Source organism: Bos taurus, chromosome 4, assembly GCF_002263795.3.
Source record: "Bos taurus isolate L1 Dominette 01449 registration number 42190680 breed Hereford chromosome 4, ARS-UCD2.0, whole genome shotgun sequence".
Lineage (NCBI taxonomy): Eukaryota > Metazoa > Chordata > Mammalia > Artiodactyla > Bovidae > Bos > Bos taurus.
The window spans coordinates 39594363-39666451 of NC_037331.1; the positions used below are offsets into that span (position 1 = coordinate 39594363).

Below are 72089 nucleotides of genomic sequence, written 5' to 3' on the forward strand. Positions count from 1 at the left end.
TATTTTCATTCTTAGTTCTGTCTTTCTGGCCACTTTATTTTCCTTTATTAGCTCTTCTTCTTTAGATGCTCTTTAAAAAAATTAATGCTCCCAGGATTTTGAATTGAGAGATGCCATCTATTTACAAGGCTTGAGCTATCTCTTTTATATTTTAACGACTGAAAATACTGTTCTCAACCTGATTTTCATTCCTAAATGTCAGAAATACTTATTCAAGTATATAATGACTCTCTTCATTACTCAAGCTCAATGTTGTTGTTGTTCAGTCACTCAATTAGTCATGTTCCATTCTTGGCAACCCATGAACTGCAGCACGCCAGGCTTCCCTGCCCTTCACCATCTCCTGCAGTTTGCTCAAACTCACATCCGTTGAATCAGTGATGCTATCCAACCATCTCATCCTCTGTCATCCCCTTCTGCTTCTGCCTTCAATTTTTCTAGCATCAGAGTCTTTTTCAATGACTTGACTCTTCCCATCAGGTGGCCAAAATATTGGAGTTTCAGCTTCAGCATCAGTCCTTGCAATAAATATTCAGGGTTGATTTCGTTTAGGATTGGCTGGTTTGATCTCCTAGCTGTCCAGGGGACTCTCAAGAGGCTTTTCCAGCACAGGGGTTCCAAAGCATCAATTCTTCAGTGCTCAGCTTTCTTTATGGCCCAACTCTCACATCCATACGTGACTACTGGAAAAAACCATAGCTTTGACTATACAGACTTTGTTGGCAAAGTGATGTCTTTGCTTTTTAATATGCTGTCTAGTTTTGCCATAGCTTTTATTTTAAGGAGAAAAGGCCTTTTAATTTCATGATTGCAGTCACCGTCTGCTTTTGAGTCCAAGAAAATTAAGTCTGTTACTGATTCCGCTTTTTCCCTATTTGCCATGAAGTGATGGGACCAGGTGCCATGATCTTTGTTTTTTGAATGTTGATTTTAAGCCAGCTTTTTAAGTGAGTTTTTCCATTCTCCTCTATCACCTTCCTCAATAAGCTGTTTAGTTCCTCTTTGATTTCTGCCATTAGGATGGTGTCATCTGCATATTTGAAGCTATAATTTATATTTCTTCTGGGATTCTTAATTTCAGCTTTAGCTTCACCTGCCTGGCATTTCGCATGACGTACTCTGCATATAAGTTAAATAAGCAGGGTAACAATATACAGCCTGATGTACTCCTTTCCCAATTTTTTTTTTTTTTTTCCTTTCCCAATTTTGAACCAGTCCACTCTTCCATGTCTGGTTCTAACTCTTCCTTCAGTGTACCTAAAAATAAATCATCTTCTGGGATTTCACATCTACTTCTGTGGAACCACCACCTCTATCTTCCTGGTTAGCCTTTACTTTGGAATCACATTTTACTTGTCTTTCTTAATGCTCTCCCCAACTTGTTTACTTGTTCCATTTGTTCAGAAGCTACTCAAGCCACCGACATTTGTTTACCTTAAGTGCCATGGAAAACTTCTTAATTGATGTTGTTTTATCTGCTGTTACTCCCCTTTAGATCACTTCTTCTCTTGCCAAAGAGTGATTGTTTTTACATGCAAATATAAATATGCTACAGTACTAAACAGCATTAGGATTAAAGAACAATCTTCTTAACATACTTTACAAGTTGTGTCATAATCTTCTGTCAGCCATGTTGAAATATTTCCACCCTCTGGTCTCACTATACATGCTTTTTCTAAACACAAGAGCTCTTCCTGCGTCTAGGGGGAATTCCTACTTAGCCTACAGAATCCATCTCGAGTATCTCTTCCTTCAAAAAGCCTATTAATTGATAAGTGTAAACTAGATACCTCAAGTGATAATGTAAATTCATGGTACCCTCTTTCTGTTTATAAATCATTTAATATAAAATGTGTTAAATAGTCTCCATTTTCTCCATTGAATCACAAGTTTCTGAAGGAAAAACACTGTCTTATGCATATTTGTATTCTTATTTCCCAGCAAACTTACTAGAAGCAGCCAAAATAAATGTACACTTAACAAATAAAAGTATAAAAAAGTACATATATTTCAGGATTCTGTAATCACATTCATGTACCTCTTAGACACTAGTGTGAGACGTTGAGTGCATGGGGATATCTATGCATCTTAACTCACATTTCTATGAAGAGTAATTCTACTTAAAATCCAACATACACTTTTACTGAAATATCACCCCAATATATTTTAAATAATGGCAAAAACAAAAGTGGATCCCTGTATTATGTAGGAGAAAGTCTGGAATTGATATTCTTGATAAATGAGATATGATAACCTGAACTCCTTAAAACTGTTTTTCTTTTGTTCTGATTTTTGTGGTGATTTGGAAGTTTCCTTAAGAGAGATGCAGAAAGGAAACCCAAGACAAAAAAAGAAAGAAAAGAAGAAGTCCTATTAGATTGGATCAACCCTGCCCCATCTAATTTGTAGCAGGGGCACTGTCTCTAGTTACAAGTGAATACTCATTGAAGATCTACTTTTCCATCTATTTCTTTCACTTTATCTCTTTCTCTGCCTTTTTAAATTTTGTTGCTCTACCATCTGAGCACTATTTATGAATATGTAAATAAGTAAGGCAAGAACATTCTACTCTAGAGCTCAGGTATATTTATAAGCTCACATTTCATAGGTCAACTAGGTATAAAGGAGCAGTTTATAAATGACTGAGATAGTTCAACAATACAAAAGGGCATGAAAAAATCAACTATATCTGGAAGTCACATGCAAATTAACTTTTTTTTACTACAAATTATGAAGCATGTTTGAAGTATATTAAATAATAACATATCCTGCTGGTTCTTTAATGTCTAAAAGACAAAAACATCAAAAGATCAATACATTTTACATAATTTTACATTTGAGTTCTTCACACAGTGCTTGCCAGAGGATTTGATCTGTATAACACTGGAGTCAACAAAGAAATTGAACTGTCCTAGACACTTTATAGGGCTTCCCCTGTGGCTCAATGGTAAAGAATCTGCCTGCTAAAGCAGCAGACACAAGAGACAAGGTGCATTCCCTGGGTCAGGAAGATTCTCTGGAGAAAGAAATGGCAACCTACTCCAGTATTACTGCCTGGAAAATTCCATGGACAGAAGAGCCTAGCAGGCTACAGTTAATGGAGTTGCAAAGAGTCAGACATGACTAAGCACACATGCATAAATACTTTGTAAGCATGCATTTTTCATATAAAAATGAACAGCTTAATAAGTGAATTTTAAATTATCCAAAAAGCTATGTTTTTTTTCCAGTAGTCATGTATGGATGTGAGAGTTGGATTATAAAGAAAGCTGAGTGCCAAAGAATTGATGCTTTTGAACTACAGTGTTGGAGAAGACTCTTGAAAGTCTCTTGGACTGCAATGAGATCCAACCAGTCCATCCTAAAGGAAATAAGTCCTGAATATTCATTGGAAGGACTGATGCTGAAGCTGAAACTCGAATACTTTGGCCACCTGTTACAAAGAACTGACTCATTGGAAAAGACCCTGGTGCTGGGAAAGATTGAAGGTGGGAGGAGAAGGTCAGGGCAGAGGTTGAGATGGTTGGATGGCATCACCGACTTGATGGACATGAGTTTGAGTAAGCTTCTGGAGTTGATGATGGACAGGGAAGCCTAAACTTTGTTCCACATTTGTTTACAAAACCCAAGATACCTTTCCCCCACAAAAAAGCAGTGCTGTTTACTAAGATTCTATTTAAAACCTTTACATCCTTTAATTGCTCAAGAACAAAGCAATTTTAAACAAAGGAATGAAACTTTAAATATAATTAGAAAGATAATGGGGTAATCTTAATGATTTCATTTATTATTTATATAAAATGCCATTAAAATACCACTATTCCCATTTGAGTATGAATAATTATACAGTAAATTTTATTTTTTAACCTGTTTTTCAAAAGATATCTTATTAAGGAAAATTATTTAATTTTTGGAATTTGCATAAAATGGTTAGGATATAATCTAACTAATCACCCTCTGTTCTCTAATTAAGTGATTTTGAAAATTTAAGTGGACACACCTAAAAACTGGTGATAATATGTATATAATCTTCCTGTCAGTTTGGTAAAAACAAAAATAAATGATTTCTATGAGCATGAGCATTAGAAGAAAAGACATTGTATGCATGTGTGTTGTGTATGTTAATGGTGTGTGTGTGCTAAGCCACTTCAATCATGTTTGACTCTTTTGAGACCCTGTGGACTGTGGCCCACCAGGCTCCTCTGTCCAGTGGATTCTCCAGGCCAGACTACTGGAATGAGTTGCCATGCCTCCTGTAGGGGATTTTCCAGCCCCAGAGATAAGACCCGAGTCTCTTACATCTCCTGCATTAGCAGGCAGATTCTTTACCACTAGAGCCACCTGGGAAGTCCATTTAAATGGAAGCCCATGTAAATGGTAACTGCATGCAAAATTAAATATAGGTTCTTGTTAGAGTGGTGAAAAATATTGCTCTCAATTACACTTATTTAAGGTTTATTTTTAGTTCACTACTTTAACATGAAGTTTGAATGAGCAATTATACATACTTTATCGTTCACCATACACTTTTGTATTTTTCAGTGCAGCCCATATTGAGGCACATAACGGGTGGTTGTTTCCCAACCTGACATTTTTATAAATGTAGCAGAATACATATAATATAAATTTTACCATCTTAACCACTTTTAAGTGTACAGATCAATAGTCTTAAGTACATTCACACTGCTCTATAACTAAACATATTACACTATGTCTTTAATGACAAGAAATGAGTTTATAATAAGATCATAACATACACATACTTCTCGTCATGAATCACAGCCTTGTGGCAAAGGGGCCTGTGTAACTTAATGAAACTATGAGCCATGCTGTTCAGGGCTAACCAAGACAGACAGATCACTGTGAAGAGTTCTGACAAAATGTGATTCACTGGAGGAGGAAATTGCAAACTGCTCCAATATTCTTGCCAGGAGAACCCCATGAACAGAATACAAAGGCAAAAAGATATGACACTGGAAGATGAGCCCCAAAGATTGGAAGGTGTCCAGTATGCTACTGTGGAAGAGTAGAGAGCAGTTACTAATAGCTCCAGAAAGAACAAAGTGGCTGGGCCAAAGTGGAAATAACACTCATCTGTGGATGTGTCTGATGGTGAAAGCAGAGTCCAATATTATAATGAACAATATTACATAGACCTGGAATGTTAGGTGTATAAATCAAGGTAAATTGCACATACTCAAGCAGGTGATGAAGTGACTTAGCAGCAGTAGCAGCAAGCAGGTGATGGTAAGAGTAAGAGTGAACATAGCAATCAGTGAACCAAACAAACATGAATGGATGAATTCAATTCAGATGACTATTACATCTACTGCTCTGGACAAGAATCTCTTAAGAGATGGGAATATCAGACCATCTTACCTGACTCCTGAAAAACCTATATCCAGGTAAAGAAGTAACATTTAGAATTGAACATGGAACAATGGACTGGTTCGAAATTGGGAAAGGGGTATGACAAGGCTGTATACTGTCACCCTGCTCATTTAACTTACATGCTGGGCTGTATGAATCACAAGCTGAAATCAAGATTGCCAGAAGAAATATCAACAACCTCAGAATATGCAGGTCTATTCTAATGACAGAAAGCAGAGCCGGACTAAAGAGTCTCTTGATGAAGATGAAAAATGAGTGTGAAAAAGCTGGCTTGAAACTCAACATTCAAAAAATTAAGATCATGGCATCTGGTCCCATTTCTTCATGGCAAACAGAAGGGTAAAAAGTGGAAGCAATGACAGATTTTATTTTCTTGGGCTTCAAAATCACTGCACATGGTGACTGAAGCCATGAAATTAAAAGATGCTTGTTTCTTGGAAGGAAAGCAATGATAAACCTAGACAAAACTTTAAAAAGTAGAGTCGTCTTTTGATGCCATGACAAATATATCTTTGATGTATGACAAAGGTCCATATAGTCAAAGCTATGGTCTTCCCAGTAGTCATGTACAGATGTGAGAACTGAACCATAAAGAAGGCTGATGGCCAAAGAATTGACGCTTTCAAATTGTGTTGCTGGGGAAAACTCTTGAGAGTCTCCTGGACAGCAAGGAAATCTAACCAGTCAATCCTAAAGGAAATTAACCCTGAATTATTCATTAAAAGGACTGATGCTGAAACCAAAGATTCAATACTTTGGCTACCTGATGAGAAGTCAACTTACTGGAAAATATCCTGATGCTGGGAACGATTAAAGGCAAAAGGAGCAGGGGGTGGCAGAGGATGAGATGGTTAGATAGCATCACTAGCTCAATGGACATGCATTTGAACAAACTCTGGGAAACAGTGAAAGACAGAGGAGCAAGGCCTGCTGCCGAGAGTCACACCATGGAGTAACAAACAGTCAGACACAACTTAGCAACTGACCAACAACAACACACATAATCTATTTCACAAACATAACATGGATATTTAACCTGACCTGAGGATTACCTGCTCTCAAATTATACATTTCATTGATCTTTTTCCATTAAAAAATGTCTCATCAATAAACTGTCTCATGCATCTTTTGCGTAAGAATTATTTACCGAAAGCCTGATTTATAAAATCAACTACTGTAACTGGATGAGGATATGCTACATGATGTTTAGGGAACAACTCTCGTTTTTACCAAACTGGACTGTACCACTACGTAAATTTGAGCAAGCTAAATAACCTTTTACTGTCTTATTTTCCTCATCTGTATGTAGGAATCATGACAGTTCTTATTCCATTGTATGCAAATGGCCTAGTGGTTGGCAGAGCTGACCCTCACCAATGTTAACCATTAGCTAAGTGCTCAACATTTATATTGATTTTTGAATTAACATAAAGCTTAATTAGAAGGTTAAAACTAATTACTAAGAGAACCAATTAATGCAATCTAACTTTAGGATTTAATCTGTATAATCTCGAACTTCAATTCTGTTTCTTTATCCTTGATAAATGAACTTTAATTTTAAAAACTCATTTTCAGTAGCAATACGAATGAGGCAACATGATACAGCATAAAGGACATGGAATATATAGACATATTTGGACTAAATCTTAAATTTAACACCTCCGAACTTTAATATTGAAGAAAACATTTAAAATTGTAAAGTCATTTAAGACTTCAACATCTTTCTCATTAAGTAGTGAAAAGAAATTTTATATTACCTCCCAGAAGTATTTAAGTTTTATATAAGAAACACATATGATAGACTACATATATTATTTTTGTTTTTACATTTATTTTGTTTTTAATTTTCCATTAAAATGAAAGCTTTAGTATATACACACAACACAAAATAAATACTAATTTCAAAGGTCTTGAAGTATTTTTATGAATTGCTTTTTAGATATATTATAATTTATATACATGTAGCAACTTACACAAACAAGATATTTCTAGTTGTGAGGCTTGCTCAAGAAATTATTGAAGAAAAATTCTATAGTTTAAACTTTTATGGAAAAAAACAATTAAAACTATGGAGTGTTTAAAGCTATGTGGGATACATATACTATATGAGACTTTGAAACACAGTTTTTCTTAAATACAGATGTCATGGTTTGCAGTATAGATTTAAAAGAAAAAAAAAACTAAATGGCTAAAATGTGATTGAAGTAAACATAAGGAGAAATCTAATAAATACTGTATTTACAGCAGCCATCTCACATGTGTGTAGGATACAGTCACTGGTTTATGAGTTCTGATTTACTGAATGTAAAATCTGTTGAAATAATTTTATTTTCTCTCACAAATCTGTATTAGAAACACATGCTTCTGAAATAAACTCCATTAACATGACAGAAGAACATAGGAAATTTATATTTATTCTTCATTAAACAAGTTTTAAAATAAATGTACTTCATACAAAATGAGAATCTTAAATGTGCAATTAATACCATTTTACAAGACTAGCTGCTTCTCTCATTTGTAGAATAGCTTCACTAAAATGTTTGCAGTGCTCGTATTGCATGTATTTTTTAGCCAATTCTGTTTTGTCAATGGCTAGAGCTAACTACATGAAAATATACCTTCAGTAAAATAAATGCGAACAGTTTTTAACCTGGAAAAAGAGTTTCCAGAGGATTTCTGTTATTGGAAATATTTCAAAATTCAAATACGAGTTATTATCGAGAAACAGAAAACATTCCCCTACAAAATCCCTATGTGCTTTTAACATCTTCAACCTTAATTTCTTAAAGAAGATGGAAAGATTAAACTGGAAAATAAAAGCGAATCACATCATATTTCTTTAATCCAAACATTTTTTGATGAAGAAAATGTTGTTATTGGTTATCCTTTGCAAGAGCAAGGATAGTACTTACAAAGGACACTTAATTGATTATTTGTGCTCAACAGACTCCAAGTTTTCCTTTCTTCTTAATTTCCTCACACTCATTCATTCACTTATTCATTTAATAGGTGCTTTTGGAGCACTAAGAAATGTGAGGAAGTGCTCTAGAATATCTGTATCTAAGGAATACAAAAGTAATAAGACACAAAACTTGCTCTAAAGCTATCTTAAGGATTTTTTAAATACTTATAATTGTGTCATAATACTAGGATATGAAAGAATTATATTACAAAATAGTATATGCAGTGACCATACCTAAAGGAGGTAAAGATTGAGGCGAGGTTTAAAGGCATCACCTTTAAATGACAATTCATCACCCTAATCTAAGTGTTATTCCAGAACAACTGGCTTGTTCCAAGACTATCTGGAGCAAGTCAAGGTTCATGAGCACTCTATTTAAAGAAGCATAAGACTGTAGGAAAGTCTCCAAGGGGTGGCTAAGGAAGATACAGAACGGAATTTATTCACTTCAGAAAAAGAATAAGACTATTTCCTACTGGGACAATCTTAGTGGCTACCAAAATACAGATTGATTTTCTGTAATGTCATTTATAAATATAACAGAACAGTTTCTAGAATAGAATTGGTTCACTTTGGAATGAACTTATGAGAATAAAATGCATTACTGACCTAAAAAGTGCCTCTGAGAACTGTACTATCTGATACACTTCCTCCAAGTTGTTATGATGAGTGTTCTGTTACTTTACAAGCAGACAACTAGGAACAATCTGATTTTACCTTAGGGCTTCTACCATATAGTATCTAAGAAATCATATTGTGAAAGCATTGTGTGTTTTATCTGTTTACACCCCTCAGATATAGCCTCTACTATGGAAAAATGAAGAAAAAATTATCCGGAAACAAAGAACTGAAACTACCTGAAATCTAAGAAACAAAATAAATGGCAATATTGCTTACCTTCCGTTAATGTTAGCTTTTTGCTTTTACACAAAATTTTAATTATGTGAAGGTGCCTGGTATATGTACACTGAATCTACATTAGAGGATTCTCTGGGAAAAGAAATCCAAAGTTGATTAAAACACACACGCATTTGATGAGATAATCAAAACAAGTTACCACTGAATCACAATGAAGTTTTATATTCAAAGTTAAGCTTTAAAATATTTTTTTCCCATCTCAAAGCATCCATCAGATCAGATCAGTCGCTCAGTTGTGTCCGACTCTTTGCGACCCCATGAATTACAGCACACCAGGCCACCATCACCAACTCCAGGAGTTCACCCAGACTCACGTCCATCGAGTCAGTGATGCCATCCAGCCATCTCATCCTCTGTCGTCCCCTTCTCCTCCTGCCCCCAATCCCTCCCAGCATCAGAGTCCTTTCCAATGAGTCAACCCTTCGCATGAGATGGCCAAAGGACTGGAGTTTCAGCTTTAGCATCATTCCTTCCAAAGAAATCCCAGGGCTGATCTCCTTCAGAATGGACTGCTTGGATCTCCTTGCAGACCAAGGGACTCTCAAGAGTCTTCTCCAACACCACAGTTCAAAAGCATCAATTCTTTGGCGCTCAGCCTTCTTCACAGTCCAACTCTCACATCCATACATGACCACAGGAAAAACTGTGGTCTTTGTTGACTAGATGAACCTTTGTTGGCAAAGTAATGTCTCTGCTTTTCAATATGCTATCTAGGTTGGTCATAACTTTCCTTCCAAGGAGTAAGTGTCTTTTAATTTCATGGCTGCAGTCACCATCTGTAGTGATTTTGGAGCCCAAAAAAATAAAGTCTGACACTGTTTCCACTGTTTCCCCATCTATTTCCCATGAAGTGATGGGACGGGATGCCATGATCTTTGTTTTCTGAATGCTGAGCTTTAAGCCAACTTTTTCACTCTCCACTTTTACTTTCATCAAGAGGCTTTTGAGTTCCTCTTCACTTTCTGCCATAAGGGTGGTGTCATTTGCATATATGAGGTTATTGATATTTCTCCAGGCAAACTTGATTCCAGTTTGTGTTTCATCCAGTCCAGCGTTTCTCATGATGTACTCTGCATATAAGTTAAATAAACAGGGTGACAATATACAACCTTGACGAACTCCTTTTCCTATTTGGAACCAGTCTGTTGTTCCATGTCCAGTTCTAACTGTTGCTTCCTGACCTGCATACAAAGTTCTCAAGAGGCAGGTCAGGTGGTCCCATCTCTTTCAGAATTCTCCACAGTTTATTGTGATCCACACAGTCAAAGGCTTTAGCATAGTCAATAAAGCAGAAATAGATGTTTTTCTGGAACTCTCTTGCTTTTTCCATGATCCAGCAGATGTTGGCAATTTGATCTCTGGTTCCTCTGCCTTTTCTAAAACCAGCTTGAACATCAGGAAGTTCATGGTTCACATACTGCTGAAGCCTGGCTTGGAGAATTTTGAGCATTACTTTACTAGCCTGTGAGATGAGTACAATTGTGTGGTAGTTTGAGCATTCTTTGGCATTGCCTTTCTTTGGGATTGGAATGAAAACTGACCTTTTCCAGTCCCGTGGCCACTGCTGAGTTTTCCAAATTTGCTGGCATATTGAGTGCAGCACTTTCACAGCAAAGCATCAATACAGTATAACAAAGCAGAATGTCAGATATAAGTGATACATCTTTCTCCCATTTACATTTCATTGTCTGTTCATCAGTGATATGGCACATGTAAGCATGAAGAAGCGCAGGGAAAGAATTATGGCTCTATGACCAAGAAAAAGGGGAAAGAGGGTTATAGGAGGCAATTTTGGTAATCTAGACATAAAGTACAATGGACTTGGACCAAGATGGATAAAAGAATAGATAGGAATAATTAAATAGAAAATATCAGAAAAGATTAATGATAAGGCTTAGTAACTGGTTCAATAGAGGGTCAAAACAGAGGAGAAGTCATTGAGACTGAAAGGTTACAAATATAGAAAAAAAATCAAATTAAGAATTGTATTAATTAATAACATTAACTCCCAAGCAAAAGTTCTAAGACCAGTTTGGGAAGAGGTAAAATACATACACACACAAATACACACATGTATATATATGTATATGAAAGTGAAAATGCTATTTTCTCAGTCATATCCAACTCTTTGTGTCCCCATGGACTGTAGCCCATCAGGCTCCTCTGCCCATGAAATTCCCAGGCAAGAATACTGGAGTAGGTAGCCATTTATTTCTCCAGGGGATCGAACCTGGGGGACTCAGATGATAAAGAATCTGCCAGCAGTGTGGGAGACCCAGCTTTTAAACCTGGTTCAGGAAGATCCCCTGGAGAAGGGAATGGCTACCCACTCCAGTATTTTTGCCTGGAGAATCCCATGGACAGAGAAGCCTGGCTGGTTATAGTTCATGGGGTAGCAAAGAGTCGGAAATGACTGAGCGACTATCATTTTCACATGTGTATATAGGTTTAAACACACCCACAATATATATATATATATATATATATATAGAGAGAGAGAGAGAGAGAGAGAGAGAGATTTACATTATATGTATGTACGTGTATGTGCATGTGTTCTGCTTTTTAAAAAAGTATTATGGAAAATTATTTCATGGATATTGAAAAAGAATAGATACATTATTAATGCATTCCTAATAAATTTGACTATGTTCTCAGTTATTATGTTTAAATCCCTTTAATCCAATGCAAAGGTTTCAGCCTAGGGAAGTATGCAGGAAATAAATCACAATTGAACCCTAAAATCTTGATCTGAAGTTTATATACTACCTAAGTAACTGTATCTTTAAGGAGAACACACTTTAACTTTAACTCCAAAAAGATTTTGGCAAAGCTACTTTCAGCAATATTTTATCTGGCAAACCACACTTAATTTCAAACTCACAGAATGGATCTTTGGCTAAATATGCCTCAGCTAACCACCTATTCATGAGAGATTTAACCTCTGGTAGTGTTCATGTAGTCTAAATTTTATAGCTTAATCTTCAGGGAATTGATCTTAATTCACCATGGAAATCCTTTACTGAACCAATAAATAGCGACAGAAGTGGAAAGAAACTTCCACATTTATTTAGGTTTAATTTTCCCTCTTTTACTGATATTTTTCTCAATGGCTAAGGAAAGCAACATGACGCAAAAATTAGAGAGTAAATAAATCCAGTTTCCATAACCGTGTATTGGAAAACTAGTTACGAGTTTTGTATGTTTTTATCTGGCTTAATAGTTTTTTGACTTTTAATTTTATGGAGTGGTGATAGAACATATCATAATATTATCTATGTATTTTTATTAACTGGAAAAAGGAAACCAGAAATATTGTCATAATAGGTCATTTATCAGGGCAGAATGTATAGACTCTTATCCTGATGTTGATTGTTTCCACAGGGCTATTTACCCTGAATTTCTTGAATGAGGTATGTCTTGAGTAAGATCCAGTCATTCTTGCATCTTGGATTCTGTTCCAAAGCACAGTTAAGAATAACGCAAAGATTTTAAAACACAGATTTCTTGAGAAGTCGTGTGTCTGTGTGCACGCACTCAGCCGTGTCCGACACTTTGTGACTCCATGGTCTGTAGCCCGCCAGGCTCCTCTGTCCTTGGAATTTTCCAGGCAGGAATACTGGAGTGGATATCAATTTCCTGCTCCAGGGGATCTTCGCAACCCAGGGACTGAAGATGTGTCTTGCATCTCCTGCATTGGCAGGTGGACTCTTTACCAGTGCACCACCTGGGAAAGCCCTGAGAAGTCATACCTTCAGTAAAACCGATCCTTTTCTATGTTTAGTCTCTTTAATTTTTTATAAGGATATACTTATTTTAAAGTTCACATTCAGATTATCAAAGATATTGCAAATTCAATTGAAAGAAATTAAATTTACAATTTTGCCTAAATTTTGAAGTCATACAAAAAGCCTAACACTGTTGAGGATGATATTCAGATGACTTGCTACTACATACATTGCTACAATTTATACTAAAGCAAGCAATTTGGGAAGTATACTATCTCCCATCTCTTGGCTCATTAAATAATATATGCTCTTATTTCACTAAGAAAATGTAGATAATTAAACAAAAAATACTCCATATCACAATCTAGAGATTTGTCTTCATCTACTGCTCTATTCTGACTCTAATCAAAAGAGATGAATTCTCTCAGCTTCTATCTGAACTCAACCCTTTCTATAGCTCACATCTCTCACTTAATTTTTCTTTTATTTGTATCATAATTTTTCTTCCTCTGATTTACCATTACCATCAGCCTATAATCATTCTGAAATTTCTCTATCTTAATATAATAAAGTCTGCTATATTCTACCTCTCTCTTTAGTTGAAATAAAATCTAATTAAAATTGCATTAAAAAAAAAAAAAAAACTTGTAAAGGCCCATATGTCTTATCTCTAATTTCTTACCTCCAAATTTCTCCTCTGACTAATCCTAAAGTTTTATTCAAAACATTTTACTAAAACTGCTCTTGACATGGTTATCAATGACCTTTTCTTTGTTGTCTTAGAGTGTCAAATTTAAATTATATTCTTGTTTAATTCTACCACCATTTGATATGGCTGATAATTTCTTCCTTTTCAGAATGATTTTATAAATTGATTTCTAGATTGCACACTCCACTGGGTTTCCTCCAACACCAATGTTTACTTTTTTCAATGTCCTTTGCCAATTCCACTCTTTTTCTACTTTGAAATGCTGGATTTTCCTCTGTTATAGCCTATTTTCTATCCATTCGTTTTTTTGCCAGTCCAATGGCTTTACCAAACCCCTAAGTTTAGAGCCCCCAGATTAAGCCATTGCCTTAGGTCCATACATGAATAAGCAAGTTTCTACTTGGTTGGCTTGGAAGGGTTGAAGAAGAAAAGAACTTAAAAAAAAAAAAAAAACAGAGCTAGAAACTGCTTAGATGGCACTAGGCAATAAGAATGGTGGGAAAAAAGGATTCCCACTACTGTGGACAAGGTGTTCGATTCTTATATCTAAGTTGTTTCTGTTTCTGAGATATGATACCTCCCTCTTTCTCTCCACTGAATCATGCATAGGACTACACACAAGCACAGTTTTAAGTGAAAGAGGTTATATCTGTGAACATTAAGAAAATGATCTGAGGTTGACATCTGGGTCCATGTGAGGTCTAACAAGAACTACATATGGGGAAAAGGAAGATAATCTATGCACTAAACTAATTAAGTAGAAGTAGAAAAATAGGGCCAGAAGGGACCTTGGTGATATAAAGTTCCTCTTGGGATTTTCAGAGATGTGGGAAAAGAATGCATACAAAGAGATTTAAACCTTTAGGGATAGTGATGATAGCTAATTTCCAGATTACACATATACATTCCCATCTGGCGGTTATTGTCAACAAGGAGGATGCATGATATGAAAATCTGATATGAAATGAAATATTTAAATATTTCCTTTAATTAGGTTCTATTCAATACCTGTACAAATGAATGGAACCTGAATAGAAAACTCAATAAGGAAAAACATACATAATTGAAATGTTTTCACCATGTATTCTTTAGCTTATGTATAATAAGATGTCTTACACAAAAACAAGTGCCAAAAATAATCATCTGAAAAAAAAAATATGGCCTCAATCATACTTAAGTGAAGTCGCTCAGTCGTGTCCAACTCTTTGCGACCCCATGGACTGAAGCCTACCAGGCTCTTATGTCCTTGGGATTTTCCAGGCAAGAGTACTAGAGTGGGTTGCCAACACACCTCTAATTTATATAAATTAAGTTACTTTAGCTTAATTTTGAAAAGAATATCAAAGTATAAGAAAAGTATTTCATATGAAGTATTTCACATTTTATATGAAAAGATTTTTGAATTGAGGATATCTAGAAATTAATCAACTTAATCTAACTTAGAATTTGCTTATTATAATTTCATGAATTTTTCATGAGTTAAATGAATGCCAAGTTAATAAAATTGCCTGTATCTTTTCTTTCATAAAACTTTTTATCAAAATCACATTTACATGCAATATATCAAAGGAATGTAGTTTTAAAATAAGTAAGAGTCCCTGTCTTCCTATATGCTTGCCATCCAGAGGACAGTGACCACATCCTACTTTCCTTAGTTAGCATTTGGTGATGTTTACCAACAGATGTGAAGTTGTAAAGCCAGCATTCCAGAGACTATCACTTCATAGATATACTGATCTAGATTTTGGTTTGCAGCCAACAAATGCATGGAGACGCCTTGGTTTTAGTTTCAGCTTTCAAATCTTTCCATCTCACTTGGGCTTTTCCTATAGAAAGGAAATTTTCTATTCGAACAGCAAATTAAAGTACAGTATCTGATCATGTACTTAAATATTAGCAAAACAATTTAGAAAAAAAGTGTAAGATAGCTAAAGTTAGGCTCCGTTCATAGTTTTTTTCAAGTATTCTTAATCACTGTAATTTAATTTGAGATTAACTCAGGTTTGAGTAAAACCTGCTCCAAAACTTATTTGTTTTCATTCTTAAAATCAAGATAAGCCTTTTTTATCTCAGCCCAGGTTAGCATCAAGTTTTCAGTCTGCTTTCCCCAGGCATTTCAACTTCCATTTACTGTTACATCGTCTGCCTTTGTGCTCTTTATTGTACTAAAACTATTCTGATTTCTTAATGGGATCTGACACTGCTTGAAGAAAAAGAACTCTATGACCTCCCTTACAGCAAAGAGTTGTGTTAATCTCCAGAAGAACTTCAGATTGTCTTTGTAATTTCTGAGCAGTCATAGTTTCACATTCCAAACCACAGGTAGAAGAAAAAGTACCCTTGCATGTTATATTTGCAATTATGGAATCCTCTTAAATGTCTTTTAAAATTTTTATTGCTCTATGTTATTATAAAATTATTGTAAGCAGATTGATTATAGAAACTTTGGACAAAAAAAAATACATATGGAAAAAAATGATTTAAACTACTTCGAAACACTGCACTTAGTTTTCTGACACTGCAGGGACAAATTACCACAAATGTGATGGTTTAAAATAATTGAAATTTATTCTCTCATAGTCCTGAAGGCTAGAAATCTGAAATTCAGCAAGGCAATGCTCCCTCCAGAGGCTTTAAGAGATAATTCATTTTCTTCCTCTTCCATATTCTGTTGGCTCCAGGGATTTCTCTGTAACCTCATCATTCCAATCTGTTTTGGTGATCACATGGCCTCTCTTCTGTGTGTAGTCTCCCTCTGTTTAACTTTCACTAAAAACCCTTGGCACTGGGTATCTTGGGGTATCCAGATACCTGGATATCAGGTGATATCTTGGGGCCCACCCAGATAATCTAGGGTGGTCTCTCTCATCTCTAGATCCTTAATTACATCTGTTGAGATGCTTTTTTCAAAAAAGGTAACATTTGCAGATACTGGAAATTAAAATATAGATATATCTTTTAGGGATCCATCATTCAATTCACTATAAAAATTTAAACATTTAAATAATTTAAAGAGTCAATCTTTCTCTTAATATCTCTCATTATGGCCTCATCCTGTATAGGGTTTCCCATAAAAACAGTAAAATAAGTAATATATATTTCAAAATATATTTCTATTTTGTTAAAACTTCATTTAAAAATACATAACAGAAAATTCCAAAATTTAAATTATTTTTGAAGGAAATAGCATGAGGACAAGAGGATGCAATACAGGCACATCATATCAGTACCTAGGACACTAGTAAAAGTGGATTAGTTCTAAACCTGAGTACTTGTTTCATGGGTGTATTTTTTATTTTTATGTTTCATAACTTAGTTATATGTTTTACAGTCTTTAAATTAATGAAATATTAGCCATTCAAAGACATTAGAAGGATTTTCATAGGATATTCCAAAGTGGTGATAACAGCTTACACTCCAGTAGTATTAAGAGCATCTGTCACACTGTAGATACCACCCACATTGAATATCATGTTTAAAAAAAAAAAAGGAAAAAGCAATCTTTGCTACTTGATAAATGTCATTTAAAATTTATGTATATAAGCACCTCTTATTTTTTACATGTACTTTAGAATAAGTTCATCAAGATTCTAAAAATATTTGAATTTTGATTGGAACTGCATTGACTCAATATATGATTTTAAAGAAAATTAACATTATAAAAATGTTGAATCTTCTTATCCATGTATACAATGTAAATATCCATTTCTATACCTCTTCTCTATGGACAGTAAACAAAAATATAAATGATTTCTCCACAAATATCTTGCCCATATTTGAATAGTTTTATTCCTGTTAGTATAAATACTGTCTTGGTTTTTCATAAACTTCTTTCATTTCACTGATTCTTCTCTCCCCCTATGAAATATCATGCTTGTAACAGAATAATATCATAACTGTCTTTTGATAACCAGATTACATGTGTCTATGTATTTACATAAATCTGTTTCCACATGTATGAAGTGAAGTGAAGTGAAAGTCACTCAGTCGTGTCCAACTCTTTGCGACCTCAGGGACTATATAGTCCATGGAATTCTCCAGGCCAGAATACCGGAATGGGTAGCCTTTCCCTTCTCCAGAGGATCTTCCCAACCCAGGGATCAAACCCAGGTCTCTCTCACATTGTGGGTGGATTCTTCACAAGTTGAGCAACAAGGTAAGCCCCAGAATACTGGAGTGGGTAGCCTATACCTTCTCCAGCAGATCTTCCCGACCCAGGAATTGAACCGGGGCGGTTCAGTTGCAGGCAGATTCTTTACATGAATAAACATGATATTTTTGGTTAAACATGAAATAAACACAACTAAAACTAGATCAAACAAATAAGAAATCTATTGAAACACAGAATATTAAATACTAAATAAGAATAGGCCATGAAAAAAAAAAAGTTTTCCAACAAATAATGTTGTAGGGTTTCTTTTTCCCACTTCTGGAAATTTTTGGTTTGATTTAATAAAATTGTACTAAATGTAGAATTCCCCAGTAAAAGTCAAAAAGCCATCTGAGGTGACAATTTTCTTTGGGCAATGAGTTTTAACTTCTGATTCACTTCTTAAATAGTCATGGGGCTAATTTATGTTATTGATTAATTTTCCAGAGAGCTTTCTTAATTTGTATATTTCTAGCAATTTGTCAATTTCATCTAAATTGTCGAGTTTATTGGCAAAAAGGTATTGCTAACATTCCCTTACTAGTCTTTTAACACCTCTAAAATCTGTAGTGATGTCACCATCCCCATTTCTGAGGTAATATCTGTATATTGTACATCCTCCCATTGTTTCTCCTTTATGAGGCTACTTACCCGACTGAAACTTTATCAAGATCATGGATCTCTTCAAAGAAACAGTTTTTGGTTTCATTGACTTTTCTCTGTTATTTTGTTTTCCAGTTATTTGTTTTCTACTCTCATCATCTCTTTCCATTCACTTTGTTTAACCAGCTCTTCCCTTTCTGGCCTTTTAAGACAGAAGCTAAAGTCATTAAACTCACTATTATGAGACCTTCATTTTCTTCTACATTTGGCTCTATAAAATTTCCTCAAATAATACGTTAACTGTAGCCCACAAATTTTTATATTATGTGTTTTAATTTTAATTTAGTTCAAAATATTTTCTAATATCCTCTTTGAATTTTTCTTTGGCCCTTATGTATTAAGTAGTATGTTTTTTAATTTTTCAAGTTTGGGGTAGTTTTCCAAATTATCTTTGTTATTGTTTTCTAAGTTAATTCCATTATGATCACACAATATGTTTTATTAATTAAATTATTTTAAAATAATATACACTTACGGGCCCAAATATGGATTTTTTGATAAATATTCTGTGTGCAATTGAGAAAAAATGTACAATCTATTTGAAATGGCAGTTCTATAAATGCCAATTCCAGTTAATAGCGTTTTTCAAGTCTCTCTCCCTTACTGATTATTTACTTATTCTATCACCTATTTAGAGTAGGTTGTTTATATCTCCAGCTACATTGCATGTTTGCTCCCTTATTCTTTACTGTTGCATCAGTTTTTACTTAGTGTATTTTGCAGCATTGTTATTAGGTATATAAGCATTTGGAATTATGTTATCTTTAAAAATTGGTCTCTTCATTATTAAAGAGGAATCCTTAATATCTATGATATTTTTTTGCTATTAAATCTACTTTAGTATAACTACACTTTTACTGTTAGCTGTTAGCCTAATAAATCTGTCTCTATCTTTTTTGTTTTGGACTTATTGGTGTGATTTGAAGTGTGTTTATTGTAAGCAGTACATAGCTACATTTTTCTTCAATCCAGCCTACATTGTTTGCTTCTCAATAGGAATATTTGGACTATTTGTGAATTGCAACTATCGATATAGCATAGATCTACCATCTTACTATTTCTTTTCAAGAACACTAGAGGTCCATACTGCCATTTCCTATAGTGTTTGATCACAAATCCTTGTAGAATTCTTATCAACCTATCCCTGTCTTCCAAGGATATCTCTAGCTCTATCAGATCTGTCAAGTGGCAGAGAAATTTATACTGCACTCTGGACCTGTTGCAGAGCCCTGACTCGTTTACAGTTTCATTCAAGATCTGTAGCCTTCAGAGTCATAGAATAAATAGGTCACAGAAGGATTCTCAATTAGAAAATACACTTCTCCAAAACTCAAAGAGGTCCAAAAAGCACTATGTCTCTCTTTCAATGTCAGGATATTCAGGATATAGTAACTTGTCATTTACCATGGTATGCTCCTATCATTTGATCCCTAAAATATTCACTGATACAGTAGGCCCACAGATCTTTCTAGGGTTTAGCTTCTATACTCTGACATTATCTCATTAGCAGACTCAGAGAACTCAGCATTTCTTGTCTACCGAGTTAAATTAGCCTATCGTCATGGACATATTTGATCAGCAGAATATTCTACAAAACATAAAACTAACTAACTTCTTTACACAATACAGTGATAGCAAGGAGGAGGATTAACAAAAGCCTTGGACAAAGGCAGTGTGTACTGCTGTCCCTCTCATATAAAAGCAAGCTGCTTCGGATCATATTTTATGGTTAGATCAAATAAACCAGGTGCAAGATGCTATATTAACACACAGAAATACTACACCTGGCAAAGCAACTGTAATTGGAGCTAATACTAAATTTAGTTCAGGGTAATCTATTATCATTTTCCATATCAATCTGATTTCTTCCAGGATGCAGGAGGTGAATTAATTAATATGATAAAGATAACCACACTTGTAATTCTTTGAGGATGGCACCAATCTTTATAATTCCTCCTGGCTTTTGCTTCTGATTTAATATGTTGAGAGAAGGTGGAGAAGAGAAATTTTAAGGACATTCAGTTGAAATTTTTTACTATCCTAATGGCTCCTATTCCACAGACTAGAGATGCAATGCAAGTTAGGCCTGCCTCTTAGTATAACCCTTCCAATTACATACTTGTGAGCTGGGAAAATGACCACCAGATGAATCCACCATCCCATTGACATCACTGTGAAATGAATTTGGGACAGAACTTAGTTTATTACCTGGCCGTGATAATAATAATACTCCACCCTAACCAAGGTACATCAAGGTAAGTCAGATTCACAGGCAGTCTCAGTTCAAACATTGTAGGGCACAACTCTTGAAGGTTGAGTTTCTACATTCTCATGATGCCTATATTCTAGTTCCTTTGGGAAAGGTTTCATGGGAATAGTATATATGTATATAGTTCTGAACTAAGACTATGAAGCTCTTCAAAAGAACCCATATTACTGTGAGAATAATAAGTTCTGAGTTTGTAATTTGGCTCAAATGTAGAAATTGGGCAAGAAATTATGATTTTATGCTGTGGTAGGAATTTTATTTATTTATTTACTTGGATATTTTTCTAGTGACATTTTTTTTTAATTATTTCTTTCTGGTTGCACAAGTCAAACAATAGTTGGCAGCTCATATCTCTTACTACTGGGAAAAACATGATCTGTTAGTCATCACAATAGCTTCTTACAGATTGGAGTATCAGGACTGCCATACCTTTCTTGCCATTATGGTAATTATATACACTTTGATGATTAGGTATCATCACTTTTTTTTTTTTTCCTATTATGGGAACTGATCAGCTCTACTGTTAATAAGAAGTTCAATTCTAGGATAGCACTTCTTGCTATCAACACTATATTATAGATGACAACATGGACAACATCTTCAAAGATGTTCATGTCCTCTTACTAATTCATTTTAACTATCCTAGGAAAGAAAATGACCTTTGGGCCAGGTGGGTAACTTAGTTTCTGATATCATACAATCATTCTGTTCTAACATGCCCACTTCTCTGAGTCTTCTGACATCAACCTTAATATGTTAACAAATCAGTCTCAGCATCTTCATTTCATTTTCACTAGTCCATCATAAGGTCCAAATGTAAAAGAGCCCTTCCAGGAGAAGGAAATGGCAACCTACTCCAATATCTTGCCTGGAAAATCCCAAGGACAGAGAAGCCTGGTAGTCTATGGTCCATGAGGTTGCAAAGAGTCAGTATGACTGAGTACACGTGCGTTCTAAGAGAACGATAGGTCTCAAATGTTAATATACATCAGAATCACCTAGACGTCTAATTAAATCACTGATTTCTGGACTCCGCCCCCAAAGTTGTTCACAAGTTTGGGGCAGGGCACAATAAATTTGTGCTCCTAAGAAGTTCCCAGGTGATGCCAACACTGGTGCTGAAGGAACAACACTTTGAGAATAATAATTGATGTAATCAGTCCTGCTGCCTCTAAAAATGAGCCAGCTCTTCAAATTAAAGTGGAGAGTTTTGGAGCTTCAGGTTCAGTATCAGTCCTTCCAATGAATATTTGGGACTGATTTCCTTTAGGACTGGTTCGATCTTCTTGCAGTCCACAGGACTTTCAAGCGTCTTCTCCACCACAGTTCAAAAGCATCAATTCTTCAGCACTCAGCCTTCTTTATAGCCCAACTTTCACATCCATACATGATTACTGGAAAAACCATAGCTTTGATTATATGGACCTTTGTTGGCAAAGTAATGTCTCTGCTTTTTAATATGCTATCAAGGTTTATCATAGCTTTTTTCCCAAGAAGCAAGCATCTTTTAATTTCACGGCTGCTGTCACCATCTGTAGTGATTTTGGAGCCCAAGAAGATAAAGTCTGTCACTGTTTTCATTGTTTCCCCATCTATTTGCCATGAAGTGATGGGACTGGTTGCCATGATGTTAGTTTTTAGTATTTAGATATATGAAAGTGAAGACCAGAAGAAACAGCTGAAACATTTGAAAACACTTGGATCTGGGGAGTTAGGCACTGGGAAGGAAGTGAAAGTGAAAGTCATTCAGTCATGCCCGACTCTTTGTGACCCCATGGACTATACAGTCCAAGGAATTCTCTAGGCCAGAATACTGGAAAGGGTGGCCTTTCACTTCTCTAGGGGATCTTCCCAACCCAGGGAACAAATCCAGGTCTCCCCCATTGCATGTGGATTCTTTACCAGCTGAGCCACAAGAGAAGTCCAAGGATACTGGAGTGGGTAGCCTATCCCTTCTCCAGCGGATCTTCCCAACCCAGGAATCGAACCAGGGTCTCCTACATTGCTGGAGGATTCTTTACCAACTGAGTTATCAGGGAAGCCTCTGGGAAGTAAGTGGAGGCATTAAATGAACTTCAGTTTTTTTATCTTAAGCTATAGAGAAAAATTTTACTTTTTAATTATGCAAATGCATCATTTCCATTAAAAAACTGTATACTTGACGAGTGAGCGATAAACTAAAACGTGATTTGGCATTACTTAAAAGTTGAATGCCTTTCACTCTCACTTTGGGGCTTCCCTAGTGACTCAGCTGGTAAAGAATCTGCCTGCAGTGCAGGAGACCTGGGTTCGATTCCTGGGATGGGAAGATCTCCTGGAGATGAGAAAGGCTACCCACTTCAGTATTCTGGCCTGGAGAACTCCATGGACTGTGTATAGTCCATAGGGTTGCAAACAGTTGGACACTACTGAGTGAATTTCACTTTAAAAGTTGAGCAGCTTTTAAATCTACTTCCTAATTTCTTTTTAGCATACTTTGTTTTTGTTCTATTTTCTCACATTGTTTCAGCTGAGAAATAATAATTTGGAAATAACAGGTTCTCTTTAATTTCATTCAACAAATATCTCTGGGTTGATTTGCCAAAGATCCACCCAGTAACCCTGACTCACTGAAGAAGGGTGGATATTTTCTGTAAGAGAAGTTGTTTTCTCTTTCACCCCTTCTGAGGCAGTTTCTGCAGCCAACCCTTAAGGCCAGAATCAGATAATAAAAATTCCAAAGCTGACTTCACCCTGAGCTGCAAGATCCAAGAGGCCAGCATCTGCCAGCTTTCAGAGTCACTAATAGTCTAGAAGGTAAATAATATTTTTATTTTGCTTTGCTGAAATAGAATGAGAAGTGCTGATGTCACATTATAAGCTTTTTCTTTTCAAAAGCAAAGTACCTATGTAGTCCCAGAGATTGAGTTGGTGGCAAAAATCCATGTACTGAATCTAGAAGTTATCTGCCATACAATTATATTGCTCTGTCCTATTCTACACATTCTTCTTCATGTGAAGCTGAGACTACACATTTCCTGAGAATAAGAACTTCACCTCTTCTATCTTTGTGCACCATTTTCTAGCCTCACTATGTTAGGCATTATAGTTATTAATAATTAATACCTAATAATATGAATATCTAATATTTTCACAGAAATAGTGACATTAATGAATGGTCAAGTTTTAAAGAGAGGAACCTCAAATTCTTGTCCTCATTCTTATATAGGATTCCAAATTTGCATTTTGACAATGCCTATACTTACTAAAAGGTGCCTTAAAATATGTTTACTAAGATTAGTTTTATTGTGAAAGTTTGAAGCCAGCAATTCAGTTGGTGAGATGAAGGGAAGAAATCTATGTTGGTTAGGTAGAAGTGTTCCATTTTTTAAAAATCATGCTACAATGGATATATCTTAGCTTGTTCATCCTGATGAGCATTGCTTTCTTTTTTCTCCCCCCCCATTGGATACATTTTTGAAAAAATTTTATTAACATTTTTAATCAGAGGATATTTACTTTACAGTGTTGTGTTCATTTCTGCTGTACATCAAAGTGAATCAGCTTTAAGTATACATATATCTCCTTCATCTTGAGCCTCCTTCCCACGCTCCCCACCCCACTCCTCTAGGTCATCATAGAGCACAGAGCTGAGCTCCCTGTGTTATACAGCAGCTTCCCACTAGCTGTCTATTTCACACATGGCAGGATCACTGCTTTCTAGTAGGATCATGCCTATGTAATTACACACACACACACACACACACATATATATATGTATATATATACACCATCAATTTCAATATATGCCCTTTAAGAAGAGGATGAAAGATTTGTTGGCTAAATATCTGTTACATATATATCATATTCACAGAACTTCCAAATTGAAAGAAAAGTTTAGAAACTTTCAATCCACCACTTACTTTTTAAAATTAAATAAACATAGCCCACTGAGAAGAATACATTTCCCAAGGAAACAGGAAGCATCAGATGCAGAGTTGATACTTGAAATATAACATAACCAGGTCCAATTTCTTTATTTTTGTTTTTTGTTTCCCATTACTCTGGGAGACAAACAGAAAAATATATCACTGTGATTAATGTCAAAGAGTGTTCCTCCTATGTTTTTCTTTAAGAGTTTTATAGTGTCTCATCTCATATTTAGGTCTTTAATCCATTTTGAGCTTATTTTTGTGAATGGTGTTAAAGAATGTTCTAATTTCATTATTTCTTTACATGTACCTTTCCAGATTTCCCAGAATCATTTGTTGAAGAGATTGTCCAATGTGTAATCTTGCCTCCTTTGTCATAGGTTAATTGACCATAGGTCCATAGGTGTGTGGTTTTATCTCTGGGCTTTCTATCCTGTTCCATTGATCAGTATTTTTTTCTTTCTTTCTTTCTTTGGCTTTTGCACAGGAAAGGAAACCATAAAACGAAAAGATAGCCCACACAGTGGGAGGAAATATTTGCAAATGATGTGACCAGCATGGGATTAACCTCCAAAGTTTAAAAACAGCTCAGGCAGCTTAATGTTATCAAAACAAACAACCCAATCAAAAAAATGGGCAGAGACTTAAATAGATATTTCTCAAAAAGCATACAGATGACCAAGAGGCACCTGAAAAGGTGTTCAGTGTTGCTAATTATTAGACAAATGGACATTAAAACTACAATGAGGTATCACCTCACACCAATCAGAATGGCCATCATCAAAAAAAAGCTACAAAAAATAAATGTTGGAGAGGATGTGGAGAAAAGGGAACTCTCCTACACTGTTAGTGGGAATGTAAATTGATATAGCCACTATTTAGAACAGTATGGAGTTTCCTTAAAAACCTAAAAATAGAGATACCTTATGATTCTACAACATAATGCCAGGCATATATCTGGAGAAAAACATGTATGTGAAAGGAAACACACCCCAACGTTCACTGTAGAACTGTTTACAGTAGTCAAGATATGGAAGCAGCCTAAATATCCATCAAAAGAGGAATGGACAAGATGTGTACATATATATAATACAATGGAATATTAGCCATTAAAAATAATGAAAGAATGTCATTTGCAGCAAAATCGGTGGGCCTAAGATTATCATACTGAGTGAAATGAATCAGACAGAGGAGAAGAAATATTGTATAACATCATTTATATGTGGAATCAAAAAAAAAATGATACAAATGGACTTATTTATGAAACAAACTCACAAACTCAGAACAAACTTAGTTACCAGGGGGAAGAGTGGGGAGAAGGGATAGTTAAGGAGTTTGGGATTGACAAGTACATACTGCTATATTTAAAATGGATAACCATCAAGGACCTACTATATAGCACAAGGATATTTCATGTAACAACCTAAATACAATATTAGGTAACTACCTAGATGGGAAAAGAATTAGAAAAAGAATACATACACCTATATGTATAACTGAATCACTTTGCTGTACACCTGAAACTAATACAACCTTGTTAATTATAGTCCAATATAAAATACAAAGTTATTTGATGAAAAAAATAATGTAACATAAAAATTAGGCTAGAAATGCTAGTCTATATATTTCTATTGGCTTTATTTATCTATTTTTCAACTTGAATGATTTCCTGATTCTTTCCGAAAGGTAATGGTGTTATTTATTTGTAAATATTTAAATATTTGAAAACAAAAGTTATAACCAAATAGTTAACATATTACTCGATTTTTACAAAGTACTGAGATGATTCACTGAATGATATATAATTTATGGGTTTTTGTTTGTTTGCTTGTTCCTTTTATTATTTTTGGAAGACACAGCTTTCATTCTGTCATCTATTGAATAAGTTCTTAGTGTTTTAAAATAATCATAGAGTAGATACTAAAGTACTCAATAACCTCAGAAATGCAGATGACACCACCTTTATGGCAGAAAGTGAAGAGGAACTAAAGATCTTCTTGATGAAAGTAAAAGAGGAGAGTAAAAAAAATTGGCTTAAAACTCAACATTCAAAAAATTAAGATCATGCCATCTGGTCCCATCACTTCATGGCAAATAGATGGGGAAACAATGAAAACAGTGACAGACTTTATTTTCTTGGGTTCCAAAATCACTGCAGATGGTGACCGCAGCCATGAAATTAAAAGATGCTTGCTCCTTGGGAAAAAAGCTACAGCAAACTTAGACAACATATTGAAGAGCAGAGACATTACTTTGCCAAAAAGACCATGTAGTCAAAGCTATAGTTTTACCAGAAGTCATGTATGGATGTGAGAGTTGGACCATAAAGAAAGCTGAGCACTGAAGAATTGATGCTTTTGAACTGTTGCGTTTGATAAAACTCTTGAAAGTCCCTTGGACAGCAAGGAGATCAAACCAGTCAATCTTAAAGGAAATCAGTCCCGAATATTCATTGGAAGGACTGATGCTGAAGCTGAAACTCCTATACTTTGGCCACCTGATGCAAAGAACTGACTCATTGTTAAAGACCCTGATGCTGGGAAAGATTGAAGACAGGAGGAGAAGGGGACGACAGAGGATTAGATGGTTGGATGGCATTACCAACTGGATAGATATGAGTTTGAGCAAGCTCCAGGAGTTGGTGATGGACGGGAAAGCCTGGTGTGCTGCAGTCCACGGGGTCGCAAAGAGTCAGACATGATAGAGTGACTGAACTGAACTGAGATACTAAAGTACAGTACATGGGTGAGTTATCATTAATAAGGCATGAATTTGTTTTACATGTGGCATTAAGATGCTAGTGAATAGATACATTCACATAGATATCTGTGTAAGGATCAGGTGGGAGTCTTGTGAAGAATAAAAACTAATGACCACAAACAAAACAAAATACAATATATTGTATCAATATTAAGTAGCTCACCAAACTGATGGATACACCTGACAATGTTTTAGTAAACAGGCAGGTGCTAAGAGAAGTAGAGAAAAAGAAGTACAACCAAGGCCAGGCCCACAAATAGCCAACTTCATAAACTATCAGTAGCAACAGAGGTGACATTTCTGCCACTTGGCACACAGTACTATTGCTGGGCTCAGAAGGCTACCATCACTGCTACCTGTTACCATCCCCCCTTTTCCAAGAATGACTTTGCAACTGTTTCTATATCTTAGTGTCACAAATTTAAGATCCAAAATCTCTAATAAGGATCTGATTGGCCAAGTATAGGGCACTATCCATGCCCCGGTTACTCATGAAAGGAAGAGCCTGTATTTGTCTCCCTTGTCTTATATATTTAGGTAGAGAATATTTCTTCTCATGAAGACTCATACTGGAGAATATTCTCTCCAAAACAGAAATGCTCAGATGCCTGATATAAACAAAAAGGCAAATGCTTGAAAAGTGTATCTATATTAAGAATTACAGTTGAAGTTTCATCAATCTCTACCAAAATAATGAGTTTTCCAAGTGGTATTCATCATGTTATTATTTTTGATTTGTAAGCTCTTCTCTTTCTCTAGGCCATTGATAAACTTCATTTCTACAAATGCCAATTAAGAAAATATAAAAGTTCAAAACTCATAGTTTAAATAAATATGAAATTGCTTTCATTAAAACTTACAGAGAAAAAAGAATCATATTTTTACCTGTTTATGGTATAGAAGATGTCAAGGAGAATAGCCTTACCACTTGAAGCTATTAAATATTATGTCTGTATAATTAAGAAATTGGATATATTTCATAGCATTTCTAATATATTCATAGCATATATGTAATATTTTGAAATTTCAAAGTGAGTTTATATACCTTATATATCAGTCATTCAAAGAAACTAAAGAGGAAATTGAGGTGCAAAGACATAATACAATGTTAATTTCAGAGCTTAAGCAAGAAATATTTCCCTGTATCATTTAGCACACTTTGCTATATACTGTGAAAGCAGAGATAATCAGATGCAATTCTATCTATTGTACCCAAGTATACTTTTATCTCTTAAGCTGTAGAGTTTTTTCTTTTTTTCTGGGCATTTAAGAGGAGTTCAAAATGGGTAATCAGAAAGAGAACTAACATACTAGTTCCTAGAATTTAAATGCCTCATTCTGCTGTGAATTTTTGTCCCAGCTCTAAAAGATGTAAAATACGGTCCTTCTCATGAAGCGATGTTCTCCATCAATCCTCACTCTGTGTCCCTTGAACTATTATTCAGGTGGAAGTAAATCGGCTTGTTAAAAAACTATCTACAATGGAGTATTACTCAGCCATTGAAAAGAATACATTTGAATCAGTTCTAATGAGGTGGATGAAACTGGAGCCTATTATACAGAGTGAAGTAAGCCAGAAGGAAAAACACCAATACAGTATACTAACTCATATATATGGAATTTAGAAAGATGGTAACAATAACCCTGTGTACGAGACAGCAAAAGAGACACTGATGTATAGAACAGTCTTATGGACTCTGTGGGAGAGGGAGAGGGTGGAAAGATTTGGGAGAATGGCATTGAAACATGTAAAATATCATGTAAGAAACGAGTTGCCAATCCAGGTTCGATGCATGATACTGGATGCTTGGGGCTAGTGCACTGGGATGACCCAGAGGGATGGTATGGGGACGGAGGAGGGAGGAGGGAGGAGGGTTCAGGATGGGGAACACATGTATACCTGTGGCGGGTTCATTTTGATATTTGGCAAAACTAATACAATTATGTAAAGTTTAAAAATAAAATAAAATTTAAAAAAAACACAGCCATAAAAAAAAAATAAATAAAAAACTATCTAGTTGCCAGGTTTTTTTTTTTTCAGTTTTCCTAATCCTCTAATTTGAATGACTAAAAGACAGCATTAGAAATTAAATTTTCAATCATATCATGAAGTTAGGTGAGCTTGAGAGCCTCCTGATAGTCATCACTAGTCTAGATAGGACCATAACTGCCCCACTCATTCTCCCAGTGAGTTATAGAATTGGGTCTCTGATAGACGCTGTAGGTTGGCAGAACTAAATATGCCCAATCCAGAGCCACACTCGTTTCTCACTCTCTTGCAGCAAGGAAAATCTATACAATAGACTCACCAATTACTCATCAAGTAGAATATGGCTTGGAGACTGTGTAAGAACAGTTATTTTTCTAAGGGTAAAAAATGTAAGGCATATACAAGGAAAAAAAACTTTGGATCTTTCTTTGAAGTTTGAAACAAACTATCAAACATGCTCATTTAGCTGAAACTGAAATTAATACACAATTCTTGATGTAAGCAAACAACCTGGAGAGATGAAGAATGACTACTACAATTTGAATAGAGACAGGGTGTACAAGTCAACATCAAGGTAAATCATATAAACACCTTGTGCTGATATGGTTATTATTTCTATTCAGTTCAGTCAGGAATCTAGGGCTGCTGTAAGGATCAAATCCATGAATAATATATTTGAAAGTTTTGAAAAATTATAAACCTCCAAATAAAAGGCATAATACTGTTACTATCCTTTCTTCTAATGGCCCTTACTTAACCTTCCACACTAGAGCACTTTACTTTCTCAGCTAGGGTTTTTCTGAGTATACCTTGTTGAATACCCACTTGAATAATGAGTATAGAGCACATCAGTGGCCATATCTACCACCTTGTATCAAGACCACATCTTGGAAAAATTGTAGATTGAGCAAGGCTTACTATGGGGAGTGCTCATTCATCTGCAATCCTATACTTTTTCCCCTGCTAAATCACTAATTGGAAAATTAAAATTGTTTTACAAAGGCTTAAACTATAAACTTTTTAAAACTAATATTCAGGACAATAATGAATGATGGTGGTTGACTGATAAACAGTCATTCAGCAGCTTCATAAATCAAACCACCTAAGCAACCAACCCTGTGCTGCTTATTTCCTCAGCCTGCCCTGCCTTCTGGGCAACACTGCTGAGGCTTGCTTTTGATCTCAGCCATTGAAGATTTCTATTCAACAAGTGGCACACTGCTTGCATTTCCCCTAAGGAAGAAGCAGTCTGGGAATTCCTGAGATTTAAATTCACCATTAAAATGAATTTTTTTTTTCTTTTTCTCACCCTTGCTGCCAATTATTTCATGCTGGCAGGTTTGGCACATTTGCCCATCCCATAAAATGTATAAATGGGTTCTCCATGAAGATGAAATTCTTCATTGTTTCCATTCCAAAAATGTATGCTTTGAAAAGAATGTGCTGTGTTCTGTAAATACCTCACCTACCAATATAAGTTTACAAATTTGCTACTAGAGTTTGAATATTTTTCGTTCTTTCTTTGGCAATGCAGACACACACATAAAGTGACCTCCTGCCTAAATATCTACATCTGACACGCCTGCTTGCAGACACAGCTGAACTGACCATTTTTTTCCCGGCTTTAATGACACATCAACAGCTGCTCTCTGAAAGGGATGGGTGAACCCGGTCATATTTTAAGCCAGATAACTTTTCAAAAAACTTGTCAAGTATTTTGCCAAATGCTCAAACTTATATTTCTTTAAACCCTTGTGTATTTGAAGAAAAAATTTAATCCACATGTTTCTAAGTAGTTTGCCTTTAACTCATGAAAATATTTTCTCAGGAAAAATTATCATCCAAAACAGTATATATATCTTATTCTTTCAATATACTTGTTTGTACAATAAGTTTATATGCTATTTTACAGAATTTGGTTTGAGGCTCACATTGCATATAGTCCAAGAAAGCCTTCTAGACTCAAAATAATGAAATAAAAATAGGTTTTTTTATTCTGAGGATAGGGAAATTATATTATGAGGCATATATACAGAATTTAAAGTTTTGTATATCCTTTCTTCTTTTTCTTTCCTTTCTTCTTTCTCTTTCTCTTTCTATCGTAGTGTCATTTGTTATATTATTTAAACTGCTACAGTGCTACATTAGTTACATAATTTCTTGGTGGGCATTCACATTGTAATCTACATATATTGCACTCCCTGGAGTTGTGTACAGTAAATTATACTACTCATATTAAAATTTATTATAAAATATTAATGAATTTTACTTCAGGCTAAAGTTGCTTTTCTAATAAACAGTAATATCATTAAATTGATAACAAATTAATAAAAATTATAACATTTTTATAGATGAGACTATTTCAAAGAAAGAAATAAAAAAATCCCAGTACCAAAGACAGTGTAGCTTTTCTCTTTCACTTTTATGAAGAATGTGAAGGAAAAGAATGACAGACAGATTATTGACCTCATGCAGGAACTCTTTTTTGTTTCAGGCAAATAAGGAGTTTTTAATCTTATTTTTCAAATGTGGTGAAAAAAAAAATCAAGAAGTTCTGCAATAAATCCTTTTAGGCATAGATTGACCTTTGACCACTGAACTGCCTTCAATTATTCTCTGGGAGAGGGAGAAATAGAATTTTGAGAGTGAGTTCTAGTTACATCATAAGAGATTTTTTTCCTTGATGTTTGCTTTCTTTGGCTGGTATTGCACAGCTTCTTGAGGAAAATAAATCCCTTGGTAGTGTTTGTCTTGTATGTGTGTGGGACTATTTGAATCAAAGCAAGTTGAAGCAAAACCAAGAGCTCCAGTGTGTGATGAACCTAGGCAATCTGTACCTTGAACATAAAGAACACGATCCATTGATTCCAGTGGCCCTTCCAGGATTTCACCAGATCCATGCAGAAATCCATCACAGATGAATGTGTCACTTTATTTGATATGGATTCTTGCTCAGAAACTTAGTAAAACCTCAGTGAGTCAAAAAATTCATTCAGGAGTGTTTGATAAGACATGAGTATTAATGAATATAAAAGGAAGACAGAGAAGGTAAGTTTACCAGGAACTGTTTAAATTATTAAAAGTAAAATTAGCAACCACTAGAACTAATCACAAACCCAAAATTTATATACAAGCTAACAATAGAAATATATGGCATGTGAAAGTAAATAAGCTATCAGAATGTTTCACTGGTTTTTAAGCAATTTTTTCTAGATCACAATGCATATGCTCACGTGAAAAAGCTCCAAATGGCAAGGAAATAATAACACTATTTCAAATACATTATAAATTAAGAATATGAAAAGGGAATCTTTTGAAAAACATAAATCCCCATGTGGATTTTTGTGTGTGATTATTATACTTAGGTATGAAAATGTGAAAGGAGACAAACCCAAACTATTTTAAGATGACTTCCTCTCTATGATGAAGGATGACTTCATAAGATGACTTCTTCTTTATGAGCATAAAAAAGGAATGCATCACAAGCTTCATAATGTAATAATACACATTTTATGTTAATATTTTCTTCTCATTCAGTAAATATTTTTATATACTTTATAATGCATTTCAAGCCATAAGGCTTAGCTGGGGAGCACATTTATGGTCTTCATTATTGTATCATAGGCAGGATTATTTTAGAAAACAAAATAACCTGGGTAACATACAAATTGGTTACAACTGGATCATGGATATATATGTTTCTTGTTAAAATATGTATGTTGGTTTTCATTCCCTGTCTTTGGTCTGCAGTATTAACTATTAATGTTGTAAATTTTCTTCCTCATTCACAGAATGGGGAATTGAAGAATCTAGGAATTTAACAGAATTTTAAAAAGAGAGCTCTCAGATCTTCTCAGGAGGGGAGTCTCAGAGATCTGCTTTCCATTGTTAAAATATGTATGTTGGTTTTCATTCCCTGTCTTTGGTCTGCAGTATTAACTACTGATGTTGCAAATTTTCTTCCTCATTCACAGGAGACAATTTTTGAATATTTTAGAATAATTTCCTTTTTCAAATTTGAATTGGTAGTTGAAATGTGACATAGGAAGAATTGAAGAATCTAGGAATTTAACAGAATTTTAAAAAGAGAGCTCTCAGATCTTCTTAGTAGGGGAGTCTCAGAGATCTGCTTTCCATTGTTACAGTTTTCATGTAATATTTGCTGCTTGACTGAGAATGGTGTGCTAAACCAAATCAGTATTCTAATGGGATGAGGAAACAAGAACCACTGAGTTACAGCTGATTTTTTCCCAGGACTAGGTTCTTAAGCCTCATTTGTTTCCTGAATAAAAATCACCAATGAACTCTTTAGGAATAAACACTCTCATTACATATGATCCTCATTTGCATAATTTTTAATATATATCAAGATATCAGTATGTAACATTGTACAGGAGGCAGTTACCAAAACCATCCCAAAGAAAAAGAAATCCAAGAAGGCAAAGTGGTTGTCTGAGGAGGTCTTATAAATAGCTAAGAAAAGAAGAGAAGCAAAAGACAAAGCAGAAAAGGAAAGATACACCAAACTGCAGAGTTTCAGAGAACAGCAAAGAGAGATAAGAAAGCCTTAAGTGAACAATGCAAAGAAATAGAGGAAAACAATAGAATGGGAGAGACTAGAGATCTCCTCAGAAAATTGGAGATACCAAGGAAACATTTCATGCAAAGGTGGACACAATAAAGGATAGAAATAACAGAAGCAGAAGAGATTAAGAAGAGGTGGCAAAAATACAAAGAAGAACTGTACAAAAAAGGTTTTAATGACCCGGATATCCATGATGGTGTGGTCATTCACCTAGAACCAAACATCCTGGAGTGTGAAGTCAAGTGGGCATTAGGAAGCATTATTATGAACAAAGCTAATGGAGGTGATCGAATTCTAGCTGAACTATTTAAAATCCTAAAAGATGATGTTGTTAAAGTACTGCATTCAATATGCCAGCAAATCGGGAAAGCTTAGCAGTGGTCACAGGACTGGCAAACTCAGTTTTCATCCCAATCCCAAAAAAAGCAATACCGAAAGATGTTCAAACTGCCTCACGTAAAACTGCACTCATTTCATGTGCTAGCAAGATAATGCTCAAAATTCTTCAAGCTAGGCTTCAAAGGTACATGAATCAAGAACTTCCATATATACAAGCTGGATTTACAAAAGGTAGAGGAAAGAGATCAAATTGCCAACATCTGCTTAATCATAGAAAGAGAAAGGAAATTCCAGGAAAAAAACCTACTTCTGCTTCATTGACTACACTAAAACCTTTGACTGTGTGGATCACAACAAACTGTGGAAAATTTTCAAGATTGGTATACCAGATCATTGTACCTGCCTCCTGAGAAACCTGTATGAAGGTTAAGATCCAACAGTTAGAACCGGTTATGGAACTATGGACCAATTCCAAATTAGGAAAAGAATACAGCAAAGCCACATATTTTCACCTGTTTATTTAACTTACATGCAGAGTACATCATGTGAAATGTTGGGCTGGATGACTCAAAAGTTGGAATCAAGATTGTCAGGAGAAATATCAACAACCTCAGATATTCAGATAATACTATGCTAATGACAGAAAGCAAAGAGGAACTAAAAAGCCTCTTGATGAAAGTGAAAGAGGAGAGTGAAAAAGCTGGCTTAAAATTCTACATTCAGGAAAACTAAGATCATGGTATTCGGTCCCCCCACTTCATGGCAAATGGACGGGGAAAAAATGGCAGATTTTATTTTTTGGGGTCCAAATCACTGTGGACAGTGACTGCAGCCATGAAATTAAAAGACACTTGCTCCTTGGAAGAAAAGCTGTGACAAACTTAGACAACATGTTAAAAAGCAGAGACATCACTTTGCCAACAAAGGTCCATATACTCAAAGCTATGGTTTTCCAGTAATCATGTGTGGATGTAAGAGTTGGACCACAAAGAAGGTTGAGTGCCAAAGAATTGATGCTTTTGAATTGTATTTCTGGAGAAGACTCTTGAGAGTCCTTTGGACTGCAAGGAGATTAAACCAATCAGTCCTAAAGGAAACCAACCCTTATATTCATTTGAAGGACTGATGCTAAAGCTGTACTGATGCTAAAGGTGAAACTAAAATTTTGGCCACCTGATATGAAGAAGCCAACTCACTGGAAAAGATCCTGATGCTGGGAAATCCTGAGGGTAGGATTAAAAGGAGTCGACAGAGGAAGAGATGGTTGGATGGCATCATTTGACTCAATAGACATGAGCTTGAGCAAACTCCACGAGATAGTGAAGGACAGAGAAGCCTGGCATGCTGTAGTCTATGGGGTCACAAAGAGCCGGACATGATTTAGTAACTGAACAACAACAACAAGATATCAATATTTAGAATGAATAAGGCACAAAACTCAAGTATTAAAACATGTTTTTTCTATAATCTCCATTATGTTCAATTATTAACATAATTATTCATATTATGGAGAATTACGGAAATAGATTATATGTTGGTTGGGTTCTAATTTAAATGTGGATGTATCTCAAACCCTACATATAGGCATATTTAAATGTAACACTTTTACTCATTTCAGTTCAGTTCAGTCACTCAGTCATGTCCAACTCTTTGCAATCCCATGGACTGCAGCACACCAGGGTTCCCTATCCATCACCAACTCTTGAAGCTTGCTCCAACTCATGTCCATCCAGTCAGTGATGTCATGCAACCAACTCATCCTCTGTCATCCCTTTCTCCTCCTGCCTTCAATCTTTCCCAGAATCAGGGTCTTTTCCAATGAGTCAGTTCTTCATTTCAGGTGGCCAAAGTATAGGAGTTTCAGCTTCAGCATCAGTCCTTCCAATGAATATTCAGGACTGATTTCCTTCAGGATTGACTGGTTTGATCTCCTTGCAGTCCAAGGGACTCTCAAGAGTCGTCTTCAACACTACATTCAAAAGGATCAATTATTTGGTGCTCAGCCCTCTTTATGGTCCAACTCTCACATCCATACATGACTACTGGAAAAACCATAGCTTTGACTAGACAGAACTTTGTTGGCAAAGTAATGTCTCTGCTCTTTAATATGCTGTCTAAATATGCTGTAGCTTTTTTCCCAAGGAGCAAGCATCTTTTAATTTCATGGCTGCAGTCACCATCTTCAGTGGTTTTGGAGCCCCCCAAAAATAAAGTCTGTCATTGTTTTCATTGTCTCTCCATCTATTGCCATGAAGTGATGGGACCAGTTGCCATGATCTTAGTTTTTTTAATGTTGAGTTTTAAGCCAGTTTTTTCACTCTCTTCTTTCATTTTCATCAAGAGGCTCTTTAGTTCTTCTTTGCTTTCTGCCATAAGAGTGTTGACATCTGTGTATCTGAGGTTATTGATATTTCAACCAGCAATATTGATTCCAGCTTGTGCTTCCTCCAGCTCCAGCATTCCACATGATGTACTCTGCATCAAGTTAAATAAGCAGGGTGACAATATACAGCCTTGACTTACTCCTTTCCCAATGTGGAACCAGTCCATAGTTCCATGTCCAGTTCTAACTGTTGCTTCTTGACCTGCATACAGATTTCTCAGGAGGCAGGTACTTGTTTGGGTAACATTTAAAACTCTTATATTTTGAAGTTTCAGAGATAGTCTGTGTACCTCCATTTGATTTACTATTAGCTTCAGACTTTTAGCAGCTGGTTTTTATCTTGTTCTCAGTTTCAATTTTGTACCAAGAATAATAAAATAACTGTTTACATAATGTTGACCAATATTGGCTTCAGCTAAAAGGTGAAAATAACAGTGACAGGCACACTCTGCATGCTCAGTCACTTCAGTTATGTCCAATTCTTTGCAATCTTATGGACTGTAGCCTGACAGGCTCTTCTGTCCATGGGATTCTCCAAGCAAGGGTACAGGAGTGGGTTGCCATGCCCTTCTCCAGAGGACCTTTCTGAGCCAGGGATTGAACCTATATCTCATGTTTCTTGCATTGGCTGGTGGGTTCTTCACCATTAGCACCACCTGGGAAACCCAACAGGGACAGACAAGTATTTAAATAGGAAGTTGTTTGTTACACTCTGATTAATGTATTACAATATGAACAAGAAAGTATTGAGGTTTGTGCACATTAATCACAATATTTAAGTTGATATGATTGAGGATATTTTCTCATTTAAAATTTATTAAAATGTTTATTTGAATACTGAACAACAATACTAATTCACTGAGTTTTTGTGAAGATCGAATGAGGTAATTCTTTACTTATTTATATAATCAGTAAACATGAATTTTAGTAGAAGGTATATATTGAACTTATGTTAGTGACTGTTATTATTTATCTAATAAATCTGCTAAATTATGTCAATTTTTTCTTCATTATAAAATGTAGTGGTTTCTGAATTCCCTTTGTTAATATAAAACTTTATTCTGGATTTGGCCTTCATACATGGTAAGTAAAAGAGGAAAAAGATGTGAGCCTGGGATCCTATATAGTCCTAGGCTTGATTTCTCCTTGCTGCTGACTCTTAAGTACAGAAATAGTTCTCTCTCTCCCTTAAATGTGTGTCATAGAGCTATTATAGTGTTTAAACATTTTCTGAAGTATAATTGACATATAACTATATTATATTAGTATCAGGTTTCCAACATAATTATTCAATAGATGCGTATATTGTGAAATGATCACTACAATTTAAGTCTAGTTAACATCCATCACTAGAGTTATATTCTTAAGAATAAAGAATAAATAGCTGAGAATAGGAGTTTATTGTTCCCAATGCCTACTGTGCCCTGAAGAGCAGTGTCTTTTAATTCCTGAAGGAACACAGATAACAGGTGACAGTAAACTGATAACACAGGGGTCCCTAACCCCTGGGATATGGACTGGTACTGTTCCAAGGCTTGTCAGGAACCCAGCCACACAGACGGAGGTAAGCAGTGGGCAAGTGATCAAAGCTTAATCTGCCTGCGTTCCTCATCACTTGCATTACCGCCTGAACCATCGCTCCACTACTGCTTGAAGTATACCCCCTCCCCACCTCTGCCATCCTTGGCTGTAGAAAAACTGCCTTCCATGAATCTGGTCCCTGGTGCCATAAATGTTGGGGATTGCTGTGATAATGCACACAGTAATGACAAAATTGTGATGAGGGACCTTAGCTCACCAAGACTCATTTCTAATGAATTTCTCTTTCCTTCTGATTATTTACATTTATTTTTCACTTTACCTAGCTCTTGATCTGTCTTAGCTGATCATATTATAGAATCACAATATATTTTAAAATTGTCTAATACACACTCTAATGATCTTTCTATTGCTTTAAATATAAGTTGAGTTTAATATATTTTAAGTGAAGTATGTGAGAATAGCTTTTCTTTCCCTTTGAGAGAGACAACTATGAGAAAAATATCCATGCAATCTAGAACATGAGTTCAAAATAATTTTTCAGTAATAAATGATGCATACTTCTTTGTCTTTACTTCTAAGTGAAAATGTGTGTTTTAGTAGGAGGTGTCCCATGTTTTCATAGTGTGATTCAGAAGGAAAAAATGTGTATTATTTTATCATTTGGTACCACACCTTCATGTCTTAAGATCATTTAAAAAAACAAGATGCTTTGGGTGAAATATACAGAGGTCTTCTAAGCAAAAGAGAACACAGAGGATTGTTTTTGATGATTCCTAGCCTTCAAGTACATAAACTATTATTTTCATGTTAAAACTGAGGAGCCTAAAAGTGTTCAGTCCATTAACTTCTGTGCAGTGTTTAAAAATAAAGCCATATACTCTGACAGTCCATTCTCTTACATGTTCTTTTTTTTTTTTTTTTATGGTCAATAGTCTTTAAGATTTACTTACATGCTTGACACTTTCTTTTTTTTTTTAATTTTTTAATTATTTTATTTTATTTTTAAACTTTACAATATTGTATTAGTTTTGCCAAATAGCGAAATGAATCCACCACAGGTATACACATGTTCCCCATCCTGAACCCTACTCCCTCCTCCCTCCCCGTACCATCCCTCTGGGTCATCCCAGTGCACCAGCCCCAAGCATCCAGTATCGTGCATCGAACCTGGGCTGGCGACTCGTTTCATACATGATATTATACATGTTTCAATGCCATTCTCCCAAATCTTCCCACCCTCTCCCTCTCCCACAGAGTCCATAAGGCTGTTCTATACATCAGTGTCTCTTTTGCTGTCTCATACACAGCCAGAAAGAAAAACACCAATACAGTATACTAATGCATATATATGGAATTTAGAAAGATGGTAACATTCTCTTACATCATGACACATGCTGATACTTGAACATTCAGCATGTAGTATTTTCAATATATCAGATGGTTTAATAAATAAAATAATGACTCTTCAGTAAACCCTAATGCAATTGGTCAAATGAGGCCCCCTGCCAAAATATACGTCTACCAGAACCTATGAATGTGACCTCATTTAGAAAAAAAGGTCTTGCAGATATAATTCAGTTAAGGATCTCAAGATGAGATCATTCATGTTTATTCATGTGAGGCTTAAATATAATGACAGTTATCCTTATAAGACAGAAAAAGAGAAGACAGGAATCAAAGCCAGAGATTCAGAGGAGAAGGCTATGTGAAGACACAGAGGATAAAGCCATGTGAAGACAGAGGCAGATACAAATGTTAAATCACAAACTTCAAACAGATACTCATTTCTACCAAGAAAATATGTTTCTCACTTTTTTGTATACCAAGAAAAGAGTTCACGTCTCCTCTTCAATTATTAAACTCCCTTCATTCTCTTAGCGTCTCTATCAGATTATCTATACTCATCCTTCTTTGAAAAATGGAAAACATTAAACTCAAACTGCTTCACCTTACCATTGGTAAGCTTGTAGACTTACATTAATAGACATTCCATTTTCTTTCCAAATGTCACAATGGAGTAAATACCCCCATACCCACCAACATCTATCAAAGAACTATCTATAATTTTCCAGGACCCACTCTACACTTGTATTCCCAATGAATGAACCTTAGTTTGCCTCCTCTCATTCTGCCATAATCAGGCTTTTCATATCTTTTGAAGCATTCCAATAAGCACATTATACTTATTGTTGTAAAAATAATATTTAAATTATTGAAAGCATATTATACTCTAGGCTATATTATAAAAGCCTTCCACTGACCCTATATCTGCCTTCAACTCCAATTCTCTGACAGTTTTCATAGAAAATATATTGCATTTGTTTACTTCCCAGTTACCTTTAATGCACTTAACGCACTTCAGTCTGTCTTCTAGCTCTACCACTTTTTCCAAAGTATACATCAAGGTCATTAAAAACTTCCATGTTGCCAAATCCAATGAATACTACCTTCTCTTCATGTAACAGACCTTTCAGTTACCCTTAATATAGCTGTTTCTATCCTCCTTTCTTGAAACACAGTTTTCTATTAAGTTCCTTAACACTTAAGGACTTGAGAACTTATGTTTTCTTAAGTTCCTTAACATTATACCTTGTTAAATTTCTTAACACTATCCTTTGGACTGCAAGGAGATCAAACCAGTCAGTCCTAAAGGAAATCAACTCTGAATATTCATTGGAAGGACTTATGCTGATGCTGAAGCTCCAATACTTTGGCCACCTGATGCGAAGAGCTGACTCATTGGAGAAGACCCTGATTCTCGGGAAGACTGAAGGCAGGAGAAGAAGGGGACAACAGAGGATAAGATGGTTGGATGGCATCACTGACTTGATAGATATGAGTTTGAGCAAGCTGTAGAAGATGGTGAAGGATAGGGAAGCCTGGAGTGCTCCAATCCATGGGGTTGCAGAGTCAGACATGACTGAGTGATTTAACAACAATAATACCTTGTTGGTCTTCCTCCTTGCTTTGTAGTTCTTCTTTTTCTACTTGAGTACTTAATTGTGATGCATTTCAAAATTCAGTTCTGGGTTTTCTTCTCACCAAAAAACAAACAAACAAAAGCCATCCTTTTTTAAAGGTGATGTCATCCATACTTATCTCTTTAAATTACTGAAAATTTAACTCACAGATTTATATGAAGCTCAGAGTTAGTATTTGAGTTGTATTCCATCCATCACGTTGTCTGCCAGACATCTTCACAGAGTCACAGAACCCTGTCCCCCAAGTGTTTACCCACTTCCAATATTCCACACTCCAGTAAATGGCATCACTATTCATCAATTTGTTAAAATTAAATATATAAGACTCATCATAAATTCCATACTTTCCCTCATCCTCAACATCTGATACAGCATAAGATCTTGTTTATAATAGTTACAAAAATATATTTCAAATTTGTCTAATGGGTTCTTCTCCACTGCCACTACCCAAACACAGGCTCTGGGAGTTGGTGATGGACAGGGAAGCCAGTGTGCTACAGTCTACGGGGTCACAGAGAGTCAGACACAATGAAGGACTGAACTGAAACGCAAGCCACTACTATCTTTTACCACCATTTCTTACAAGATCAGAAACCTCAAACTGAGTTTCTCACTTACAATCTTTACATCCTACAGTTCATTAAGTTATATCATTTCTCGGTTAAAAATTTTTTGTTTCTTCCTATACATAGAACAATACTGAAATTCTTTTCCATGGCTGTAGACCTCCACTATGTAGCAACTGCCTATTTCTTTAACTTCATTGTGTATACTTCTCTATTTATTACACTCTAGCCTCATTGGTATTTTTCTGGTTTGAACACATTAAAACATTCCCTTTTCAGTGTGTTTTCAATGTTCTTTCTTAGCTGTCCTCATCAGTTCCTTCTCATCCTTGTTTTCAGCTTGCTACTGCTAAGTCACTTCAGTCGTGTCCGACTCTGTGCGACCCCATAGACGGGAGCCCACCAGGCTCCCCCATCCCTGGGATTCTCCAGGCAAGAACACTGGAGTGGGCTGCCAGCTCCCTCTCCAATGCATTAAAGTGAAAAGTGAAAGTGAAGTCGCTCAGTCGTGTCCGACTCTTAGCGACCCCATGGACTGCAGCCTTCCAGGCTCCTCCATCCATGGGATTCTCCAGGCAAGAGTACTGGAGTGGGTTGCCATTGCCTTCTCCAATGCATGAAAGTGAAACAATGCATGAAAGTGAAAAGTGAAAGTGAAGTCGCTCAGTCGTGCCCGACCTTCAGCGACCCCATGGACTGCAGCCTTCCAGGCTCCTCCATCCATGGGATTTTCCAGGCAAGAGTACTGGAGTGGGGTGCCATACTATCTAATCAAAGATTTGTTTCTTTGACCACTCTATGTGACTAAATTCTCATTCTATTATTGCCTTTTCTAGTCCCTTATTTGTTTTCTTTGTAACATTAATACTTTGCTTAATTTGAATTATTTTTACAGTCTCCTGAACTAGAATGAAAATTTTATGTTATAAAGGAGGCCTGTCTGTTTTACTAATCACAGAATATCTACAGTTTCTGACTCATAATGTCTACTTTCTAAGACAAATGATTTATCCATTGTACTCTTTTAATGAAATTCAAGATAGATGATCATTTAACAAATGATACTCAAATGATAAGGGATAAGTGAACTCTAAAATAGTATCCAGAAGCTTTCTTATTTATAGGTGAATTTATTTTAATATAATTGTTGACTATCAACCATGTATCTGGAACTATGACTAATGACTGAGCTCTGCATGAGCTCATAGTCTAATGAATTTACTTGCAGTATAATATCTTTGTATATCATAAACCATCTAATTAAGAGAGGAAACTATACACAAAGCAAGTTTTACAAGGGAGTCCCTTCAAGCATAGTAACAAGTCTACACTATTGTTAACCAGTGAGAAATTGAAAGTGAGAGATGAGATATGACTTCTACAAGGATATCTGTGGTATATTAAGGTGAATCTAATCCAAGCCCCAAATGCTAGACTCATATACTTTCCAAGTACAACCCGTTGTTGTTGGTTCTTTACAGTATCATTTTGAATGACTATAGCAGATTAGAAAACAAAAATCTTAAGTCATAGATTAGATTGTTTAATGCTTATTAGATAAAATATAGTTAATTTTTCCTGCTTGGACTCTCTACTTTTGATAGACCTTAATTTCTATTGCATATAAGACTATAAGGTAGACTTGGAATTTAAGAATCTATGAATCCTGACCTGGAATTTTTGTTTTAAAATTTTATTAGTGTTCACAGAGCATTTAGATTGTGGTATGAGTTCACAGTGGGGCAGTATAATAATAAATAATGAAAGATAAAAGAGTGTGGGGTAAACCAAAGGTAAAATTAATGTTCTGATCATAACTTTGTTACAGTAAGTAATTCATTCTTAAGTCAAATTATGATAAAATTAAGATTTTAGAAACAGACACTTTGAATTTGAATTGAAGCCCTGTTGCATATTGATAATGGTGCAGACTACTTAACTTTCATTTTCCAAGTGCCTTTGAAATCATCGAAAGACAAGTTGAATAAGCTAGGATCTTGAGCTGGAAATGACACTATATTAATCCATTGAAAAATCAATGATTTTTGTACCATCTATGGTTACTCCACTGAACTAAAGACCTCATTTCTCAAGTGTCCTGAAAGAGAGAGTTTACAGATCATCGTAAAATGGGAGAAAAGGTAATTGGTGGAAGAGACAAAGATAAAGGTTACTCAGGAAAAAGTCTGTCTGGATTAAATATCCCAGGAAAATGGCATAATGCCATTTCTGTACCAAGACATGAAAGCAATTTGCATGCTGAGAGTTGTAATCAAGAACAAATAACTCTTGACTTTACAAATTAGACCATCATGCTTTTTTCTTCTTAAAAAAGGTGGTAAGAACTAAGAACAACAAAATTACAGCAAAATAGAAGCATAAATAATACAGTTCAGATAAAGAAAGACTGACATGCTACAAACCAAACTGACAGTTCCTGGACAGAATAGCAGATTCTGGAAAAGCACTGTAGATGTTTTTCACATACTTCATGAAAATATATAAAATGCTTAAAATCTTATGTTCAGTTTAAGACAAAATAAAAACTATCAGTCAGTGCTTGATAAATTTCCATTTAGCTTCAATAGAAGAGAGATGCAAACTTTACTAAGTTGCAAATCTTTTAAAGGTGTTTAAAATGAAATTCTGAATAATTTTAAATTTTATTGTTATTTTATATGAATACTATAACTGTATAAATTATATTCTTTAAATGGCATTTCAAGGAACTATTTACTTGGCAGGCTATTTTACTATTTGGTTTATAGCTTTTCAAAAGCTTCAGTCAAAAGACTAGAAATCTTTAAGCACAAATTAAATATTTTACCCCCACCCCTAGCAGATTAATTTTCTTTGGAGAATATCAAGCTAATCACGAAAGGTTTGACAGACTGCCTGTGTGAGCCCATTTGCTTCTCTCCAGTCTGAGAGGATACTATCTTTAAAGACCAGAACAATAGATCATGTAGAGACAGTGCTTTGTTCTTCTTTCCACCCATTACAGGTACTCTAAATGGTTGAAATTCAGTGAAATTTAATGACTTATGTAATAGACCAAGGCACTGGCTTAGTGAAGGAAGGCCATGTTGCTGTGGGGCCAAGCTCTTGGGACATGATCATTGATTCAAGAAGCCTTCAGAGGAAGGAAAGAGCTCTAGCAGATGGTGCTTACAGAAAAAATTCTGAAGCTCTTTCACATAAATCAATTAATACGCTAAGTCACAAAACGTAAATCATGAAACTGTTCTTTCCCAATTTCAAAGCTGCCTTTTTCTTCTATTTCCTTGACTTAGGGCTACTTTTTAGTCTTCCTCCAGTAGTTTTGATTTTTAAATATAGAAATAGTGATTAAATATAAAAAGAAATTTGTGACTATCCCAGATGTTGGCACTCTGGTCTAATAGCAAGACTACAAGTTAGAAGGCTGTTTTCACCCAGTTTATATTGCTTAAAATAGAACAATTTACATAATCTCTCTAAGTTTTAATTTTCTCATTATATAGTAGTATGGGTACTATCTTCCTCCAGAGCTGTTTTAAGGATTGACTACAGTGGACTCATGATTAAATGATTCACAATTAGAACTTTAATTATGCCCAGCTGAATGCAGACATATGCATTTAAGCCTCTAGAGGATTGGTGAACATGATCTACCAGCTGTTTATTTACCTAAAGGCACAAGCAACTTTCTTACAAGAAATTCATTCCCAAGCAGGAAAGAAAGAAAGGCACAAAAGATGTAAAGAAAAAAAATATATTGGTTTCCTAGAAAGAAAGAAAAGTCTGTGTCCAAAATAGTGTTGGTAACCAAGATCTATTTTCTGTCCTGGCCAATGAATCATGAGCAAAGCTTGAAACAATGTATGAAAGAAAACATAATCCAAACCTGGAAACAAGCTGTTTCATTAAGATTCTGAATATATTGGACATGAAAAAAAGTAATTTCAAAACAGTATCACAAAAGTGAGAGATTTATATAATTTCTCCTTATATACTTGGCATGGCCATGTACACTTAGGGTGCATGAGAACACAGATTAGCTCTATTGTGTCAAGAATTTCAAATGAACACAAATATCCTTGAAAATGACAACCAGACATATCTGGAACTCTGACAGCATGGCTATAAACATGTAATTCTAAAGGCCCCTATGTTAGTGGCTTCTAGACTAATGAGCAACATTAATATCTGAATTGATAATGTGAGTACCAGCTGCAGGGATGATAACCATGTAGAGAATCACATCACTGCATAAGTGTAAGGTAGGATAAAGGAAAATGGCTACTGGATACCTAGGTCAGGGTCACCAAACTTTTCTGTAAAAGGCCAGACAATAAATATTTTAGGTTCTGTGGGCTGTATGGTCACTTCTGCAACTATTCAACTATCAGTGTAATGAGAAAGGATCCATAGATAATTGGTACATGAATGGATGTGGCTGTACTTGGATAATACTGAATTTACAAAAGGGGCTTCCCTGGTGACTCAAGACGGTAAAGAATCTACTTGCAGTCTACTTGTGGGAGACCTGGGTTAGATTCCTGGTTCAGGAATATCCCCTGGAGAGGGAATGGCTACCCACTCCATTATTCTTGCCTGAAAAATCCCATGGACAGAGAAACCTGGCAAGCTACAGTACATGGGATCACAAAGAGTTGTACATGACTTAGAACTAACATTTTTCACTTTAATTTACAAAAATGGGTATTGCACAGGATTTGGTATGCAGGCAATAGTTTGCCCTGCTGTAGTCTAATTGAGAGGTCTTGCTCATGAACATAATAGAATAATCCTTGAAGACTATTAGAAACAAATGAAGAAATATATTTTCAACAGAGATTTTAGAAATTACAAATGCACTGACAGTGAGTGTCAAAGAAATAATGCTTAATACTTAGATGAGATACTTCTTTTTAACCCCAAAGGGATTATTATTACATATCCAAATTTTTCACGCACAAAAGGCAAACACAGTTCTCTTTACATATACATCCTCCTAAAGAGAAGTTTCTGAACCTGTCCTTCCACTCCTAACAATAATTTCCTTGTACAAAAATCTACTTTTTCTGATGATGTAAATAAATACATTAGTTAGTGCCAATCTAATATTTTGCCTAAGTGAATGGCATTATCCTTTGATTTCAGCTAAATTCTAGGAATGTAGGATGCTTTAGGATTCAAGAAAAAGCATAAAGGCAGCTTAGTAAGATAAAAAATAATTTCACTTTACAACAATATGAAACTGGAGAGTCTGCAAGATGCAATAATTTAAAAGAATGAGGGTAAGATTATTCATTTTGGAATGAATTCCTAATTCAGTTCTAATTTTTCCCAATAAGCCATAAAGGAAACTTGCAGGAGACTACCTGGTAGGGATTTTCTCATTCTTTAAAAAAAAAAGAAAGGAAAAATGATTCCTTCCATGTTACTTCTTCCACATATTAACTTTTTCCTCTCGCAAATTTTTCCATTTCCATTAGTCCTAAAAACATTACATTTCCAGGAACCACTAAAGAAAGCAAATTGAAATGTATTTGTGTACTTTTTAAGACTGAGGAAATCCTTCCCAGAGAGTCGTCAGTAGTTTTATAATTAAAATGGTACATAGACAAAATACATATCAAATTGCAGCATAAAGGAAGAATGGTAAAGGGACCTATATGGTTCTACCACTGTATTTTCCTTCAAGTAAAATATTATCTCAAGTAGAAGGTAGGTGTGTATATTTTAATACACTATAGCAATGAATAAAAACCATAGAAGACATATAATGAAAAATTCAATAGATAAATACTTGACTAATTTAAATAATCAAAAGAAGAAAAGAATACAGAAATAGAAAAAAGAGAGTATAAACAGAAAATTAATAATAAAAAATAGACCTAAATTCAACCACATCAATGATTTTATTAAATGTAAATCTAACATATTTTATTAAAAGAGATTGTCATGTTAAATTATTTTAAAAGACCAGAATATATGCTTCCCTCAATTCCTTGAAAAATAATAAGAGGTTAAAGGAAAACTAAAATAGGGAAAGATTCAGCATGTAAGCACTAATAAAAAGATGCCGAAGTGGTTATAATATCTGAAAAGTGGGTTTCAAAAAAAGGAGAAACTAGCAGAAATAAAAAAAGGACATTGTATGCATGTGTGCTCAGTCACTTCACATAATTATAAAACTGACAATTCATCATAAAGATCTAAGTGAGGTGGGAGGGAGGTTCAGGATGGGGAACACATGTATACCTGTGGCAGATTCATGCTGATGTATGGCAAAACCAATACAATATATTAAAGTAATTAGCCTTCAATTTAAAAAAAATAAAAAATAAAAATAAAAAAAATCTAATAATAATGTGTCTACACTAACAAAAGAGCTTCAAAATACATGAAGCAACACCTAATTAATCTAAAAGGAGAAATTAGGCAAAACCACAACTTCAATTACAGATTTCAATGCTTATTTCTGAGTAATCAACAGAACAGGTAGACAGAAAATCAGTAAGAATATGGAAAACCTCAACCAACTTGTCATATAAAGAGCACTCTACCCAATATCAGAAAGAATGCACATTCTTTTCAGGTACACAGGGAACATTCACCAAGAGAAAAACATATTCTGGATCAGAAAACAAATTTTATTAAATTTAAAAGATTAAAATTATATACCATGACCATAATGAAAAAAAAATGTTTAAGAGAAGGGTATATGTTAAAACTCAAGTATTTTGAAAGTAAACAATATATTTCTAAATAATCTTCAAGTCAAAGAATAAGTCACAAGTGAAATAAAAAATAAAATGTCTGTTCTGAATAAAGATGGAAATGTAACATACCCAAAACTGAGAGATGTAGATAAACAATTGCATAGAAGGAAATCTGTATTTTAAATACTATGTTAGAAAGAAAAAAGAAATCAAATCAACAAGCTAAGCTTCCTACCTCAGAAACTAGAAATAAAGAGCAAACAAAACTCAACCCACACAGAAGGAAGGAAATAACAGGAGGAGAAATTGATGACACTGAAAACAAAAAACCTTAGGGAAAAGCATTACATCAAAAGGTGCTTGATTGAAAAGATCAACTGGATCTAGTCAAAATGAGGGGGGTAAAAAAGATGACTCAATTAGCATCATCAGAAACAAAACGGAGAATATTACAGACATCAATAGGATACTAAAGAACACTTTAAAGAACCTGTGAGCATACATTCAACAAACAAATTAGATAAACTGGATCAATTATTTGAAAGACACAGATTAAAAAATAATTTCAATAAAATTTAAATAAAATTATTCTCTATTGGACAGATTAAATTCATACTTTAAAATCCTCGAAGAAAATAAAACTCCAAGACCAGATGGTTTTATTAGTATATTTTCCCAATAACTTTCTAAATGGTACCAAGTCTACAAAATCTCCTCCAAAAAATAAAACAGAAAAAAACATTTCCCAACCATTTTATAAGGTAACCATTACTTTAATATCAAAACTAGATAAAGGCAGTAAATGAAAACAGTGCAGTCCAATATTCTTCATGAAAACAAAACGTCAACAAAATGTTAGCCAAGTGAATACAATAAATAAAAAAGAATGATACATCATGATCATATGGAGTTTATCTCAAAACTGCAAAGTTACTTCAACATTTTAAAAAACCCAACATATTAAAATCACATATTACATATAAAATGAAATAAAAACATCTAATCAACTCAATACAGATGGATAAAATTCATTATCCATTCACGATAAAAACTCCCTGGAAATTAGATATAGAAGGAAAATTTTGAGCCTGATAAAGGACATCAACAAATAACTGAATCTACCTTCACAATTAACAGTGAAAATGGAATGTTTTATTCCTAAGAGCAGAATAAGGCAAGGGTATCTATTCTTTGAATGTTGAGTGTTGAGTTGAGTCAAAATCACTGCAGATGGTGACTGCAGCCATGAAATCAAAAGACTCTTGCTCAAGAGTCTCCAAAGACTCTTGGTCCATAGAAAAGCTATGACAACCTAGATAGTATATGAAAAAGCGGAGTCATTAATTTGCTGACAAAGGTCTGTCTAGTCAAAGCTATGATTTTTCCAGTAGTCATATATGGATGTGAGAGTTGGACTATAAAGAAAGCTGAGCATAGAAGAATTGATGTTTTTGAACTGTGGTGTTGGAGAAGACTCTTAAGAGCCCTGTGGACTGTGAGGGGATCAGTCAATCCTAAAGGAAATCAGTCCTGAATATTCACTGGAAGGACAGATGCTGAAGCTGAAATGCCACCTGATGAGAAGAACTGACTCACTGGAAAAGACCCTGATGCTGGGAAAGACTGAGGGCAGGAGGAGAAGGGGACGACAGAGGATCAGATGGTTGGATGGTATCACCAACTGGATGGACATGAGTTTGAGCAAGCTCCGGGAGTTGGTGATGGAAGAGAGGCCTGGCATACTACAGTCCATGGGGTTGCAAAGAGTCAAACAGGACTGAGTGCCTGAACTGAACTGAACTGGTCTATTCTTTTCGCTGCTACTCAACACTGTATTAGTGGTTCTATACAGTATGATAAAGCCAAAAACAGGCAATTTTCCCTAAATTGATCTAGAGGCTTCATAGTACCTAATTAAAATTTCAAATGATTTTATAAATTTAATCAAGCTAGTTTTACAATTTATACAGAAAAAATGTATAAGAAAAGTCAAACATCTTTCAATAGAAGAATAAATTTGGAGGCATCACATTACCCATTTTAAGACTGCTGACCCACAGTTATTAAAACATTGTGAAATTGGTAAAAAAAAAAATAGACACATAGAAAGGACAGAACATGTAACACTGCGTTAGACCCACACAAATAGAATCAACTGATTTTTACCAAAGGTGCATAGCCAATTTACTGGAGAAAGGATATTTTTTAACAAGGGGTGCGGGAACAACTGAATATACATAACGGATCAAAATAAAAGAACTTCAAGCCATATTTCATTCAATACAAAATATTTATTCAAGATAGAACATAAAAATAACTAGAAAACATAAAACTAAAAGATCTTAAGAGAAAACATAGGAGAAATCTTTATAACCTTGGATTAGGCGAATAGTTCCTAAATAAGACAACAAAAGCATGATTTGTAAAAGAAATAATTGGTGAGTTGGAGTTCATTGAATGTTTTCCTCAAAAAAGATTTTTTTTCTAAAAATGAAACACATATTGAGATTAAAAATTTCCAAATCAAATTTCTGACAAAGGGCTTGTTTGTATCTAGAATATATAAACTTGACAATAAAAAAAAATAAAATTAAATGAGTGAAAAATCCAGACAGGTTCTTTCCAAAGATATACATATGGCAAGTGTGCATATGGAAAAGATGTCCAACAAAAATAAAGGATTTCAGATTTAAAAATATGAGGTACCACTACACACCTACTGAAGTCACTCAGTCATGTCGGACTCTTTACAACCCCATGGACTGTAGCCTACCAAGCTCCACTATCCATGGAATTCTCTAGGCTAGAATGCTGGAGTTGGTAGTTGTTTCCTTCTCCAGGGGATCTTCCCAACCCGGGGATCAAATCCAGGTCTCCCGCATTGCAGACAGATTCTTTATGGCCTGAACCACAAGGGAAGCCTAAGAATACTTGAGTGGACAGCCTATCCCTTCTCTAGGGGATCTTCCCAACCCAGAAATCAAACCAGAGTCTCCTGCATTGCAGGCAGATACTTCACCAGCTGAGCTACCAGGGAATTAGCTCATTTCACATCTATTAGAATGGCTAAATGCTTTTTGAAGTAACAAAGAAAAAAGAAAAAACGTTAACAATGTCACGGGCTGCTGAGGATGCTTTTTGCTGGTGGGAATGAAAATTGATACAACCACTCTGGAATAAAGTTGTACCACTTTTATTAAGTTAAATATCTGATATGACTCAGTAATCCACATTTAGGTATTTATTCTAGAATAATGTTGAGGGAATATTTTTGGTCTTGAGTTATTTTTGTTTGTCATACCGCTTTATGTTGTTGGTCTCTAGTTGGTAGAGGCCAGGGATGCTACAACACATCCTATAATCCCCAGGACAGTTCCCTATAATAAAGAATTAACCAGTACAAATGTAACAGTGCTGAAGCTGAGAAACCCTGTCCTTGAAAAATGAAAGGTTTGTTACAAAAATAGCATTATTCATACAAATAACGTTATTTATCATTGCTCCAAAATAGGAAAACAACTCAAATGTCTTTCATTTGGTGAATATATAACAAACTGTGGTTCATCCATACAATAAAATACTTCTTAGCAATAAAAAGAATGAACTATTGATACATGAAACAACTAGAATGAATCTCAACTGCATTATGCTAAGTGGAAATGTCAGTCTAAAGATTATATAATGTATAATGTAAGAGAATATGGCATTCTCTTAAAGAAAAACTAAAGAAAGAGATGTATCAGTGATTGTTTGTGGGTAGGAATGAAGGAAGTGCTTGACTGAATGGCAATATGAGGGAATTTGGAGGTAACAGAATTGTCCTGTATCCATTCTTTGGTGGTGGTTATACTAATCTAAGAACATATTAAAATTCATAGAATTACATAACAGAAAAATTCACAGTGTGTAAAATTTTAAATTATTAAAAAAGCACAGAAATCTTAGGAAAACACTGTAAAAAAGTATACACACTTATTTTAAATTATTAAACTTCTTAATGAGACACTGTATTAAGAAAATACATGCTAGAGCAATGATACCTGGGTATCCAGTTTTGCCACTTATTAGCCCTATGAACTTGGAAAATTAATCTAACCTTTCTGAATGTGAGTATCCTCATCTGTAGAGTGAGAATACTTGTAGTTTCTACCTCATAGACTGGTTGTGAGTTAATATGCAATTACATACGTAGAATATTACTTCAGATCAGATCAGATCAGTTGCTCAGTCATGTCCGACTCATTGCGACCCCATGAACCGCAGCACACCAGGCCTCCCTGTCCATCACCAACTCCCAGGGTTCACTCAGACTCACATGCATCGAGTCAGTGATGCCATCCAGCCATCTCATCCTCTGTCGTCCCCTTCTCCTCTTGCCCCCAATCCCTCCCAGCATCAGAGTCTTTTCCAATGAGTCAACTCTTCGCATGAGGTGGCCAAAGTACTGGAGTTTCAGCTTTAGCATCATTCCTTCCAAAGAAATCCCAGGGCTGATCTCCTTCAGAATGGACTGGTTGGATCTCCTTGCAGTCCAAGGGACTCTCAAGAGTCTTCTCCAACACCACAGTTCAGAAGCATCAATTGATGGACCATAAATACAATATGAAAATTAGCAATGCTTTATTATAAGTGAAACAAATTTATAGAGTATAATACTTTTTACATAGAGTATTATACTCTTATAGAGTATAACATTCTTTATTTTCAGGAGATAGCCTAATTTTTATTATTTGCAGTGGCCAGGTCAGGTATCCACCATGAATCTTTCATTCCAGTTCAGTTCACTCATTCAGTTGTGTCTGACTCTTTGTGATCCCATGAATTGCAGCACGCCAGGCGTCCCTGTCCATCACCAACTCCTGTAGTCCACCCAAACCTATGTCCACTGAGTCCGTGCTGCCATCCAACCGTCTCATCCTCTGACGTCCCCTTCTCCTCCTGCTCTCAATCTTTCCCAGCATCAGGGTCTTTTCAAATGAGTCAGCTCTTCGCATCAGGTGGCCAAAGTATGCAGTTTCAGCTTCAGCATCAGTCTTTCCAATAAACACCCAGGACTGATCTCCTTTAGGATGGACTGGTTGGATCTCCTTGAAGTCCAGGGCACTCTCAAGAGTCTGCTCCAACACCACAGTTCAAAAGCATCAATTCTTCGGCGCTCACCTTTCTTCACAGTCCAACTCTCACATCCATACATGACCACTGGAAAAACCATAGCCTTGACTAGACAGACCTTTGTTGACAGAGTGATGTCTTTGCTTTTTAATATGCTGTCTAGGTTGGTCATAACTTTCCTTCCAAGGAGTAAGTGTCTTTTAATTTCATGGCTGCAGTCACTATCTGCCGTGATTTTGGAGCCCCCCAAAATAAAGTCAGCCTCTGATTCCACTGTTTCCCCATCTATTTGCCATAAAGTGATGGGATCAGATGCCCTAATCTTCGTTTTATGAATGTTGAGCTTTAAGCCAACTTTTTCACTCTCCTCTTTCACTTTCATCAAGAGGCTCTTTAGTTCTTCTTCACTTTCTGCCATAAGGGTGGTGTCATCTGCATATCTGAGGATATTGATATTTCTCCCAGTAATGTTGATTCAAGTTTGTGTTTCATGCAGCCCAGCGTCTCTTATGATGTACTCTGCATATAAGTTAAATAAGCAGGATGACAATATACAGCCTTGACGTACTCCATTTCCCATGAATCTTTAGAACATGTCAAAACAATTTGAGTTAGATGGTACAGTCACTGTGGAGAAGGGTATGGAAGTTCCTTTAAAAATTAACAATAGAGTTACCATATCATCCTGCAGTCCTACTCTTAGGCATATATCCAAAGAAAACTCTAGTTTGAAAACATACATGCACACCAATGGTCATAGCAGCACTATTAACAACAGTCAAGACATGGAAGCAACCTAAATATCTATTGACAGATGGATAGGTAAAAAGGATGTGGTATATATACATAGGGCTTCCCCTGTGGCTCCGAAGGTAAAGAATCTGCCTGCAATGAAGAAGACCCAGGTCCAATTCCTGGGTTGGGAAGATTCCCTGGAGAAGGGAATGGCTACTCACTCAACTATTCTTGCCTGGAGAATTCCATGAACAGAGGAGCCTGGTGGGCTACAGTCCATGTGGTTGCAGAGTTGGACATAACTGAAAGACATATGCTGCTGCTGCTGCTGCTAAGTCACTTCAGTCGTGTCCAACTCTGTGCGACCCCATAGACGGCAGCACATCAGGCTCCCCCGTCCCTGGGGTTCTCCAGGCAAGAACACTGGAGTGGGTTGCCATTTCCTTCTCCAATGCATGAAAGTGAAAAGGGAAAGTGAAGTCGCTCAGTCGTGTCCGACTCTTAGCGACCTCATGGATGGCAGCCCACCATTATGAATATTACTCAACAATAAAAAAGAATGAAATATTGCCATTTGCAGCATCATGCATGGGGCTAGAAATTATCATATTAAGTGAAGTAAGTCAGAGAAAGACAAGTATCACATATCATATGATATGTGAAATCTCAAATAATTGTACAAATTAACTTATTTACTAACAGAATTAGACTCGCAGGCATAGAAACAAACTTATGATTACCAAAAGGGACATGGAAGGGTAGGTGAGTAAATTTGGTGTTTGGAATTAACGTATAAACATTGTTACAGAAAAAATAGGTAGATAATAAGGACCTGTTGTATAGCCATGAAACTATACTCAATATCTTGAAATGGCCTGTATTGGAAAAGAATCTAAAAAAGAATATCTGAGTCCTTTTCTTGTGCACTGGAAACACAAATACACACACACACACAGAGATACACACACAGACATATATACCAATGAGATATAGGTCACATTTGACCTGTATCTCATTGATTAAGAGAATATGAGTTTTTAAGGTGCCTGAATTGCATACTTCCTAATTGTGTTTCAGCAATACATAAACTGTGAACTTTCAGATGTTCAAGCTGGTTTTAGAAAGGGCAGAGGAACCAGAGATTAAATTGACAACATCTGCTGGATCATCGAAAAAGCAAGAGAGTTCAGAAATACATCTATTTCTGCTTTATTGACTATGCCAAAGCCTTTGACTGTGTGGATCACAATAACTGTGGACAATTCTGAAAGAGATGGGAATACCAGACCACCTGATCTGCCTCTTGAGAAACCTGTATGCAGGTCAGGAAGCAACAGTTAGAACTGGACACGGAACAACAGACTGGTTCCAAATATGAAAAGGAGTACGTCAAGGCTGTATATTGTCACCCTGCTTACTTAACTTATATACAGAGTACATCTTGAGAAACCCTGGGCTGGAAGAAGCACAAGCTGGAATCAAGATTGCCGGGAGAAATATCAATAACCTCAGATACGCAGATGACACCACTCTTTTTTTTTTTTTTGACACCACTCTTATGGCAGAAAATGAAGAGGAACTCAAAAGCCTCTTGATGAAAGTGAAAGTGGAGAGTGAAAAAGTTGGCTTGAAGCTCAACATTCAAAAAATGAAGATCATGGCATCAGGTCCCACCACTTCATGGGAAATAGATGAGGAAACAGTGGAAACAGTGTCAGACTGTTTTTTTGGGCTCCAAAATCACGGCAGATGGTGACTGCAGCCATGATATTAAAAGACACTTACTCCTTGGAAGGAAAGTTATGACCAACCTAGATAGCATATTCAAAAGCAGAGACATTACTTTGCCAAGAAAGGTTCGTCTAGTCAAGGCTATGGTTTTTCCTGTGGTCATGTATGCATGTGAGAGTTGGACTGTGAAGAAGGCTGAGCACCGAAGAATTGATGCTTTTGAACTGTGGTGTTGGAGAAGACTCTTGAGAGTCCCTTGGACTGCAAGGAGATCCAACCAGTCCATTCTGAAGGAGATCAGCCCTGGGATTTCTTTGGAAGGAATGATGCTAAAGCTGAAACTCCAGTACTTTGGCCACCTCATGCGAAGAGTTGACTCATTGGAAAAGACTCTGATGCTGGGAGGGATTGGAGGCAGGAGGAGAAGGGGACGACAGAGGATGAGATGGCTGGATAGCATCACTGACTCGATGCATGTGAGTCTGAGTGAACTCCGGGAGTTGGAGGTGGACAGGGAGGCCTGGCGTGCTGCGATTCATGGTGTCGTAAAGAGTCAGACGCGACTGAGCGACTGAACTGAACTGAAAGAGAAACAAAACACCTTATATAACAATATTATTTCCTCACTAGACTGAAAGTTCTTTAAACTAGGATTCATATACTACTCATTTCATATCCTCAAAACATGTATAATGCTCAAATGTTATTAAATAATTGCCTAATAGATGTGTTTTTAAATTAAACATATATTTACATGTGTTAGATGTTATATGTACATGTTAGATGCTCAGATTTATTGAAAAGAAGATAGAATAAAAATCTAAACCCAAAATTTTGCTGTATGAAAATATAATCATATATCTATGAGAGAATTATTCAAATAAGCCACAGACTCTTCAAATATTCTCATTTGTAGTTGAAATATGATATCAGTTTTGTTCTTAAAATTATATATATATATATATATAAATTTCTCCAAACATATATTAAACAGCAAGGAGAATGAACTACCTTTAGGTAATATTTACATATAGACTATTTATCATGTACACTAAGTGAAATATTTATTTTCTCAGTTATAGAATTTCTAATTATCTTATTTGCTTTTGTGCATTTTTAAAATTTTCAATTTAGGGATTATGTAAATTCTACCATCTGACATGAATTACATCTACTCAAGATGATGTCCCTGGTTACTAATTTATTTAAACAGCTCTAAAGAAATTTAAAGAAAACCAGATGAATAATTATAACTCTTCTATTGGACAAACACTATTTTTGATAGTTTATGTGGCTTACCCAAGTTCTCATTAATCATTTTAGGTTAATCTGGCAATCAAAAATAAATATCTGTTTGTTTTTTTTTTTTGTCAAGTGATCATATATTAGAGACAATCATAAAAACTGAGCAGGAACATGTCAGGAAGCATAATACCATAAATTTAGAGCTGGGCTTATGTTGGCTGAGATTGATGACCCACTTGTTAATGTGGGAGAAATATACACAGGGCATATTGAGTTACTATAGTGTGGGTAGTTTGATGTGCTGTGATGTGTTTTGTTAGAACTACTCTATTTGACCTCTGCTCAGTGATGCATTAAAAATGTAAAGTATTGTACTTCCTTAGAAAGCAGACTCGATGCATTGCAACCCCATGCTGGTTATTACCCAAAGCAAGCACGGTTAAATAATATGCATTTCTTGGTTTTAAAGGATGGAAAAAATAGGAGGAGGAGACACCGTTTCTCATGGATTAGCATCTTCTGATCTAGTTTTGCAGATAACCTAATACAAATTCAGCAGATCATTTTTCAAGGTTAAAAAGAAAAATCTTCTATGTCTGTGCTTTTAATGTTGAACAGATCTGAAAAAAGTCCCAGCAAATCAAGTAGTCTCTTTAAATATAAACGTTTCACATCATATGAGCATATAAATATTATTTATTGGGAAAGTAACTTTGAGATTCTTCCCAAGTATTTTTAAACCAACTCTTTTACATCTGTATTCTTCAACGTAAACATAGGCACACACTCTGTGACACGTGTTTGTCCTATACTAAGTTCCTAATGTTTCTGAATCATTCAAGTTCATTCTGGGTAAAGATCTTGTCTACATCCCTCACATGTATTTACACTGTTTTGCATTTAAAATAGCAGATTCCAAGCAAATGGTGAAAGCAGAGTGACTATAAAAATGAAAAAAAAAAAATAGTAAGTTTAATTCTACCATTCTATGTAACCAGGTGAGTATTTACTTTTTTTTTAGGTTAAATAGATAGTGCATATGATGGGGCAGTGTAGTTTGGGGAGTAGCAGTTAAGTATATATTTCAAATAATACAAAATATTTTATTGAATTTGAATAATATTTTTAAAGTTTAAATGTTATTCTCTTTAAAATTCATGTTTGCTTTTGAATTTAAAAATGACTTAAATGATTATTAGTGGTTGTTAAAGGATTATTACTGATATGTTATGTAAATGTAAGAGTTATTTAAAAATGATCTACCTAGGTATCAAATATGAAATGTATGCTTTTAACAGTATCTATCATATCAGAACATTTCTCTTTAGTATTTTTTAAAGTAGTTGGTTCTTTTTCCTCTTTTTTATGATTGAAGCATGTCACTCAGATTAAAATTATTATTTATGAGATTTGATAAAAAATATTTTATTTTCTCAGATGCACTTGTTTTAAAGCTTGGAAAATGATAAATCCCTCCTGGCTTGAGTTATTAACATTGAAACAGGTCTTCAAACTGACAGAGTAGAATATAAAGGACACATTTAGACTCTGTGTGAGTCATGCTTCTTGGAAGCCAACAGCATGTAAAGTATTGCTTATATAAAATTCCATTTACTCTATATTTTAAATATAAATAGTATTATATAGTTCCACACCTGAACCCCTGAGGTTGAAGTTTCTATTGAACTTTTGACTCATCTTTGAAATTTGAGAGGCGTCTTTAAGAAACTAATATTGAATCATTCATTATGGAAAAACTCAATAAATTTAAAAAATTAACTGAATGTATCAATTCTTCATCAATGTAACTGTTAATTGTAATTTGTTTACCTAACATGTTATTAACCAAAATCACAAGTTTTGTGAAATCCTTTGATTTTCTGTGTGATTTCTCATGGGAGGTTTGCGGTAGTTGTCAGTGGAAGTTTTACAGGAAACAGAAAATAACACTAGAGATTGACTGGAGAATAAGTAAATAAACCAGATTTATGAGAGATAAAATATCTTTTTAAAATTAAGAATAAATAAAATAAATTATTAAAATAATTAATGTTTCTAAATAAGAAAGAAATCAAACACAGAACTATGCATACAGTATTAAATTGTTAAAAGGAGATTGATGTTTAAGAGTTCCATCATATTGCTGATGTCAAACAAAAGAATATTTACGTGAAGCTCTGTAACTAGATTTAAACACACACACAAATATTGCTATATGGGAATGGTACTTCTAAGAATGTAATGATCCATCATTAGATAACCTTTAATATCATGTTAACTTTAATGTTTTATTCTGGGGCTTAGTAAAATGAACCACACATTTCCCCACATCAAATGTGGGCTTGCCTCTCCTCCATTCCTTTCTCGTCCTTGGCTTTAAACTTCCTCATTTGTGGTCAGATTTTCTTCTTCATTATTCCCGTTTCTTACCTCTTCTTTTGGTCTAGGTTGGTTACCTAAGCATTCCTCTCCATTCCATACTTCGGGTGATATGGGATATTTGAGTTTTCAGGAACAAATAAGTAACCTTTGAGTGAAAATGCAACTAATAGTAGAATAGCTCTCTGTTTGTTTCTGTGGCAGCTATTCAATAGTGGTTATTCATTTACAAGTTCTCTTCCACAGTAAAGCACTTGGAAAGAACTAGTTCAGAATGTAGTCTTTGTTTTCAAGTCTTCCTTTTATCTTGGTTGGCTCCCTATGTCCTCATGCCTAAAGCAGTCACTTTGTTCTTGTGTGTCAAACTGTTACAATTACATTCACATTCTACTGGAAAAGTCATCACTCACAAACTCCCACTCTATCTGCGTCACCACGAATGAAGCATAGTTGATAGATTTCCCACCAATTCAGCAATGAAGTCAGAAATACAGTACATGATTTAAGTCTCAGAGTTGAAGACACTTCTATTGTAGGATACAAGTTCAAGGACTAAGTATATGCGGTGAATAATTTTGTGAATATATGGAGCCTTGAGGATTTAAACAAACTGGTAAGGCAAAGCAAAATAGAACATGTATTATAAAAACATACTAGAAGAGAGGAGCAACAACCTGTTGTGGCAAATCTGGAAGCAGTCATCTACTTATTGATACAGATAATAAACATTTTTCACTAAAGATTAAAAAAAATGTGGGTAACATTAAACCATAGTTTGAGATTATTAAGAATATAATTACATAATAAACACACAAAACATTCTGGAATTCTATTTTTTAAATGTGTCTTTTAAAATTATCAAAATAATAATTTAAAAAGCAATATAATATTACTTGGAGAGAACAAATAAAAAAATCTTCTACACTGTCTGTTATGGGTTACGCTCCTTCAAAATTCATATGTTGAAATCCTAACTGCCAGTCTCTCAAAATGGTATTTTATATGGAAATTTTAATAGATTCCTTTCAGATGTAATTAGTTGTAGTAAAATGAGATCATGAGAATGGGTCTTAACCCAATGTGACTGTGTTCTTATTAAAAAAATAAGAAAGACATTTTGGACAGAGGGGCATGCACACAGGGAGAATATCACATGAGAAAGCATAGGTAGAAGATGGCTATCTATAAGCCAAGGTGAGAGTGCAGAAACAGATCCTTCCCTCCTAATTCTCTGAATAAACCAACACTACTGGCACTTTGATCTCAGATATCTAGCCTCCAAAACTATAAGACAATAAACTTCTGTTGTTTAAACCACCTGCTGCTGCTGTTGCTGCTGCCAAGTCACTTCAGTCGTGTCCGACTCTGTGCAACCCCATAATGGCAGCCCACCAGGCTCCCTGTCCCTGGGATTCTCCGGGCAAGAACACTGGAGTGGGTTGCCATTTCCTTCTCCAATGCATGAAAGTGAAAAGTGAAAGTGAAGTCACTGAGTCGTGTCCAACTCTCAGCAACCCCATGGACTGCAGCCCACTAGGCTCCTCCATCCATGGGATTTTCCAGGCAAGAGTACTGGAGTGGGGTGCCATTGCCTTCTCTGGAAGTTAGACTATACAGCTCTAAATGGAATGCTTTTACTATATCATAATTTATTAAATGTAACCCATGTCTGATGAGATCTTTCACTGAATTTAAAGTTACTTTACATTACTCTTCTCCTCTTTCCCTTCTTTTTCCAAATTTGGTTACATGTATGTATGTTTGTCTTATTTTTAATATTCCCCTTTACTGTCAATTGCTAATGCTCATAAATTCAACTTCTTTCATTTACCCAATAGATAAGCTTTTCTACTAATAATAAATAAGCTTGATCAACAAAGAAAGATCAGTGGGCCTATCTGGATAAAATTAATATTGATGGGTTCTGTTATGGAAGTTGAATAACAGAGTTGTTTATTAACTTAAGACTATGTTGGTATGTTTGATAATACAGAAAAGACCAGGTCATATCCCCTAAGTAACTTCTATCTTAGTAATTCACAGTGCTTTCAGCTCTTCAGATAATGATTTAGGATGTTAGCATATTAAATGTAAAGTATCTTGATAGATATGCTGAATATATAGAAGGCATATACATTTTATTTTAAGGGTTAATATTCATATGAACAATTCATGTACATAACATTTTTTTTTTTCTTTTGTGAAATGCTGAATTCAGGTCTCTTTTTCCTTCCAGTTTCCCTGCATACAGTTCTGCTGGTAACTAGAAGCTCTATATGATGTATGCGTTTGTGTATGTAACAGTGTGTGTTTTGCATGCCAGCACTAACAGCTGCACAAATGCATTTAGACACCAGGAGATTATTATCTAGGGAAGAGAGAAAGAAAAGGAATAATCATGTGTTAGATCTATTGATATACTAGTATTAATACTATAGAGAGGAGCAAACTATATCTGACAACAAACAGCAATTTTCCTCTGTGTATCAATTAACAGATTCTTACTTAGAATTTACAAGTAACAGCCAAATACCACACTTAACACCTAATAAAAGAGAAACTATCTAGTCAGATACTAGTTCATTTGCTCACCACAATTTAAACTAAATACAGTAGAGTTCAGTTCAGTTCAGTAGCTCAGTCGTGTCCGACTCTGCGACCCCATGAATTGCAGCAGGCCAGGCCTCCCTGTCCATCACCAACTCCTGGAGTTCACCCAAACTCACGTCCATCGAGTCGGTGATGCCATCCAGCCATCTCATCCTCTGTCGTCCCCTTCTCCTCCTGCCCCCAATCCCTCCCAGCATCAGAGTCTTTTCCAATGAGTCAACTCTTCACATGAGGTGGCCAAAGTACTGGAGTTTCAGCTTGAGCATCATTCCTTCCAAAGAAATCCCAGGGCTGATCTCCTTTAGGATGGGCTGTTTGGATCTCCTTGCAGTCCAAGGGACTCTCAAGAGTCTTCTCCAACACCACAGTTCAAAAGCATCAATTCTTCAGCGCTCAGTTTTCTTCATAGTCCAACTCTCACATCCATAGAGTAGAGTTAAGGTCATCTTATGAAGAAGATGTCACCTTGGTCTAATTTAACTTTTAATTATTGATAGTGAGTCAAAGCTGAAGGAAAATCTGTAATAAAACCTAGAAATTTGTAGGAAGAATAATTTTGCAAAAGAAAATTATTGGTAATAAAGATCATCACCAGTGTCTGAGAAATTCAGGTAGAGGTATAAACAACTGTTTTGGTAAGTTTAGTCATTTGGGAAAAATACAATTGTTTGAGGCTTCTATGTGGCCAAAGATTAGAGTCATAGTAGAGGCAGAAAATCAAATTCAACAAAAGACAGTGAGACAGATATCGCTTGCTATTTTTGCTGATTTGTATTGAAATCGTTCTTCTATGGGTTCGGCAGTCAGACTCTTTGTAAGGCCTAGTTAAGTCTTTCTTCTGAAACTGAAAGGGCCAGATTCATGTTCTCATAAACCCTTGGCAGCTCAGACATGGGCGTGTGACAAAGCCTGAGCCGGGGATCTCCACTTTACCAGTTAGATTTGCCTGCCCTAGACAGTGCTTCGGTACTGACAGTTTACAAATCCTCAGAAACAGTGTGGTGGTAGTAAAAACAGCCACAGTTCAGTGACCACAGTGGCAGCTTCACCGAATTCCAGCAACTCAGCAGGGCATATCCAGTGGTCCTCGCACCAGAGAATTTTCTAACCAGGCTGAGAGCATGATGTTCTGGTGGCTTTATTCCTGGCTGCCTGGTCTCCCTTTTGCCCTGCCCAGCCTTCCTGCTGGTTCTGGAAGGTAACAAATATCTTTTCAATAATTTATCTTTCCATTAAACTAATCAGAGTTGGTTTCACTTATGTGAAATCAATAACCCTTTCTTAATTACATTTATGATATTCATGATGCATGTGAACATGCTAAGTTGCTTCAGTTGTGTCTGATCTTTGAGACCCTGTGGACTGTAGCTCATCAGGAAGCTCTGTCCACGGGATTTTCCAGGCAAGAATACTGGAATATTGCCAGGCCTTCCTCCACGGGATCCTCCCAACCCAGGGATCAAATTCAATGTCTCTTATATCTCCTGCACTGGCAGGCAGGTTCTTTACCAGTAGCACCATCTGGGAAGCCAGATACTCATGATAACAAGATTCTAATCCTTATTTGTAATCCTGATAATTTTTTTAATACACTGCTTTATATAGTCTAAATTAGTCTAATCTTTAATAGAGAAATCAGAAGATTTAAAGTACACCTGAAATCTACAAGCATTAGTGTATGAATACATCAGGTACTTACAGAGAAGAAAGTGAACTTAATCTAAATAATTTGGAGAATCTGTATATTACTGCATTCTTCAGTATAAGACCTTAATAAATTGCTGCTAATACAAGTCCCTTAATTTGGGAAAGAAAAACAAATCATTCATTTGTTCATTTTTATTTTCAAGATATATAAATATGTACATCAATAATATATTAATATATAATCTTAAATGACTCTATGTGTAGGTCATTGAGAATATGTGGGAAAAAAACTACAGAGAGAATGAGGTGAAATATTTTCAACCATTTTTTCTAGCCCAATACCAGGACATGACTATTCTTATTAATGGTAAGTACTGACTAAAACGTTTTGTTGATGTCTATTTGATATAGTTGTTTGGTATAGTAAATGCAGATCTGTTACAATGTAGAATCATTTTTTTTATTACCCCAGTAACATGAACATACATCCGTGGCATTAGCTCATTCTATTACCTTGATCTTAGTTCTGGCCCCCTTACACCTGGTTTCTAACTCAGATAACCGTCACCTTAACATACCCATGAAACCAAGAAACAGCTATCACTGATTAAGATCAAAGAGCATGTTTAACTAAGGAAAGGACTGAAAAAGTCTGGATCACACATTACTTAGCAATTTTAAAAGCTTTACATCTAACTTTTGTTAATGTTTAGTGAAAATGGCCTCGTCAAAATCACAGTATGACTTATATGTTGGCTCATGATTGTGGTAATTGGAAAATAGGAGGCAAGGAAATCTACTGGTTCATATCAAGAATTTTAGGAATAGAAGATGTGTTTTCTGTTCTCTATTCAAACAACTTTTACTAAAGCATTCCAAAATTGGGAAATAATATGAACAATGAAATAGAACCAACTCTGAAAGTTATGGTCACATATTTATGTGGTTGTTGAATTTTAATGTCTGAAATTTCTAGATGTGAAAAGATTGATCTGAATGGGAATGCTTATTTATTATATTAGAAAACTTGTCCCTATACCATGGACTAAATTGTATGCTCCCACAATTTATATATTGAAGATTTAACCCCCAAAATGATGGGACTTGGAGATGGGGCCTTAGGGATATGATTAGATATAGAGGCCATAGGGGTGAGACCTTCATGACTGGATTAGTTTTCTTTTAAAAAGGGATACCAGAGAGCCTGCTGGCTCTCTCAGTCTGAGGACACAGTAATATGGTTCTCTTCTGCAAGCCATGAAGAGAACCCTCAAAAAACTCAACGTTGATGTCACCCTGATTTCTCCAGCCTCCACAACTGTGAGAAATTATTTTTTGTTGTTTAAGCCACTCAGTCTATGGTGTTTTATTATGGAAGCCCAAGCTGTCTAAGATACCCTACATGCTAGAATTTTAACTCTACTGTGGAACTTATAACAATTCTTTCACTGATTAAACAGTTTTGTTTTGTTTTTTTTCATAACTCTACTGTGTTTGTTTGGAAAGGTTTAAAGGAGAAGACCCCAAGATCCCTGCTTTCAAGAACCTTAGAACTTAGAGAAAAATTGCATGTACATCTGAGAAGCTGTAGAGCAACTCTTAAGATATATAAACAAATATACAAAGGGTATATGTAATAAATGCCAAATACAAAGTAATAGAAGGAACATCATGGGTTGGGGTCAGTTCAGCTTCCTGGAAGAAATAGCTGTACAAAGTATTGACCAAATAGCTGTACAACTCTGGGGGGTAGTTTAAAGTTTTTGGACCTCCATGGCCACATCTGTGAATGAGAGGGTTAGCTTACATACATTTCAGCCTGTTTCCAGTTATCATGAAATCTGTGAAATCATGATTCTCAGCTTATTCAACCAGAATGGAAGCCCCAAACTGGCAAAGAGAAAGTAAGCCTTTCTTGAATGGCAGGCAGAAATTCACTAGTTAGACATATATTCAACATATTTTACAAGACAGGTCTCAGAGGAGATTTGAGTAAATCAACCTATAATTGTACATTTGTTTATTGGCCAGACTGACTAAATCAGTCAGCTATTAATAATTTGGAAATCTTTGTACTTACACAATTAAGTTAATATAAACTGTCACTTATTAAGTATCTATCATATAACAAGCATCATACTACATGTGTCATCACTGACCTTTACTATAACTAATAAGACAAGTGTAACTACACTCAAGATGAAGAAACTGAGGGTTGGAGAATTTAACATGACTAGAAGTACAGAACTGGTAATTAAAAACAAAACTGTCTGATTCTGATGTGCATTATCTTTCTACTTGTTATAAAATAGACCTCTCTAAAAGTAAGAGTTTATCAAAGATCTGTTCTAAGCGTTTTACAGGTATTGATTTATTTCCTACTCCAACAATCCCATCAACAGGAGGATTATATTCTTTGGAGGTAAAGATGGAGAAGCTCTATACAGTCAGCAAAAACAAGACTGGGAGCTGACTGTGGCTCAGTTCATGAACACCTTATTGCCAAATTCAGACTTAAATTGAAATCAGTCCTGAATATTTATTGGAAGGCTTATGCTGAAGTTGAAACTCCAAGACTCTGGCCACCTGATGCGAAGAACTGACTCATTGGAAAAGACCCTGATGCTGGAAAAGATTGAAAGCAGGAGAAGAAAGGGATGACGGAGGATGAGATGGTAGGATGGCATCACCGACTGGATGGACATGAGCTTGAACAAGCTTAAGGAGTTGATGATGGACAGGGAAGCCTGGAGTGCTGCAGTCCATGGGGTCACAGAGTCAGACATGACTGAGTGACTGAACTGACTGACTACATAACTCAAGATTGTAGTTAAATTCAAATTTTAACTGCAATTACCCTATAGCAGCAAGAAATGTTTTTGACAATAAAAACCTATATTTTATGTACCTATTATTGTCCCATATGAGATCAGTCAAAGAAAATTCTCATTCCATCATAGGAAAGAGCCAATGACAGTCTTATAATCTTTTTGCATAAGAAAGAAATAAGGAGAAAGGACTATCCTTGTCTTCAGAAATTTTTAAAGTAAATCTATCTGTAATGAAAAATAGTATCATGCATTAATAGTGGAAATACGAAGTTACTCTTGCAAAGAAATAAGCAAAAAGAGATATGTATGGGATTACACCCCTAAAGAAATTTCTTCTTTAGTTAGCCCCATAAAACAGAAAGATGACTTCCTTTTCACATCTGAGATGCAGATGTCAGGATAATGATATTCTCTGTGACTTTCATTGAAAACACTACTATATTTTTATTGTAATGTCTGAATGGCTAAAAATTTATGAAAGGATTCAGGAAACTAGATCTAGGTATTTCTTTTCATTAACAAGTTACTAAGAAATTTCTAAAGAGATTTTCATTCAAGCTTTGCAAATCAAGTAAAGGAATATATGATTGAAACAACATAAATGAGAGAAAAGATGAATATGGAACAGGAAACTGAAGAGGGAAGAAGATGACAGAAGTTCACGTCCAGAAAATCATGCCAGTTATCAACTGCTTAGAAGAGAGGCTGTGGTTCAGAATCTGGCAAATGTTCATCTATGAATAATAAACTACTAGTTTAGATTTTGGAGAAGGAAATGGCAACCCACTCCAGTGTTCTCGCCTGGAGAATCCCAGGGACGGGGGAGCCTGGTGGGCTGCTGTCTATGGGGTCGCACAGAGACGGACACGACTAAAGCAACTTAGCAGCAGCAGTTTAGGTTTTTGTAGCTATGTAGTCTTTTTCCCAACTATTCAACTCTGCCATTTTGTGAAAATAGAAGTATAAAAAAATGTTAAAAAAATGGATATGGACATGCTCCAATAAACCTTTATTTACAAAAACAGGTGGAAATCCAGTTTGGCCCTCAGACTTTACTCTAAATCATAATGCTAAGATTATATCTCAGTGTTTTCTGGCAGAGTTTTCCACTTTGAAGGAAATGTTCTATATCTGTGCTGTGCAATTTGGTAGCCACTAGTTACAAGTGACTTTTGAGCCCCTGAGATGTGGCTAGTGAAAGTGAATAAAATTAAATTTTATGTAATTTTAATTATTTTCCACTAAGTTTCATGTACTAGTGACTACATTTTGGACTTCACAAAACTTTTTTTTTTTTAATCTGAGAATGCAACTTCAGCATTTCCTTTTGATACTTTAAATATTTCCAAATTAAAAATTTAATCTAAAAAAAATAAAAATTTAATCTAACTTTAAGGTATATAATATGCAAAATAATCTGTATCTGATTTACACAGAGTAAAGTCTCCCTTGCCTCAAGAGAAACTGTGAGAAAGAAGCAGATGTAAGGCAAATATGGATAATATAAATAAAACATTTTGCTTCTTTTATATATTTTCTTCTGATTAATGAATAAACACACATTTGATATCATCCTAGATAGGAGTTTTAAAAATGTATGTGGTCTTTATATTGTGAAGCATTTTTCTAAAGGATGACATTTTCCTTGAATGAAAAGAACCAAAGCTTTGTAATCAAAAGTTTTGAGTTCAAGACTCAGTTTCATCACTTACTAATTAGATATCTACTACTGTGGACAAGAATCCCTTAGAAGAAATGCAGTAGCCCTCATAGTCAACAAAACAGTCCAAAATGCAGTACTTGGATGCAATCTCAAAAATGACAGAATGATCTCTGTTCGTTTCCAAGGAAAACCATTCAATATAGTAATCTAAGTCTATGCCCCAACAAGTAATGCTGAAGAAGCTGAAGCTGAATGGTTCTATGAAGACCTACAAGAACTAACACCAAAAAAAGATGTCCTTTTCATCATAGAGGACTGGAAAGCAAAAGTAGGAAGTCAAGAAATACCTGGAGTAACAGGCAAGTTTAGCTTCGGAGTACAAAATGAAGAAAGGCAGAGGCTCATAGAGTCCTCCCAAGAGAACATACTGGTCATAGCAAACACCCTATCCCAACAACACAAGAGAAAACTCTACACATGGACATCACCAGATGGTTAGTACTGAAATCAGATTATTTGTAGTCAAATATGGACAAGCTCTATACAGTTCAGCAAAAACAAGACTGGGAGCTGACTGTGGCTCAAATCATGAAATTTTTGTTGCCAAATTCAGATTAAATTGAAGAAAGTATAGAAAACAACTAAACCATTCAGATTAGATCAGATCAGATCAGTCACTCAGTTGTGTCCGACTCTTTGCGACCCCATGAATCCCAGCACGCCAGGCCTCCCTGTCCATCACCAACTCCCAGAGTTCACTCAGACTCACGTCCGTCGAGTCAGTGATGCCATCCAGCCATCTCATCCTCTGTCGTCCCCTTCTCCTCTTGCCCCCAATCCCTCCCAGCATCAGAGTCTTTTCCAATGAGTCAACTCTTCACATGAGGTGGCCAAACTACTAGAGTTTCAGCTTTAGCATCATTCCTTCCAAAGAAATCCCAGGGCTGATCTCCTTCAGAATGGACTGGTTGGATCTCCTTGCAGTCCAAGGGATTCTAAAGAGTCTTCTCCAACACCACAGTTCAAAAGCATCAATTCTTCGGTGCTCAGCCTTCTTCACAGTCCAACTCTCTCATCCATACATGACCACAGGAAAAACCATAGCCTTGACTAGATGAACCTTTGTTGGCAAAGTAATGTCTCTGCTTTTCAATATGCTATCTAGGTTGGTCATAACTCTCCTTCCAAGGAGTAAGCATCTTTTAATTTCATGGCTGCAGTCACCATCTGTAGTGATTTTGGAGCCCAGAAAAATAAAGTCTGACACTGTTTGCACTGTTTCCCCATCTATTTCCCATGAAGTGGTGGGACCAGATGCCATGATCTTCGTTTTCTGAATGTTGAGCTTCAAGCCAACTTTTTTACTCTCCACTTTCACTTTCATCAAGAGGCTTTTGAGTTCCTCTTCACTTTCTGCCATAAGGGTGGTGTCATCTGCATATCTGAGCTTATTGATATTTCTCCCGGCAATCTTGATTCCAGCTTGTGTTTCTTCCAGTCCAGCGTTTCTCATGATGTACTCTGCATATAAGTTAAATAAACAGGGTGACAATATACAGCCTTGACGTACTCCTTTTCCTATTTGGAACCAGTCTGTTGTTCTATGTCCAGTTCTAACTGTTGCTTCCTGACCTGCATACAAATTTCTCAAGAGGCAGATCAGGTGGTCTGGTATTCCCATCTCTTTCAGAATTTTCCACAGTTTATTGTGATCCACACAGTCAAAGGCTTTGGCATAGTCAATAAAGCAGAAATAGATGTTTTTCTGGAACTCTCTTGCTTTTTCCATGATCCAGCAGATGTTGGCAATTTGATCTCTGGTTCCTCTGCCTTTTCTAAAACCAGCTTGAACATCAGGAAGTTCATGGTTCACGTATTGCTGAAGCCTGGCTTGGAGAATTTTGAGCATTACTTTACTAGCGTGTGAGATGAGTGAATTGTGCGGTAGTTTGAGCATTCTTTGGCATTACCTTTCTTTGGGATTGGAATGAAAACTGACCTTTTCCAGTCCTGTGGCCACTGCTGAGTTTTCCAAATGTGCTGGCATATTGAGTGCAGCACTTTCACAGCATCATCTTTCAGGATTTGAAATAGCTCAACTGGAATTCCATCACCTCCACTAGCTCTGTTCGTAGTGATGCTTTCTAAGGCCCACTTGACTTCACATTCCAGGATGTCTGGCTCTAGGTCAGTGACCACACCATCGTGATTATCTGGGTCGTGAAGATCTTTTAACCTAAATCAAATCCCTTATGATTATACAGTGGAAGTGATCAAATATATTCAAGGGATTAGATCTGATAGAGTGCCTGAAAACTACGGACAGAGGTTCTTGCCATTGTACAGGAGGCAGTGGTGAATACCATCCCCATGAAAAAGCAATGCAAAAAAGGCAAAGTGGTTGTCTGAGGAGGCCTTACAGATAGCTGAGAAAAGAAGAGAAGTTAAAGGCAAAGGAGAAAGGGAAAGATATATCCATCTGAATGCAAAGTTCCAAAGAATAGCAAGGAGAGATAAGAAAGCCTTCCTCAGTGATCAGTGCAAGGAAATAGAGGAAAACAACAGAATGGGAAAGATTAGAGATTTCTTCAAGAAATTTAGAGATAGCAGGGAACATTTCATGCAAAGATGGGCACAACAAAGAACAGAGATGGTATGGACCTAAAAGAAGCAGAAGATATTAAGAAGAGGTGGCAAGAAACACAGAACAACTGTACAAAAAAGATCTTCATGACCCAGATAACCATGATGGTGTGATCACTCACCTAGAGCCAGACATCCTGGAATGTAAAGTCAAGTGGGCCTTAGGAAGCATCACTAGGAACAAAGCTAGTGGAAATAATGGAATCCCAGCTGAGCTATTTCAAATCCTAAAATATGATGCTGTGAAAGTGTTGCACTCAATATGCCAGCAAATTTGGAAAACTCAGCAGTGGCCAAAGAACTGGAAAAAGTCAGTTTTCATTCCAATCCAAAACAAAGGCAATGACAAAGAATGCTCAGTCTACCACACAACTGCACTTGTCTCACACACTAGCAAAGTACTGCTCAAAATTCTCCAAGCCAGGCTTCAATAGTACATGAACAGAGAACTTCTTGATGTTCAAGCTGGATTTAGATAAATGCAGAGGAATCAGAGATCAAATTGGCAACATCTGTTGGATCATAGAAAAAGAAAGAGACTTCTAGAAAAACATCTGCTTCTGCATTATTAACTATGCCAAAGCCGTTGACTGTGTAAATCACAAGAAACTACGGAAAATTCTTAGTGAGATGGGAATACCAGACCACCTTCTCTGTCTCCTGAGAAATCTGTATGCAGGTCACGAAGCGACAGAACTGGACACGAAACAACAGACTGGTTCCAAATTGGGAAAGGAGTATGCCAAAACTCTATATTGTCACCCTTCTTATTTAACTTATATACAGAGTACATCATGCGAAATGCTGGGCTGGATGAAGGACAAGCGGGAATCAAGATTGCCAGGAAAAATATCAATAACCTCAGATATCCAGATGACACTACCCTTAGGCAGAAAGTGAAGAACTAAAGAGCCTCTTGATGAAAGTAAAAGAGGAAAA

General features: G+C 35.6%; 1 long non-coding RNA gene across 1 annotated transcript; it reads left to right on the forward strand.

The window, feature by feature from the left end:
* Positions 1-26556: 26556 nt before the first annotated feature.
* Positions 26557-29471, forward strand: LOC132345183 (uncharacterized). Its single transcript, XR_009494376.1, has 2 exons — positions 26557-27443; positions 28904-29471. It is a non-coding gene; the product is annotated as an uncharacterized lncRNA (long non-coding RNA).
* The last annotated feature ends 42618 nt before the right edge of the window (positions 29472-72089 follow it).